A 53,541-nucleotide genomic window follows, 5' to 3' on the forward strand; every position below is an offset into this window, starting at 1 on the left:
TGGCAGCAGGGGCCACTTTTGCATGGGAGCATTTGATCGTCCGTGTGGCGTCTCTGTCTCTCTCTTTGCCTGCCTCATAACAGGGGAAACGTGGGTCCCTATGGAGGCATTCGGCTGAGCCACCGCCTAGGTCACCCACCCTGAGAGTTACCCAGATCCGCAAATGTCTTTGCATGAGCCAGAAGTTGTTGCCTTAAGCCACTGAGATTTGTTCTTTTCCAGAGCATACTGGACCCATCCTGAGTGACACAGTCGGTAAAAAACAAAGGACCTGTTTGGATGAATACAAAGATTTGAAATCAGCAGCTGTGGATGACGATGTGTATCTTTCACCCGTCTCAGCCACCAATTTTCGTATTTTATTCTGACTGCATAGATTCGAGAAAATACAGTCAAGTCGTTGCAAACACCAGCAGCTTCATTTTATTTTATTTTTATTTATTTATTTTTTTTAAATTTTTTTTTTCAACGTTTATTTATTTTGGGACAGAGAGAGACAGAGCATGAACTGGGGAGGGGCAAAGAGAGAGGGAGACACAGAATCGGAAACAGGCTCCAGGCTCTGAGCCATCAGCCCAGAGCCCGACGCGGGGCTCGAACTCACGGACCGCGAGATCGTGACCTGGCTGAAGTCGGACGCTTAACCGACTGCGCCACCCAGGCGCCCCTTCATTTTATTTTAAACGCATAATGAAGTTTTTAAAAAAATCCCTCTTGCTCTCTCAAGAATGCTCAATTAGAATGAACCCTGGGTGGCTCAGTCAGTTAAGCGTCTGACTTTGGCTCAGGTCGTGATCTCACAGTTCGTGGGTTCGAGCCCCGTGTCGGGCTCTGTGATGACAGCTCGGAGCCTGGAGCCTGCTTCGGATTCTGTGTCTCCCTCTCTCCTTCCCCCTCCCCCACTTGCACTCTGTGTCTCCCTCTCTCAAAAATAAACAAACATTTAAAAAAAAACCTGTTTAGAATGAACCCAATCCCTTAAAAGAACAGACATGGTAACTTGCATTTCCAAGTTGAATTCCCGACAGCTTGTAACCTGTATATTCTTGTCATAAGCGTTAAGGCCCCCCGAAGGGTATGATGATAGGAGACTAGGATTCACTAGGCAGAGAGGGAAAGATTTGGTCCTGGGGTCCCTGGGTGGGGAAAAACACCTATTCTGGAACAATGCTGAGAGGGTCGGACCACGGCAAGCCCCCTCAGGGGTAAGGTTCCTCTTAATGGAAGAGAGCCCACCTACCCCCCTCCGGTTTCCCCTCTGGAATGTGACCCAAGACCTAAGTATGGCCTTAGGCCACCCCTTACACAATGGAAACAAGCCAATGGGGAGTGGACAACCCAGTGCCTACAGCTCTCAAGCCAGCAAGGGTAGAATTTGGGAAGGAACAAGGAAGGGAAGGGGACGCTGACCAGAACCTTATAAAACAAGGACCCTCCCCTATAGTCCTTGGTGTTCACTTTCCAATGTCCCTTCTCTGTAAAGACAGCTGTCTTCCTTCCAGATCTTATACTCTAATAAAGTTTTGCCTGCTGCTCATTTTGTGTCCCCCTTTTCCTTCGTCGAAGCGGTGAGACAGCGAACCCCGGGTATTGTGGTAAAAAATCCTGCAACACACTTCAGATTCTGGAGCAGGGACCTGAACCAAGAGGAGTGAAAGTTTACTCGTTTGCTGCTCAGAGGGGCTCAGGCCTGATGAGGGCCGGTGCAGAGCTGGGGCCTGAGCCCTGCCTCCTGTTGGGACACAGGACACGTGGGCAGGGCCACGTCACCTGTAGGACCCTCGGAGGCCAAAAAGGAAAGGAGGCTTGTTACGGGTCACACAGCAATGAACGCCACCCAGACATATCTATCCCCCGACACCCAACTTGTCCAGGCCGGAACCATTCAACCCAGACGGTCGAGGGTGGGCGCTCCAAGGGTGCAGGGCCCCCAAGGAACCGCAGAGTCAGGGGAGGGGCCCCGGAGGAGGCAGAGCTGCACTGAGGCCAGATGAGAAAGAGAGAGAGCAAGCAGGGAAGGGGCAGAGAGAGGGGGGGACAGAGGATCCAAAGCCGGGTTCAAACTCATGAACCGCGAGATCATGACCTGGGCCGAAGTCGGACACTTAACTGACTGAGCCCCCCAGGTGCCCCCCGCCCATGTGTTTTTACAGACCAACCCTGGGACTCTGCCAGGTCACCCCCGAACCCCTGGAGACGAGCATCTGTCCTGTGGACCTTCCCGATGGGGGCACCAGCACACACCATGGCCTCCCTGCAGCCTCCCCGCTCCCACACTCCACAGTTGCCAGGCCCCCCCGGTCCCCCCGCCCTTCCCCTCCTGAATCAGCCTCACCCTCTCCCCTCAGGACCATCTTGCCAGCCTCCTCCTGGGCCTCTTGACCTCTGGATTCTCTAGTCCCTCTACCCCACACATGGAAGCAATCCGGGTACCCTCCTGGCTAGAGTTCTCACTGACTCCCTATTGCCCAAGAGACGAAACCCGAACCCCATTACTTGCCTAGAAAGGGGGAAGCCCTCATCACAGGAGGGGAGCCACCTAGAGAGCTGACAAGGCCCAGGGACCACGCCTGCCACCTCTCCTGGGGGAAGATACTTCCTCTCCAAGAGTAGGTCCTGAACAATGAAAATGTTTTGCTTTAATCTCCTTGTAGACACAGGCCCAGGTCCTGAGGTCGGTTGGTAAAACCCAGGCCAGGACAAGGAGGGACAGGGAAGTGGGGCTCTCTCTGGGCTCTGGGGGCGCCAGGAGGAACTGAGATACAGGTGGCCCACTCCAATGTCAGGCCCTGCACCCTCAGAAAAACCTTCTTGTTTCCAGGCAAAGAGAGATACTTGGGGATCCTTTGGGGGACCCCAGAGAGATGCTGTCGGCTGCGCACCCCCCCCCCCCACCCCGCCAACCCGGCTGAATCACTTGGAACAGCTCCAGGACCCGCAGAGCTCTGAGGGAGGTGATAAAGACAGGGGGCCTGTCGGCTGCTCACCGCACAAACACAGGGAGGCTGGGGCCCAGAGGGGGCACGGCATCGGTGGGAGGTTGCACAGCAGGCGAGAGAGAGTCCCTCTGTTGGCTGAGCACTTAATTGGGTTAGGGGTGTCCATCCTCCCCCCACACACACCCTTCAAAGCAGTGAGGAGACTCACCACTGAGGCTCAGAGAGGCTAAGTGACTCACTCAAGGCCACAGACCCCGGGAGTGGTAAAGCAGGGATTCGAACCCTGGGCTCCCATGCACTCGCATTCAGTGCTCCTCTGAGAATACAATGGCCTATTCTTTGGTGCTTGGAACCGTAAAACTGCTTTGCTGGAAACTTTCCCAAACATGTGGGGACTGACAGCACAGAGGCTGCATTCTCTTCCTGCAGAGTTCTGCCGAGAGGGGAGGGGACAGACCACGAGGTCAAAGGCAGGAAGAGACAATCAACAGGCCCAGGATGTGTGGAGCCAGCACCTTCCGGCCCCTCTGTCCAGCCCCCCAGAGGGACACGGTAGGGCCCCATTTTGCAGACGAGGAAACGGAGTCTCCGCGGGGAAGTGGCCCGTCCGTGCCCTGCTTCACTAAGGGGCAGAGCCAGACCTAGAATCCAGACAACTGTACGGGAAGTACCTTCCCTGGACGTGCTGTGCGGGCTAGCAGCTCCCGGTGCAGGCGGGTTCCTGCTATAAATACAGTGTTGACTCCTGGTAACCTTAGCCTCCAGGCTCCCCTGTCCAGGCACAGGGCCATGAACCCAGGAGCCGACTGCCTGCCACTGTGCTCCTGATCTGTGAAGTTTTCCTGACACGGTGACAAGGCACCACATTTTTTTTTTTTTAACAGGCTCCAAATTATTGGAGACAATGCAGAACTGGCTAGCCATCTCCAAAGTGGGAAGGGCTGCTGTTCAGATGAGAGCGCAGATGGCCTGCGAGACCCCCAGCCCCCACCCTTGGGCGAGCAGGGTGGGATTTCCCGGATGGGGCTCTTGGTCTGGGTGTGAATCCCGACTCTACCGTAATTTACCAACGGGGCAAACTTGGACAAGTCTGTTTGCCTCTCTGAGCTTCAGTTCCCCCAGCTATACAGTGGGGTTCATGCATGCCCCCCCAGGGATCGAACAATGTCTCCAAAGTGGCCAGGACACAAGACACAGCAGACCCCGTGTTCCTTTCATTTTCCTCTTTGGCTGCAGCTCATTTATTGGTTGAATGGTAGTTACAACAGCTACACCTGCTAACAGTAAGCCTGGTGTTATGTTAAGTGGGTTACAGGCCTCCAGTCACTTACCCCTCTTTGGAACTTAAGGAGCTAATGTCCTATCATTGTTAACAGATGAGGAAACTGAAGCACAGTGATCCGGAATAATCTGCCCAAGGTCACACAGGTCACACAGGTCGTGGGTGGAGAGCGGAGAACTTTCCCAGGCCCGGGGATTCGTTTGTGCAAATAAGTAGAAATATTTCACAGCTGTCTCCCGGACCCATTCACTGCCGCGGGGTTGGCATCCTAGAAAGTCTGGCACTTTAGACGACACGTTCTAGGAGACCCCCCCCCCCCAGTAAACAAACACGCACCCTTGCCCCCAGGTGCTGTCTTTACTCCTGCCAACCAGATTGCACTGAGAGTCCAACCCGGCAGAGACCCGAAAGCATCCCACGGTATTTTACAGGCAGGAGGCCAAGTCCTGAGCTTGCCAGAGGTGACCTTCCCAGCGAGGGTGGGCAGAGCCACGGTGGTACCTGCCGCCCCCCAACCCAGCTGACCGTCTCCTACACAGCCAAGGGGCAGTAAAGGCCGTGTCTCCTCCCAGCCTCCTGGACACACACACACACACACACAGCTCCCATTCCATCGCCCTGTTGGGCTAAATATTGTTCTGGCCCTTCCTGAAATACCCATCTACATGCGGGTGGTTTTACAAGCTGCTAAAATCAGGGCCGTGTCCCTGGTGGAGGGAGAGAGCTATTCCGGGTTCGTGTCAGGTGTGGGCAGAGCCAGCCAGAAAGGGCCTGTCTGCTGCACACATCCCCCTGCACCCCCCCCCCCATACTGGCTCCTCGGCGGACAATTCCTGGCAGCCAGCACCACTGACGCCTGGCGGAAGAGGGTGAGGTCAGGCCATTTTTGTCGGTGTCCCCCTCCCCAACACACACACACACACACACACACACACACGCAGAGTTCCAATTCCGACTTGGCCAGGTCCAGGCGCCGGGATGGTCCCTCAGACACCATGCGGGGGAGGGGAGGGGGCACACTGCCGTCACTCACAATCTACCCCAGGACCCCAGGACCGCCAGACGTGCCCAGGATTCTCCACGGCGGTGCTTGGCAGATAAGGGATCCACGGGCCACTGCCGTGCCGTGTCTTAGGCAACAAGCCGCAGCTGGAGGGGCCAGACCGGGATACACAGGCTCCTGAGCCTCTGGGCTCCTGCCCAGGACCCTCCACCTGCTGCTTCCACGAAGCCACCACCAAGTCCTCACTGCACATCCGGCACCAACAGATAGGCTTTCACCCGCCGGCACAGTGAACCTTCCCAACCACCTGTGGGTGAGGAACTATTACCACTGTCCCTTTTTTCACTTACGGGCTCTGAGCCTCAGAGATGTCCACCCCAGAGCTCGTCTTCAACCGGAAGGAGCCAAGGGTGGCCAGGCAGGGGCACAGGCAGCCAGTCCCCACCAGACCCCTTGCCCCGGGGAGGGCAGGGGCACGTGAGCAGACCCCAGTATCCGAGCACCCCTCTGCCTTTGCGTCCCTGGCCGTTTCCAACCTAGAGGATTTGGGGACCCGCGGGGGAGCCTGCCTTGTGCAGGCAGGCCGGGGGCTCAGAACTTCCTGGAGGTCTCAGACCTTTGGGGAATCAGATGGCAGCTGTAGGCTCCCCCACCCCGGATCAGTGTTCACACACACTCGTTTGCATGCGGTCGTGGGGGCCCATGGCACCCTGAGCCCCCTGAGGGGCCCAGTCCAGACCCTGCCGCACTGTGGGGGTGAGCTCCGCACCCCCCCCCCCGCTGGTGGCGGGAGGGGTTTGCAGCGGCCACAGCCCCCTGCTCTAGCCCCATCGGGAAGGCAGGGGGTGCAGCAGAACTTAGCTTTGAAAGTCCAGTTCCCCTTCCAGGAGCACGGCCCTCCCCCGCCCCCCCCCATCAGGCATCAGGCTGGGAGGAAGGGGGTCCAGCCCCACAGCTGCCTGCAGCCTGGGGTGGGGGCGCCCGGTGCCCTCAGCGACCAGGAGCTTTGGCTCTGCAACCGGAGACGCGGTGGGTAAATATAGCACTGCCACTCACCGGCCGAGGGGCCCTCGCCGTCCGACATGGTGCAGGAGACGGGCGGGCAGCCGGCCACCAGCCTGCGGGGACGCTCAGAGCCGTCAGTGGCTGTCACCCACCTGGTGGGGCTTGGGGCTGCCGGGCCTGCTCTGCGTCCAGTCCCCAGGCAGCGTCCCGCCCCAGCCGGCCCGGCTGCCCCCACCGCCCCCCCATGCTGGGCTGGGCAGATAAGAACGCGCTCCAGAGCCAGGAGCCCGCGGGATTGGTGGATAAATCTGGGCACTGCCCTCCCCTGCCCTGGGCCTCTCCCGGGCTGCCTCGGAATGTTTCCTGCGAGGCTGTTGCGCCCCTGGGTGCTCGGGCAGTCCCCAAGAGCCCAGCCCCAGCCCTGGAGACCCCAGAACGCCCGCAGCCTCCTCTCCCCGGGAATGGTTCCACCCGGCCAGTGAGTGGCTCTTACGGCCACTGGAGGAGACGACGGAGGGATGCCCCCACTGAGTCCGTGGCTGTCGCCTTAGCTCTCTGGAGCGGCCACGACCCACCCAAGGCCACCCGGCCAGTTCGGGGCGTGACCAGAGCTGGACTCTGGAGCCTGACTGTCTGTCCCCAAGGCTACGGGAAGGCGTGGCCCTTGCCTTCGTTGGGCAGACCAAGAGCAGCCACTTTTGGGCACCTTGTGGGGTGCCGGCTGCCCCACATGTGCTGGGGGTGCTCTGGGGGGGGGTAGAGATGGATCCCTGGGGGCAGCCATGTGACTCAGGGTCGGGCACAGAGCGGGTCCTCAGGAAATACCGGTTGGGAGAACACATCTCAACAAACACTTAGTATACACTTGCCGTGTGCTTGCCTAAGAGGCAGGGTGGTCCTTCTCTTGGGTCCCCACAAGGGCCTGGGCCAGAGACCAGGGCAGGGAGGCAAGTGGGAGGCTCTGGGCTCAGTTTCCAGAGGCATCGTGCCAGGGCCGGGCGTCGCTGAGCCCCCCAGGGCTCCCGGTCTACCCAGTTCTGCATGCAGGGCCTAGAAGGAGTAAAGTGGCTTAAAGAGAAGGAGAGAGGGTGGTGATCGACCCCAATCGGAGAGATACGGGAGGGCTTCCTGGAAGATCTGGCATTTGAGTTATGCCTTTGAGGAATAAGAAGGTTTTTTCAGGGGAAGAGAGGGCATTCCGGGAATAGAGACCAGCAGGTGCGTAGAAGAGCACCAGGAAAGCTCAACTGGGACTGGAGGGTGGCAGGTGTCCCCGGCAGGGGCTGGAGGTGATGATGATCCCGAGGACAGGTGGTTGACATTTGTGGAAGGGGTGGCATCCAAGGCTAGGGAAGTCAGGGGAGGCTTCTTGGAAGAGGGGGCAGACACTGTGCTTAAGGGTCCGTGAGCCTCCAAAAGATGCGAGGGGCAGGAAACAGCATTCAGAGGCCCAGCGGCTCTTCAAAGGCACTGAGGCCTTGGGGCGCCTGGGTGGCTCAGTCGGTTGAGCGTCTGACTTTGGCTCAGGTCATGACCTCATAGTTCCTGAGTTTGAACCCCTCATTGGGCTGCTCATTGCTCTCAGTACAGAGCTCACCTTGGATCCTCTGTCCCCCTCTCTCTGCCCCTCCCCCACTCTGCTTTCTCTCAAAAATAAAACATTCAAGAAGAAGAAGAAGAAACAAAGGCACTGATGCCTTTCCCAGCTCAGACACCCGGGGAGTGAAGACAGGGGAGCCCAGGCCACCATGTTTCCGAAGGAACTGCCTTTTGGAGATGGGTGGGGGACAGCTGCAGTCACACAAACTGTCAGAGGTGACAGCAAAGGAATTCAATCCCTATACGGTGGCTCCAGGCCTCCGGGCCTTTGCCTGTGCTGTTCCCTTGGTCAGGAATTCCCTGTCCTCCCCCCATCTCCAACCCTGCGAAGCCTTGTCTGGCTGTCCCTGAAGGTGGGCCAGGTTCCCCTGTGTTCTCCACAAACCGACCTCACTGTGGCCAGTGCCTGACCCTGGTTTTGTCCACCTCCTGCTGTCTGATAGTGAGCTCACTGTCACTGGAGGGATGTAAGCAGGGCTGGACAGCCACTGGACGAGGACACAGTGAAGGGAGTTCACTGTGGGGTTAGATTAAATGGTTTGGGGGCCCCTCGAGGGTGACCAGCTTGTGCTGGTTTCCCTACTTCAGCCCTGAAAGTCCTACCTGCACCCTGGGAGCCCTCGATCAGAGGCAAACCAGGACTGGGGGCCATCCTGGGTCCCTCCTGAGGTTTTTACGTGAGAAAAGACAAAAAAAAAAAAAAAGGCAAGAGGAACTATCTCTGGAACCTCACAGTCCCACCCCTTCCTCCCCAGGATTTCCCCTCCTCCCTCCCCCCTCCTAACTCGATTCCAGGTGAGCTCTCTGGGAATGGAAAGGCCGTGGTCCTGTGCCTTGGGCGGGTGTGGGCAGGAAGCTGATGCAAGTCAGCAAGGAGAGGGGAGGAGAGGAGAGGGCCTCAGGGCCTCCCCACCTGCTAAGTGGGAGGAGTCTCACCTGCCAGGGTTTGAGGACTGATGGAGACAGGAGATAAACGAAGCAGCGACAGGGCCACCAAATCTCCGCAGGTAGCAGTGACATCCCCAGGGAGGGGCGGGACGGGGGGGGGGCGCTGGAACCCATCTGCAAGCCCTCCACTCAGCACTCAGCTATCCCCCCCTACCCCGGGCGGGGTCAGACCTGCTCTGCTGGGTGGCCTTGCGTAGGTCCTGGCCCCTCTCTGTGCCTCTATTTCCACATCAGCAGAGCATTTACGAGCACCTCCTATGTACTTGGCCCTGGGCCGGGCTGGGGGCAGGGGGAACCCGCGAGGCGTGCCCGGTCCCATGGGACCACGCTCGGGTCTTGTCTCCTGCAGCACCTGCTCTGGGCTCCCTGGGGTGAGCTGGGTCCACAGAGAAGCACATGCGAACTCACCTCAGGGCACCCCTCGAGACTGCCAGTTGCCCGGTCCAGGGTGGCACGGGTGTGCCCAGCGCTGGACACACAGCAGTGCTGCAGCAAGAGCCCCCCCCGCCCCAAGCCACCTGGCGCCCCAGACAGAGCCCCTCACCTCGGCCACTGCCGGGTGCACTGCAGGACCAGGGCCGGGAGGAGCACCCTGTCAGCGTCACAGGACCTGGGTTGGATGCCACTCTGCCAGCCCCCCTCGGCGACTGGGACAAGCTGATCCTCGCCTCGGTTTCTCATCCCAAAATGGGAGACCGTGGAGAGGCTGAGCACCAGGGCCCGGAAGCCTCGGAGGGGCCGTCTGCCCGCCCCCCCACCCCCCCGCAGCCGTCAGTGCGTCCGCCCCGGGGTCCCACCCAAACAGGCCTCCCAGTGTCCAGCCGCCAGAGCCGACCTCCTGTATGCAGGCCACCTCCCCTTCCTGTCCCCGGCCCCAAGTACCTTCCTGTTGTTTTCTATGGTGGGAACACGTGTTGGGGGAAAAAAAACAACTTGGTTTCTCTGCTCCGAGGTCCCTGCAGCAGCTCTGGGCCGCTGCATATGTGTGCAAACACGTGTGACAATGCACGTGGGTGCACACAGGCGTGCATGGCGGTGGGTACGTGTGTGGGGAAAGTGTGTGCACGTGAGAATATGCGAGCGCATCACAGGTGTGGGTTGGTACAAGTGAGCGTGTGTGTGTGCACCTATGCATGGGAGCACGTACGTGTGTGTAGGGGGGTGTGGAAGAGCGTAGGGGAGTGTGGATGAGTGTGCACGTATTCCTGGGTGAGCACGTATGTGCACGTGCAGGGGAGTGTAAACACGTGGGGCGTGCATGTGCCCCCATGAGCTTGTGTATGTGTGTAAGAGCGTGTATGCGCCTGTGGGGGGTGTGTACACATGTGGGTGTGCCCTCTGGCTCCTGAGAGCACATCCTGTATCTCTGACCTCGAAGCCAGCTGTCTGTGTCCCTGCCATGGTGCTGGCCGGCCCCTGGGGCTCAAAGCAAGTGTCTGTCTCTTTGTTCAACTGCCTGAGCGAGATGTGAGCACAGGTTCAAGGGGGGCGGGGGAGTGCAGGAAAGGCGGGCCAGGGTGGCCAGGGCAAGCATGAGGGTCAAGGGGGACCTCTCTGAGCAGTGTCATGCAGACAGACGCCTGGAGGGTGAGCCGGCAGCCCAGGCAGGAGGCGGGTCAGGTGCAGCGCAGAAACAGGGCCGGCAAAGTGGTCGGGGAGCTGCGGGAAGGGACAGTGGTGGGCGATCCGGTGAGAGGCGCAGGCGGGCTGCTCGTGGGGCCTCTGAGGTCTGCAGGGGTGCAGGTTGCTTCAAGGGGAACAGGGCAAGAGGGGTGCACATTTATTGTGCATCAGTGGGGCCAGCTCTGAGCGGGGCCCCTTTCAGGCCCTGCCTTACACCCCCCGCCCCACCTGCCCCCACACTGCACAGCCAGCCATCTCTGCTGCTGAAAGGAGGGTGCCCCAGGAAAGGAGCTTCAGGCCCGGCCCCACCAAAGGCAGGAGAGGCCCCCCAGCCTGGCGGGGCCAGGGAGGAGGCCCACGCCCCGCCCGCTGGCACCTGTTCACTCCCCATTTGCACAGATACCAGCTAGGTCTCAGGAGCCCCAGTAACTCCGCCCTGCTGGAGACCCGGTCTTCCCGGGCCTTGGGTTCCCCCCCATAACAGAGGGAGGAAAGTTTTTTTCTAATGTTTATTTATTTTTGAAAGAGAGAGACAGAGCATGAGCAGGGGAGGAGCAGAGGAGACACAGAATCTGAAGCAGGCTCCAGGCTCTGAGCTGTCAGCACAGAGCCCAGCGCGGGGCTCGAACCCACAGACTGTGAGATCATGACCTGAGCCGAAGTCGGTGGCTCCGCCGACTGAGCCCCCCAGGCGTCCCGGGAGGAAACTTTTGAACAAGGAGCTTCCCCTGGGACTTTGGTGGCTACGACCCGAGGAAGGACAGCGGATGTCCACACTGGGTGGACCACACCTCCTGGGCCTGTGACCTTGGGCAGGCCATCTAGCCTCCCAGGGGTCGTGGGAAGGACGAGGCTGTGCTGTGCTGCAAGGGGCTGGCACCAACAGGCCTCACGATACTTCCCAGGCCTGTCCGCTGCCTGAGGTTAAAACAGACACTTCCTTACAGCTCAGGACACAGCCCACAGCCCCCAATACATGTAGCCTGAGACACACAGACGTGGACACTGAGACCCACACGGGAGAGACGGATACACGGTGACAGAGAGACCACAGAAACACAGAGATCGATGGAGGGAGAGACACAAGTGGGCACCCGTGTGTACCACTCCCGTGCATCTCTGGGAGCTGCTTTCCCACACCCAGGGGCTCCCACCCCGCCCAGGCCCCCTAAGCTGAAGGCCACCTGGGAGGCCTTGGATAAGCCTCCGAGCCTCCCAGCCAGGAGAGAAGCTCAGGGGCCCGTCCAGACGCACTCGGTGTCCCTAGGGTGAGGGCGTGGGCAGCCCCTGCGTCCTTTGAGCAACACCCTCACTTCTGGGTGGAGGCCGAGGAGCCACTGTCACTTGGGGTGGGGCGTGGGGCTGCCGGGGATGCCCTGGCCTCCTCCTCAGGCTCCAGGGCTCACAGCAGGGGGGAGGCCCCCAGGGAGAGTGAGGTCCCGCCCCTCGGGGCCGGGGTTACAGTACAGTGGGCTCAGGGCCGACTGCAGTGGGCGCTCAGTGGTGAGCTGGTGGCATCGTCAGTGTCATCGTGGCTAATACCTTGGACTCCTCCTCACCTGGGGTCCCAGGCCACGCAAGGGGCTTGGATAAGAGCTCTCCCCGTGGGCTGGGGTTAGAAGAGCCCCACCAGAGTTGCTGTCGTCGTCCCCCGCTGCCCCCCAAAACTGAGACCGGCAGAGAAGCTGGGCCCAGAGAGAGGGAGCAGGGAGGGGAGGCTCGTCCTTTGCCCTTGCCTGCCCAGCACTGACCCAGGGACCCTCCACATCCCACCTTGGGGGCCAGGCTCACTGCACGGAAGGCCCCAGTGCCCCCCACGCCCCTCCTGGCCTGTCTTGAGGCGCATGGAGCCTCTTCCGGGGTAGGCCTGGGACTTGGGCATGGCAGGGTGGGGGCTGCTGTAGAGCCTTGCCTAAGGCAGGGGGTTCTGGGGTGCCCCCTCAGGGACCCGCAGACTCGCCCCTAGCTACTCAGGCTGCCTCCCGCTGGTGGTGACCACTCTACCTCGCTGGCCCTCGGTCTGGCCCGCTGGCAGGGACTACCCAAGGTAGACAACATCCGGAGGGTGACCACAGGGTTCCCTAAGCAAGGAGGAAGTTCAAGGGGGACGTGTTCTGGGAGGCACAAACGTTTCCAAAGCTCCAGGCCAAGGAAGGGCCTTCACTCCATCTGTACCCACCCAGCCCTGATTCAGAGAAATGGCCCTCCAGTAGTAAGTCTCCCCCCACTTGCCAGAAATACCCCTAGTGTCTGCCCCCTCCCCCTAGGGCTATTTATAGACTTGCAGACAGAGATGCCCAAGGCTGTCTGGAGCCCAGGGGTGAGGTCTGGGCAGACATGTGGATTTAGGTCATCCACCCCAGGGTGGGGAGAACCGCCTTTGCGTCACACGCTCATCAAGAAGCCTGCTTAGGACGCAGGATTCTTGCCCCAGAGGAAAACAACATCCCTGCAGAGGGGCTGAAATGTGGGAAGAGCCGCTGGCTTGAGCCCCCTCTTGCCCCTGCCCTGAGGTCCCCCTCCAGGTGGCGATCCTCCCTGTCGCTGATCACCCAGGAAATACACACATACACTGTTTCTGGGGTCCACCGGGGCTGGACCTACCAAACCCTGGACCAGTATAAAGGACACCACACCCGATTAACCTGCCCAGGTGGGTGGCTAATTGTGGCCCTCCGCCCACTCACGTCGGCTGCCCCTGAGGCCCAGCAGGGTCACTAGGTGACTCGAGAGCCAGACTCCTGTCCTCAGGTGCAGGGCAGAGAAGAAAACCTCCCACCTCCCACAGCTGGGACAGCTTCTCACCCCCAGCCCAAGTTCGCGAGGCTCCCAAGGCCGACCCCCAGCGAAGGCTGGGCCACAAGCCACCCCGAGGACCCCTCATCACCAGCCTCCGGGGCCCTGGGGCAGAGGACACCGGAGGTGGCTTCGGTTCAGCCAAGAGCGTGTTCAGTGTTACAGCAGCTCAGCCCTGAGGAGTCAGGAGGCATCCCCCAGCCCTCCCAGGCGGGAGGCAGCCCCCTGCACCCCTGCCCGTCCTCCTAGTGCGCTTCCCCGCCACTGGGCTTTTCTTGCCAAAGCCGCCCCCTCCGGGCCGGCCAGCGTCCCACCGCCAGACCCAGCCCACCGCCAGGAGAGGTGAGGGGGAACCACCCAGCGATCGCGGCACTGCGGGATAGCCCCCCTAACGTCCCCCCCGCCCGGCTGTCGTGCCTCGCCGTGCCTCGGTGGCCCCACCTGTGACACGGGGATGGCGACCCCCACCTGCCCCCCTCCACCCGAAGGCTCAGAGGACGCTCCAAACCACCCGCGCCTGGGCCCGCCGGGGTTTGCGCCCTCCCGGCCCGACCCCGCCCCCAGGAGGCCGGGCTTGCCTCGCCGCGGCCCCGCCCCCTCCGGGCCTCTGGTTCCCCCGCGGGACCGGGCGGGCAGGCACCGCCCACTCGGCCACCCGCAGGCGCGCCGGCCGGAGCGCTGCGCCGGGGCGCCACCGTGTGGCCCTTCTGGGAACTGCACTGCCCGGCCTCCCAGGAAAGCCCTTCCTTCCCTAGACGTTACCGAGATCAAGATTCCGACGCCAGTGACAATCACTGCGGGCGGGTCTGCAACACTGCCGCGACAGGCTCTATGCTAAGTACGATCTATACAGAATGCTCTTAATTCTCCCATCAATCTTAGGATGTGGGTCCTATCATCCGTCCTTCCTTACAGATGGGGAAATTGAGGCCCAAGCCCCCACCTCCCCCAAACAGTGACAGTGACAGGTCAGGTAGGACCTGACCCCAGGAGGTCTGGCTGCAGGGGCTTGGTTCCAATTCGACCCATCTTGCCTGAGTCCCAGGGGTTGACACCATCCCTGTGCACACTGGAGTCTTCCAGGAGACATAAGAGAAGTTTGGGGGTCCCAACCCATAGGCAGATCCAGCTGGCCCAAGTGACTCATCTAGGCAGGCAGGCCTGAGAGCCACCTTCTCTCTCATGAAAAGCCCATTTTATGGAGGAGGAAGTGGCTCGGGAAGGTCAGGATGGGCGCACTAACCCACAGGCAACGACAGCAGAGCAGAGCTGGGGGGGTCCAGGCTCTTCCCACTCACCTCAGGCCTCCCACCCTGGGTTTCCAGTGCTTGGAGGCCAGCCCAGGCCTTTGGTGACAGGGCTTGTTGAGCAGGTGGAAGTCAGGTTTGAGTCCCGACTCCACTATGGCCCTGCTATGTGTCGTGACCTTGACTTTCTCATCTGTGAAACGGGCCATACTCAAGAGGATTTGAAGAAATGACCATGTGAAGACTCAGGCTCAGCAGTGGATAAGTAGCTGCTAAGTCAGATGATGGTAAAGGCAGCTGGAAGTTTCCAGAGGGAGCTGACCCCTCCAGACCCCTCCAGGCAATGCCAGGTCACGCCCCTGGAATGCTAAGCCTTGGTAGCCTGTGGGCCTTTTAGATGGACAGTGGAGGAGGTTCTGTCCTGTGGGGGCCAGGCCCAGCCATGGCAGGAAGCGCAGGGCGTGGAGTAGGGGGTGCCGGTGGAGACTGGGGGGCTGGTGGGGGTGCCTACGGGCTGTGGGGCTGCTGTGGGGCTGTTGGAGAGCTCCAGGGGGGCTGGTGAGCCTCAAAGAGAAGCTGCAGAGGGTGGGGGGTAGTGGTCCAGGCAGGGCAGGTGTCTGGGAGCAGTACAAGGCTGAAGGCCCAGGGACGAGGCAAGAGGAAACAGCGGCATTTGGGGGGCCGTGGGAGGGAGCTGGGCAGAGACCATCAAGGGGCGGGTTTGGCCACACAGCTGGAGGCGGAGCACAGGCACACGGGTTCTGAGAGCCACGGGACATTCTGAGCCCCCTCCCCTGCCCAGACATGGGACTGGAAAGGGGAGGGAGGGTGGGAGTGTAGTTCGATCGAGGCCCCCCGCCCAGTGCTCGGTTTGGGCAGAGAACTAGGGGAGCGGGACTCTCGCTCTACAAGGGACCTGCGGCCACAGAGGCATCCTGGAGGCTGGGCGCTCTGCCCAGAGGCTCAGGACAGACTGCAGACGCCAGTTCCCTTGACCCACCTGGGCTGGGGAGAGGAACGGGCTCAGTATCCCCACCTCCCTGAGCCTGTCACTTCCTCCCCTGAGCCTCAGCTTCCTCTTCTGCTAAATCGGAAGGTCCCTCAGCTCCAGACTGCTCAAGGACTGAGGAGGAGCTGAGGCAAAGCGAGGGCTGGCCCAACTCCATTCCATTCTCCTCCTGCTATGGAGAGCGGACCTTTCCAGGGCATTTGCCCCAGGCAGTGGGCATAGGCGTGTTGTTTTCTCTGCAGGAAGACAGGCTCCCAAGTACTGAGGGAGAAACTCAGAGGGTCCTTTTCCTTGGATGGGCCCAGAGGACATGGCTAGCCCAGTACCTATTGCCCTTGGCCACCTCTAGGCCCCGGGGGAGGAAAGAAGGGCACCTTCACCCACCTACCACTGTCGGGGTTCCAGTCTCACCTCCTCGGGCTGGGCCCACAGGCCTCCTCCGACCAGGTCGGGAGGGGAAGCATTGTGCCAGAAGGTGCAGAGGAAGCCAGCAGGGGTGAGGCCGGGCATCCAGGCGCTCAGGTCCACCAAGCAGTCCCCAGGAGAGGTCCCGGGGGCTCTGGCCTGTGTGAGGCCCTCTGGGGGCCCCAGCACCCTTGTTGGGAGTAGACTAGACCACACGGGCCCCAGGGCCCCGACCCTGTCAAATCAAGCTCTCAAAACCCTGTCTGTAATCCCAACCTCACACCGCACCCAGGAGCGTGGCCTTGCACATAACATAGGGAACTGGCTTCTACTAACATAGAGCCCGCCTGGTAACCTGGGCGGCCTTCTCCCGAGACGGCACCATCTGGGCACCTTCAAGGGAAGCTTCCGGAGCTGCACTAGCCCTTAGACCAGCCTCGATATTGCTCTCATTTTACAGATGAGCAAACTGAGGCCAGAGCGCTCTGGCCCGGTCCGGCCATTCATTCATGCAGTCAACACATATTTATTTGAGCATCGGCTCTGTGCCAGGCCAGGGCGGCTCGGAGACGAATCATACACAGACCTGGCCCACGAGGCACTCACAGCCTGGCAGGGCAGCTGGTCACATCAAAGGACACTCACAATACAGTGTGGTCAGTGTGGTGTTAGAGGTAGCACAGGTGACCAAGGGAGCACAGAGGAGGGGCCCCTGGCCCCGCCGGGGGTGGCAGGGAGGGCTTCCTGGAAGAGGTGACACCTGAAGAGGGTTTTAGGAAAGAAATGAGCAACAGTTAGGGTGTGTGGCAGGGGGAGTGGCCTGTGCAGGGAGGTGGGGGTAAGAGATAGCACATCTGGGGCGCAGCTGGAAGTTAGGTTCGGGGGCGGGGGGCGGGGGGCGGTCCAGGAAGGGCGTGGAGTTAGCACTGGACGGGGAGCTTAAGGGGGAGGGGGAGGGGGGAGGAGGAAAGCAGGTGGTGGGTGGCAGGGGGGCCCGCTGGGAGCCAGCGTGGAGGGTGCCCCTGAGGAAGGGGGCAGGGGAACAGGGTGGATGGCAGCGGGGTTGCAGAGGAGTGTGGGTGCGGCCCTTGCCAGAGGAGTCCCATCCACCCCAGGCCCGCTCAGCAGGGTGGCGGGGGTGCGGACTGCCAGCCCCGGGGCCGCAGAGTGCACAGCACAGGGTCGAGCGGCTTGAGTGTGGCCTGCTCCTGCAGCCCGTATCGCTGTCCAGGCACCAGCCGGAACTCGAGCCTCTGCAGCAGCTTGGCCATGACCACCTTCACCTCCATCTGCGTGCAGAGGTGGGGAGGGGCGGGAGGCACGAGGCCGGAAGGCAGCCGGTGGGTGGGGCCCCGGCTGGCCCGGCCCTCCCTCACCCCGGCGGGCGCCCCGCCCCCGGGTCCCCGAGCCGGGCTCTGCCAGGCCTCCTGGCCCCAGGGTGAGACCCCACCCAGCCCTGGCCTCCTACCTGAGCAAACTGCTGTCCGATGCAGGAGCGGGGGCCCAGAGAGAAGGGGAAGTAGGTGAACCTCGGCCTGCGGGGAGAGGGCTGTCAGGAGGAGGCGGCCCCGTGACAGTCCTGCCCCGGCGGGTGACAAACCCATCCCTTGCAGATGCATGGCTTGGGGCCACGACTGGATTTTGCACCCACTGAACACATCCAGGGCTGGCTCTGCCGCTCTGCGTCAGCATTTTGTCATTTTATCCTCCTCTGGCGCTTTCCAGAAGGAGCTGTTATTATCCCCAGTTCACAGCTGGAGGGACTGAGGCTCGGAGAGCCACAGCAACACCCCCACCCCCACCCCCACCCCCACCCCGGCTTCTCTGCCACTTCTATACTTGGCCCGTCACACGTCCGGTTCTGGGCAGAGGCTGGGTCTGGATGCAGGTGGTCGGTCCCTGGGGCCTGGCTCCCCTCCCCCCCCCCCCACGTCCCACTGTAGTTTAAGGCATTTGCCCCCAACGCAGCCTTCAGGGGGAGCCATCAGTGTTCCCATTTCTCAGGACCATCAAGGCAGGCGGAGGTGCAGCCCCTGGCCCGAGTCCCAGAGCTTCCCAATATAAGGGACTGGTTCTAAGTCTGGGTGTTAAAACCAGTCCGAGCTGGGCTCCAACCCCAGCTCTGCAGCTACTGACTGTGCATCTTTGGGCAAGTTACCTTACCTCTCTGAGCTGTGATTTCCTCCCCACAAAAGGGGGCGGAGTGGGGATGGCAACTTCCTCACAGTGATCTGGAAGGCCATGTGGGCTCAGGGGTCATAGGCGGTCCAGCCCGCAGGTCACTGGGACCATCCTTCTCCCACCAGGCCTCCACTCGCACACAGCTTGAAGAGGGACTTACTTCGGTGCTTTGGGGCTGAAGCGATCGGGGTTGAAAGTCAGTGGGTCCTCAAAGTATGTGTCCATACGCCCCATGACGTAGGTGCTGAACTGCAGGGGGAGGAACTGCTTGTCTCTGGTTCCAAGGACAGGCACCCTCACACCTCCCGGATCCACTGTGGTCACCCAACGGGGCAATCAGGAGCAGAGTGGCCCCCCTCTACTCCACCCACCCATCTGGGCCAGTGTGGGATTCCACTGGCTCCTGGCAAGTGTCTAAGACAAGGGAAGGGACAGCCCAGTGTGCCAACAAGGACCAGCTGGGTGTGTATCTCATCCTATGCTTGGTCCCGTGCTACAGGGGGCCTACAGTTATCCCTATTTTACAGATGGGAAAGCTGAGGCTCAGAGAGAGGTTCGTGGCTTGCCTGAAGTCACTGGGCAAGTAAGTGGCAAAACAGATTCAAACTCAGGTCTGCTTCGAGAGCATCTTCCTCAAGATCTCTAAAAGCTGTCATTCAAAGTTCCTTTTCAGCACAAGGTTGTTTCTGCGGCGGGGTTGGGGGGGGGAAGAGGGGGGAGGGAAAGGAGCTGCAGGCCCCACTGGCCTTATGCTACGCGCCAAGTTGCCTCCCGACTGAGGGCAGTGTTCTGTGCCCCTGGCCTCTGTGGGCCATACGTGCCCCCTATAACTGGTGCCCTGGGTGCCGACCTCGGTCTCATTACTCCTGCACCAAAGAGTTCCCTGGGCCCACTCTGCCGCTGGTTCTCTGGGCTGAGAGTATAGGGCAGCCAGAGCAGAGGGAGGGCCCGGAACCGTGGGAGCATAATAAGGTGGAGAGGTGTCCGAGGTCAGCAAAGGGCACCTACCGTGTGCCAGGGATATCTACCAGACATGTGATGACCATTGTTCTTCAACTCGTCTCAGTAAACTGTGACTCAGGTATCATCACCCCAGCTTATGAGGAGGGCACTGAGGCCCAGAGGTGAGCCAGCCCGCCAGAGCGGGGTGGGATTGGAGCTGGGATCTGCCCACTCAAGGCCCACATGGCTACCCGCCCGCTCAGCCAGATATAAAGGCATTCTAAACCACCACCTGGGTCATTCAGGCAGGTGGTATTGGTGCTGGGGTGTTAGAAAAAAAAAAAAAGAGCAGATACACAGAATAAAGACCCACACATCATGAAGCTTTGATACGTGCTGGAGAAGGCGTGGCCGAGCCCTGGGAAAGCCAGGGCTTCGAGGGGGGAGAGGGCTGCCCAATAGATAGAACCAGAACATGTTGTTTTCCTCTGTAAAAGTAAAAATCAGGTCCTGGGGAAGGCTGAATTTTGTCCCCCTAAAATCCTTATCTTAAAGTCTTAGCCACAGAATGTGACTGTATTTGGAGATAGTCTCTTTAAAGCGACAATCGGGGCACCCGGAAGGCTCAGTGGGTTAAGCATCCGACTTCGGCTCAGGTCGTGATCTCATGTTTCATGAGGTCGAGCCCTGTGGCTGGCTCTGTGCTGACAGCTCAGAGACTGGAGTCTGCTTCAGATTCTCTGTGTGTGTGTGTGTGTGTGTGTGTCTCTCAAAAAAAAAAAAAAATTTTTTTTAACTTAAAAAAAAATAAAAAAGTGGCAAGTTATAATGAAGTCATTGGGGTGGACCCTACTCCAGGATGACTGGTGTCCTTATGAGAAGAGGAGATTAGGACACAGACACGCACAGAGGAGATACCCTGTGAGGACAGGCAAGAAGACGGCCATCTACAAGCCAAGGAGAGGGGCCTCAGGAGAAATCAGCCTTGCAGACACCTTGATCTTGGACTCCCAGCCTCCAGGACTGTGAGACAGTACATTTCCACTGCGAAGCGCCCCCTTCTGTGGTGCTTTGTAATAGCAGCCCCAGAAAACGAATACAGATCCCTACCTCACGCTATACACAAATTCAGTTCCACGTAGATAGGGACTTAACTTGAAAAAGAAAATTGTGATATTGCCAGAAGACGATGTAAGTGACTATGCTGAGCTCATGATGGGGTGGGGGTGGGGTTCCCTAAGACAAAACAAGAGAACAGACCCCTGAAAAATTAAGAACTTTGGATCATGAAAAACACTTTAACAAAGAGAGGCCACAAGTCTAAAGATGACATTTGCAACACGCATACCTGACAAAGGATTAATATATGAATTTTTACGGGGGGGGGGGCACCGGGGAGACTCAGCCGGTTAAGCGTCCGACTTCGGCTCAGGTCACGATCTCATGATTCATGAGTTTGAGCCCCGCATCAGGCTCCGTGCTGACAGCTTGGAGCCTGGAGCCTGCTTTGGATTCTATGTCTCCCTCTCGCTTTCTCTGCCCCTCCCCCACTTGCACTGTCTCTCTCAGAAATAGATAAACATTAAAAAAAATTTGTTGAAATGAACTTTTACAGAGAGCTCTGCACAGCGTGGAGATAACAGCGCCGCGAGCCTCACTAGTAACCAGGAAACTGCAAACCAAGACCACAGGGAAACACCTTCCTTGGGCTTGATTGGCAAAACCAAGAAGCCGGACCACAGTCGGCGTTGGGGAGGATAAGGAACAGAGCTAGTGGGCGTCTGGGTTGGCATGGGTGTTCTGGAAACCACTTTGGCCCTAGTTTACCGAGTCGAACGTTGAGATGCCCCACAGCCCAGCCCTCCCGCCCCCGTGTGCACAGTGCGTCCACCACACGGGCAGGAGTGGCAGCCGTGGTGCTCGGGAGAGCGGGGAACCGGGCAGCCCCCAGAGATGCCTGCTGACCCAGAATGGATAACGGGGTGTCAGTCTACACACGGCAGAGAAGTGAGGGCCCGCCGTCCCAAAGCAAGCCCAGGACATATTATCGTGTGGATAGACACGTGTCCACACACACACGCACACACACACACGGAAAGGCGAGAGGTCAGTAAGCACAAAATTCGGGACAGTGGCTGCTTCCGGAGGGAAGCAGAACAGTGAGAGTTCTAGTTTGGGGGTGGGTTTCTGAGAGGTCATGGTGCATGAAGGGACACCTGATGAGGGAACAAATGAGTGAGCGTGTAAACGGCCAGTAAAGGAGAGGCGGGGGAGAATAGTCACCCTCCGTGGGGGGAGGCGGGAGAGGGGTCAGCTGTGAAACGGGGCACTGCCTGCCGGCTGTGTGACCTCAGGAAAGTGACCCAACCTCTCTGAGCCTCAGCACCCTCAGACGTACACAGGGCGCCTCCCTTCCAGAATCGCCTGCTGTAACCTCACACTGGACAGGGTGAAAAGGAAGAAAGTCCTCACGCGGTTACGGTGAAGCTCATGACAGATCCCAGTGGCGACACGGGGCCACGGATGTCCCGACCTCAGGGCTTGGCCACCCCGGGGGAGGGCAGAGAGGGCCCGTACGCACCAGGAGCGGGGTGTTGCCGGGGACTCGGACCCCGTCGATCAAGGTCTCCTCCTCCAGCAGGCGAAAGGTGCCCCACGCTGGCGGGTACAGCCTCAGCGACTCTTTGAGAACCTACAGAAGCCACATGGGGAGACGAGGAGAGACGTCAGAGACCCCACAGAACGTGCCGGCGACGTGCCCCAGACCCACCCTTGCTCCCGCTCGCAGTGCTGACTGCGCACCCACGTCCAGGACTGGGTCCCAGACCCCCTGCAAAGTTAGCCTCATGTTCTTGTCCAAACCCTGCTGTCGCGGAAGGAGGAACCGAGGCCCCAAAGGAGAAGGAGGTTCCGGGCTCTGGCCGAACTACAGCACCAGAGCCCGGTCCCGCCCCAGCGACTCTGATGTCATTGGTCTGGGGCAGGTGCTCACGGGAATGATTTTCAGTCTCCAGGGACGTTCTCACGGGCGGTGAAGTTAGAGAACACCCACGGGAAATGGTTCAGGGGGGCAGCAGGCCTGGCTTGACGAACCACCCACACGTGCCCAGAAGCTTCTCTCCTGCCCCCACACCTGGGACAGATACTGCAGCCTCCCCAGGTCGTCACAGTCAAGGTGCCTCTTAGAACCGATGACCTCGTCCACCTCGGCCTGCAGCCTGTCGGGTCAGACAAAGACAAGCTCGTCCCCACGGAGCGATTGCCCCCTATTAGTCTTTAGAAGGAGGAAGGGAAGGAAGCGCGAAGAGAGCGGCCTGGAGCTCCCCTCCCCCCCCCAACCCTCCTCCCACGGCCCCCGGCTTCATCGTTGAAGACATCCAGGAACCATCACGTCCAGAGCAAGATACCCAAGCAGTTGGGAATTCTGTTCCAAGGCCTCACAGTCTCCCCCCTCCCTGTTCGCCGCTCGGAACCGGCCGCAGGCAACAAATGCACAGAACAAGGTCTTTGCACAGAGAAGTGCATCGCAGCCTGGTTCACGGCAGCCGACAGCCGGAAACAGAACGAGCCTCGCGGGGACGCCGGCCGAGCGAGCCTTACGATGTGCACGGTGAGGCTCGGACGCAGGCCCGAGAGTGGATTCGGACCACTTCACGCCCGTTCGGAAGTCTGTAATCCAGAGGCAGAAAGTCACAGGTGTTGGCAAGGATGTGCAGAAAGCATCACCCTCGTGTCCCCTTGGTGGCAATGTAAAAAGGTGTGCAGAAACCGAAATGGGGAATTCGCATGCGCTCCAGCAATTTCTCTGCAGGTCTATAAGCCCCCACAGCGAAAGCAGGCTCTCACAGATACTCGCACACCCAAGTTCTCACAGATACTTGCACACCCAAGCTCGCGGCAGCGTTATTCACAGGAGTCAAAGGGTGGAAGCCACCCGAGCGACCCTCAACAGCCGCGTCGGTGAACAAAACGTGGGGCATCCGGACAACGGACCGCTATTCAGCCTTAAAAAGGGAGGAAGTTCTGACACCTGCTGGATGAACCTTGGAGACATTATGCTAAGTGACACAAGCCAGATGGAAAGGTCAATTACCGAATGATTCCAATTACATGAGGTCCCTCGAGGAGTTAAATCCGGAGAGACAGAGAGGAGTATGACGGGGGGGGGGGGTGTCCCCAGGGGTGGGGGGGCTGGTGTTTCACGGGGACAGTTTCAGTTGGCAGTGATGGAAGGTTCTGGGACGGGGGGTGGCGATGACTGCAGAGCAGCGTGAAGGTGCGTGACGCCACCGAACCGTGCGCTTAAAAATGGCCAGAAGAGAGATGCCCGGGTGGCTCAGTCGGTTCAGCGTCCGACTTCGGCTCAGGTCGTGATCTCACGGTTTGTGAGCTCGAGCCCCGCGTCGGGCTCCGTGCGGACAGCTCGCGGCCTGGAGCCTGCTTCGGATCTGTCTCCCTCTCTCTCTGCCCCTTCCTACTTGCAGTCTCTTTCAAAAATAAACAAACATTAAAAATAATTTCTTAAATGATCAGAATAGGGGCGCCTGGGTGACTCAGTCGGTTCAGCGTCTGACTCTCGATTTCGGCTCACGTCATGATCTCACGAACGTCAGATCGAGCCCCGCGTTGGGCTCTGTGCTGACCATGCGGAACCTACTTGAGATTCTCCCTCCTTCTCTCTGCTCCTCCCTCCCTCTTTCTCTCTCTCTCTCTCAAAATAAATAAATAAACTTTGTTAAAAAATAAGATAAAAGGTGAGGGGACACATGACCTTACAAAAAATTATTGGGGTCGTCAGGCAAAAATGTTTTTAAAAAATGGTCATAATGGCAAGTTTTGTGTGTGTGTGTGTGTCGACAATATCAAAAAAAGAGAGGACTGGGAGAAGAGGCGATGTGATACAATACGCGGTGAAATTCAGTAGTTGATCATGAACTGCCTCCTGGGGGTGGGGCCCTGTGGTGGAATTATTACTATATTATTATTATTATTATTATTATTTCAACTTTTCGGCTTTTTCCAAACTTTTGTAATGACCACCTTACTGTAATATATCTATTTAAAACCCCAATCAACTGGGGCAGCTGGGTGGCGCAGTCGGTTAAGCGTCCGACTTCAGCCAGGTCACGATCTCGCGGTCCGTGAGTTCGAGCCCCGCGTCGGGCTCTGGGCTGATGGCTCAGAGCCTGGAGCCTGTGTCCGATTCTGTGTCTCCCTCTCTCTCTGCCCCTCCCCCGTTCATGCTCTGTCTCTCTCTGTCCCAAAAATAAATAAACGTTGAAAAAAAATTAAAAAAAAACCCAATCAACTATTTTATATTCTGAAGCGACCGTTCACCTCCGCCCTTGTACGCTGCTGATTAAGAACGGTAATCAAGGCTCGCCCCCCATCCCGAGCTCCCACCCCCATGCCTGTTGGGGCTTTTCGAGTGCTTTCACTGTTTGTCTTCAAGGAAACCAGTGGCCCAGCTCAAATGCCATTTCCCGGGCACCCCTCCTCTGTCTCGCCAGCTGAGGACAAGCCCTCCTACAGCACTTAGTTGGACTTCTGCTGGGTCCTCAGTGCCGGCCAGGCGCTGAACGCAGCATGGGGAGGGAAAAAGAACCACGGTCTCTCGCTTCTAGTTTCATGACCGAAATAGACTCCAAGCAAATGGTCCCAGGAGGAAATGCATTCACGAGCTGGGAGGAGCCTGGGAGGGGAAAACGCAGAATGGCTACTTTAGGGGCATGAGAAGGCTTCTGCGGGGGTGGACAGAGATCTCCAGGAGAAAAGCAGGGAGAGGAGCGTCCGGAAGAGGGACTGGCCTGTGCAAAGGGCCTGGGGTGAAGAGAAGCAGGACACATTGGAGGAGGCTCGGCCGTGGGGGGCCGGAGCAGGTTGTCTTCCAGGAACAAGACATCAGACGATCCCTTCACCAGCTTCAAGGGGAGTCACTATCCCCACCCCCCGAGCCTCCCCGCTCCATACCTTGCCAAGATCTCAGGCTGGCGAGACAGCTCCATCACCGTGAATGCCAGATGATTGGCAGAGGTCTCGTGGCCTGCGGGAAAGGAGAGTGGGGCTCCACACGGGACTGCGGGGCTGCTGCTGGCCCAGCCCACCCGCCTCTGAGCCCCTGAGCCCGTGGTGGCAGTTCAGGCCCTCATTTCTGCGCCCTGCAGCTGAGCCGGGTGTACAGTGATGAAGGAGACTGCCTGCCCCCGTCCACGTCCCCTGTGCCAGCCAGTGTCGTCCAATAAACAGCATTTGCCCGCACGCATCCGGGTTTCACACTCTAAAAGCTCCTTCCTTCAACATCCTTGAGCTTTGCCTGGCCTGGAGGGGTATTCATCCCATTTTGTAGAAGACAAAACTGAGGCTGAGAGTCGAGTCTCTTAGCCACAGGATAGGACCTGGGGCTCAAGTCCAGCCCACGGCCGGTGTTGTCCCCAGGCGGTGGGCGCCACCCCTGAGGCCTGGAGAGGTTGTACTTGTAGCTTCGAGGAATAGAGCAGTGGGTGGCTTCCCCTGAGAGGGCAGGGGGTGTGCAGGAGCAGGAAGGCCACTTCTGAGTTCTGGCAGCATCCGGTCAAGTCCAAGCCCCCCGGCTGGCCCGGGAGGGGACCACCTGAGTTACGTGCATTTCCTCTGAAGGGGTAAGTGGTTTTACCAGGTGGCACCCACTGCCAGCCTAGGGGCCCGGGGCCTCCTGGGCTCGAGAGCAGGGCCTACACCTTTCAGTAAGTGGGCGCTGGGAAGTGAGGCTGCCTGCCGTCCCGCACTGCGCCCCACGGTGTCTGGATGCAAGGTGCGGGGGTGGGCCGTGAGGTTGGAGGGAGATCATTAAACCCTCATTGGAGCGCTGGAGGGAAGTCTGGGGAGCGCCTCCAGGCCCCCATTTTAGAGATGAGGAAATTGAGGCCCAGGCCACAGAGCCGGCCTGTGGAGAAGCCACATCCCAGGAGGAACAGCTGGGTTCCTGGCTTGCAGGATGAGGCCAGCCATTGTCCGTTCAGCGATCATTTTGCCGAGTGCAGGGAACAGTGCCCTGAAGTCCTGCTCCAACTCGGACATCGCTCTGGGGCTCCTGGGGTATCTGTGCCCACAGTGCTCCACACTGGGAGGGCCCTCTTCCACCCCCAATCCCCGCTCAGGACAGCCTTCCTCCTCTTTCATCTTGCAGGGGTGCATGCACCCGCCTCCGAAAATCCACTGGCCAGCAAAATCCCCAATTCATTCTGTCTATCCACCTCCACCCTCAGACCATGAACTGTCCCTCGTCTTGTCCGCCCGCCTCTGTCTTTTGTGCCCAGCGTTCGCGCATTTGCTCACTCATTTCATCCACCCTGTACGCATCCGTGCTGCACTGGACCCCAGGAACACACAGGGAGCAGGGCATAACCCCTGGCTTACACCGAGCATGCAACCCGGTGAGGAAGATGAACCTTCTAGAATCGCCACAGATAAGTCCGTGGAGTAACCCTGTGAGTCCTGGGGGCAGAGAAGAGCTCTGGGCACCATGCAGAGCTCCGAACTGGGAGCCCGATGCAGTTGGGCAATCACTGAGGGCTTCCCGGAGGAGGAGGCACTCAAGGGATCGCCGAAGGAGGAGTTTTGTAGATAAAGAAAGATGCTCAAGAAATAGCTCACGAGCAAAGGAATGAAGTTGCTTGGGGTGTCTTTTGCGCTGGTCTAATAAAGGCCTCTGCCCCACAAATTCTGAGCGGGATGGAGCCTTGAGTGCACGCGGTCAACCTCTCCTGAGCCCCAAAGGGCAGTGTCACGACCTGTCACAGTTGCCAGCTGCGTTGCCAGGTCAGCGGCCGCCGAGGGGGCCTCCTGGACCTCCTTGAGCAGAGAGAGGCCTTCTGTTCCTCTATCCCAGCCCCTCCATTCTGCGGCAGAACTTTGCTGCTCAGACAGCCCGAGAAATCTCCCAGAGTCAGAGTTTAGGGGATGCCTGGTTCCCACCGTTTCTGCAAAGCCCTGAGCCCCCGGTCGCCACTGGAGCTACCAACCAGCAATGAAGAAGGTGACGAAGTTGTCCAGCAGGATCTCATCGTCCTGGGCCCCCTCTTCAGCTGGAAGACAAGCAGGGTGTCAGGGTGACACTCACACCCCTCGCCCCCTTTCCCCGTAGCTCAGCAGAGAACCAAATGCCCTTCTCCCCAGAAGCCAGACCTGGAGTCAGGGGTGATCAGTCACCCTGACGGGTGGCACCCTGATGCCCGGCCCTCCCAAGGCCCCCGCGGGCGCCCTCGAACCTTTGAGGATCTGTGTGAGGATGTCGGCGGGGACGTCCTCCCCCCGCTTCAGGGCCTCCCGGCGGCGCTGGACCCAGTCCTTGCCAACCTGGCGCAGGAAGCGAACGCTTTCCCGGATCTCTCGGAGTTTCTTCCACTTCCCTGGCATGAACTGAACGAGAGAGCTCCCGCTCAGGGCGCCGACCGAGCACGCGCGTCTCCCTCTCCCGCTCCCCCAGCTCCGAAACGACTTTAGAGACCCACAGCAGCACTGGAAAGCTGGGAGGTGGGAAGATTGTGAGAAAATTCTAGAAAAGATAAAGCAGCCAAGGAGACTAGACCAAGGTGGCAGGCTGAGCCTAAGCATCGACTTCCCCTTCCTGCTCCAAATCCCTAGATAGGATGGGAAAGACGCCTTGAAAGATCCACATTGCACCGGAAAGTAACAAGGGACCCCTGAAGGGGGCAGGTGGCTAGGACCGCGTGGAAGGAGGAAGCCACGGCCAGAGGGAATCAACTGCTGAAAAAGATGGGGTGGCATCAGGGGGCTCCAAACTCAGAGGCTGAAGTCCCAGGGAACAGGAAAGGGCCCTGGGCATCTGTCTGGGAATCCATTCGAGTACCACCTTTCTCCCTTCTCCCTCCTTCATGCCTGGAACAAGGAAGTGATGGCTGGAGCTGCCGCAGCCATCTTATAACAATGAGGTGATGTGCTGGGGACAGTGGAACAGAAAGCTAGAAAATTCCACAAACATCTGACATTGTGGAGCTATGGCAGCCATCCTGGATTGCCTGCCTCAGGGTCATTTTACGTGAGAGAAAGACGGACTCCTGATTTACTCAAACCACCTTGAGTTTGAGTCTCTCCTTGAGGCGATCTACGCAGATCCTAACTGATGCGGAAGTCACTTGGGTCACACCGGAACTCCAAACCTGTTCTGGAAAAAGGTCCCTGGAGGGGGTGCTCTGGCAAATTAGCACAGAGCTATGGTGGCTGGTCCTCGGAGGGGTGTGGAGATGTTACCTTCGCCAGAGTGTTTCGAGATGCAGTGATGCCCTCCAGGATCAGTTTCACCTTCCGGGACAGAGGCTTCTGGGCGCCCAGCAGCATGCCTGTCTCCATCCCAAAAGCTGCCTGGGGGAGAGAGGGAGCCGAGGTCATCCCTGGGGGGGGGGGGTGGGAAGACTGGAAGACCCAGCACGGAGCCTGGGGCCGTTCAGCTAGAGACCCAGGCGGCATGGGCCCTGACCCACGACGACTCCAACCCCGTGGGATGCGGGTGACGACTACGGGGCACACAGTAGCCACCCCACCACCCTTGGCTTCCTTCCACGACAAAATGCATTTGCCCTGAAATGCAGCCTTCCTTGGTGGCCTCTCTGCACCCAGCCTCCCAGTGAGCTGTAGAGCGACAATGACTCACTGTGCCTGCACTCCAGCTGCCGGGGCTGCCTAACCGTGCTGGGGGTCCCTGGGCCACCGCCGAGCCTGCCAGGTGCAGAGCCAAGCCAGACCCAGGGCAGGCTCGGAGGGGGAGGTAGGCTTCGAGCCGGGAGCCAGGCAGCCCTGACCCAATCCTGCTCCTGCCACTGACCAGACACAGGCCGGTCCCCACACCTTTCGGCGTCCGGCGTCTGGAGAGTGCATTCGTTGCTGTGGTCTCGAATGTTCGAGGAGACAGGGGGCTCCCCACCCAGAGAAGGGGCCGATGCTGGGGGAGCAGGAGGGAGGGCGAGCGCAAGGAAAGGGAAGACAGAGGGAGGAGCAGTGGTGGGCCCCGGGTGGCACCGCCCCCTCCCGGGGCCCGCCGTGCTCCGGTCACCTTGGCCAGGATGTCCATGGTGGTGCAGGTCAGCATGTCCTGCATGGACACCGGGGTCTGTCCATCCGCCTTGGCCTCCAGAATCTCCACCAGCTGCTCTGCCTTCTCGTTGAACGTTTCCATCAAGCTGACCAGGGAGCTGGGGAAACAGCACAGCTGTCAGGGGCCTCCAGGACCAGCCCAGTCATCCCGCGGCCCCTCTACGTGGGGGGACCAGTGGGCAGAGTGGAGGTGGCCGTCCCTTGAGGCCTGGCTCCCAGGTTGGGGTTGCAGTCATCAAACCAAGCCCTGGGGCTTCGCCATCCCCCTCAGGACGAACGCTGTCCCTTTGCCTTTGCCTGGATGGTTCCACGGGTCGTTTGCCACGGGGCCCCTCAACTCTGACCTCCATTGATCGTGGCAGTGGAGGGACTCCAGGCGACACAGCGTGGGAAGGGAAGAGAGGCCTCTGGGCGCCCCCTGCAGCTCAGGACGGGCTCACTGGGGTCCCAGCCATGGACCCCTCTGCTGGCACCGCCCACTCTCCTCACCTGCCCTGTCCCGGTCACCACCTGCAGCCTGCTTTCCCATTTCATTCCCTGTCCCTGAGCAATCACAGCCCCCAACTCTGCGTGGAAATGAGTCCTCGGACCCAGAATTCCCTACCCACAGCACTCCTGGCCCGGGGACAGCTACCCCGGCTCGTCACCCGAACACAGAGCCTAGGGAGAAGTATGGAAGGACACGCTCCAAATTCACAAGAGATGGTGACCCCGAGGAAGGGAGAGAAGGGAGGTTGTTTCTTGGTGCATTACGTGTTTCTGAGCTTTTACTGAGGAAACCTGTTGCTTTTGTAATCAGAAGGGATTTTTGATGTTACCAATCTGGGTAAAGGGTAGGGGGTGTTCTTTCTTTTTTTTTTTAATTTTTTTTTAACGTTTATTTACTTTTGAGACAGAGAGAGACAGAGCATGAACGGGGGAGGGTCAGAGAGACAGGGAGACACAGAATCGGAAGCAGGCTCCAGGCTCTGAGCTGTCAGCACAGAGCCCCACGCGGGGCTCAAACCCGCGAACCGTGAGATCATCACCTGAGCTGAAGTCGGACACTTAACCGACTGAGCCACCCAGGCACCCCTTTCTTTTTTTAATTGTTTTTAAGTGTATTTATTTATTTTGAGACAGAGAGCACGAGCTTGAGCAGGGGAGGGGCAGAGAGAGAATCCCAAGCAGGCTCCGTGCTGTCAGCGCAGAGCCCGACATGGGACTCGATCTCACGAACCGCGAGATCATAACCTGAGCCAAAACCAAGAGTCAGATGCTTAACTGACGGAGCCACCCAGACGCCCCTCTTTGTCCTATTCTTATTCTTGAAACTTATTCAGAAATTTGAAATGGTTTCCAAATAAGAGGTTCTTAGAGAAAATGGGAGGAAGGGGAATTTTTAATCAGGAAAGAAAATTGCTCTTCATTGCCCGTCCACCGGTCCTGCCCTGGCTCCCGGCTCCGTGGGGCCCCAGCATCCTTGCTCACTGCTGCCCAGCCCCCACCCAGCCACCTGCAGGGTTCACCCTCGGCGGCCTCTACCGAAGGCACCACTCTGCTCCAGTCCCTTGCCAACCGAAAACACTCCAAAGCACCTGTCACTCTGAGCAGTGTGGGGAACATCCTTACGTGGACACAGAGGGAGTTTGTCACGTTGATGCCCACCTGCAGCTCTGTCTCCTGTTACCATGGCCTTTTAGCGCCTCCACAGCACAACGTTCCTTCCCACCTCAGGGTCTTTGCACATGCTGTCCCCTCTGCTGGGGGTCTCTGTCCTCCCACCCTCCATCCCTAGGCCCTGTTACTACTCGCACACCTGCCCGCTCTCCAGATGGATACTCGAAAGCCACTTTCCCAGGAAAATGTCTCTTAAAGCCTCAAGTAGCCCCTATACGTGCTTCCGTAGCTAGTCGACCTCTCCAGGACACTTACATGGTTTTGCAAGTATATATTTATACGTGAGATTATTTGTAGTTGTCTTTTTTTAAAAGGTTGACTGTTTGGGTGGCGCGTGGCTTACTGTCACACTAACACTGAATCTCTTGTGGATGTGACAGATATAAAATGTTGGGCTGGAGTGTTTGTAGTACGGTAAAATCCCAACCCCCTTGTTTTGTTTGTTTTGTTTTGTTTTTATTGAAATGGTTGAGACCAAGGCCTTCCAGTAAAAGTAGTAATCTAGAAAAGCAGAAACTGGCAATTTATGGTCATGATTTTATTAAGAGTATATGATGATGTTCTGCGTAGATACTGGCTGGAGAGGACACTCACCAGAGGGTTCTATTTTCTCACCGGTGAAGGCGGATTCACCAAGAACTCTACCACGGTCACAAACACAACCAAGCGGGCTCCCAGAGCTTCTTCATACAACTTTGTGAACATTGCCTTTCTAATAAAACAGCCATCTCTTAGATGATTACCTTATTGTGAGACACAAATAAAAATGTGTGGTGACATCAGCCCAACAGCGTGAACATACTTGATGCCATGGACTGTGCACATGAAAATGAGCCAGACGGTATGTGTATCTTAACACAACTTAACAATTTTTAAATAAAAACGCCTATGAAAGCTCTTAATAAAACACAAAGTGCTGTTCGAATGTGAGGTCCTACGTGCTGGGGGTGGTTCACCAAGACAGAGATGCTGGTATTAATGTCATGACCGCTGCAGGAAGTCAGCTGGTTAGAATCTATAGCCTCAAAGCTTCCTGCGGGCAGCAGCTATATCACCTTGGCTGGTTCTTGTAACCCTGGCTCTTGGCACAAGAATGTATTAATTGAAGGCCTCTTTCTAGTCTGTTCCTCCTCATTCTCACTCCTGGCAACTTTCCAGTGAGGACAAGACTATCCCAATTCAGTATTTCATTCCTATTTTCATTCACGCTATGGACTTCCCGGAGAGCTCACAAAGGGCCAGGCGCTGTGCTGAGTGCAGGAGTCCAGGGACAGGGTGCGTCTTCTGCCTTCTGCCCGCAGTCTGGTGGCGAAGGTGGGCTGAATGAGAATCATTGCAGTGGGTGTGACAGCATCCATGCTGGAGGCATAAACTCGGCCTCAGAGGATCAGGGACCACGGCTCCCTAACAGTGACATCTTAGCTGGGTATCAAAGGAGTCACAGGAATTTTGCAGGGGAGCACACAAGGCAGAGAGAAAGGCAAGGACATATGCAGAGATGCCAGAAAGAGCCCAGATGTCCCAAAAGATGGAGGAAAGAGGGCACAAAGACTGGAGGGGTCTGGAGGCCTGACTGGGGGTGGGTGAAATCTGACCTTCATCTTTCATGTGATAGGGAGCCTTTGAAGGCTTCAGGATAGGAAAGTGATGTGAATTTTAGCAAGATCTCCCCAGGGGTGGTGAGGTGGATGCATTGGAGGAGGTAGGGAGGCCAGGGAGGTTGTGATGAAAGTCTACGTGATTATGTATATATAGTCAGATATAGTCAACCACAGATTATGCACTAACTAGTAACTTAATGGTGGAAAAACCTGGAGGACGCTGTCTCTGACAAGTGAGTGAAGTTAACATCTCCTGCAATGAGGCAGGTCAACAACGCAGGTCTCCTAATATGATGCCCTGAGGACACAACACCACTTCTGTGCCATTCACGCCAAAAAGGCGTAACCTGAGACACACAAAATTGATGGATGTTCTACAAAACTGGCCTGTAACCTTAAAATCAGGGAAGTCAGGGAAAGACAAAGATCTGTTCCAGAACAAAGGAGGCTTATGAGATGTGGGAACTAAGTGTAACCTGTGATCCGGGGTTGGACCTTAGACAAGGAAAAAAATAGCTATAATGACAAGGACAATGACAAGACTCAAATGCGGATTGTAGATTAGATAACTGTATTGGATTAATGTTAAATCTCCTCATTTTGATAATTGACATCCAAAATAATGTCCACGTTTTTAGGAAATAAGTATTTAAGGGAAGGAATCACAATGTCTCTAACTTGCTCTCAAATGGTTTTAAAAGTACCCTATATTAAAAAATTGTAAATATACACACACACACAAAGAATGATAAATATGTTTATATATGCACATCCAGAAGAAATGATAAAACAAATGGTGATTTAAACAATAAACAATAAGCGAACCTGGGTAAAAGATACACAGAAGTAGCTTAGACTGTTCTGGAAATTTTTCTGTAAATTTGAAATTATATCCAACTAAAAGATAACCTTCCTCAAAATGTTAAGCACAGAGTTCCCCTATGACCTGGCAATCCCATCCCTAGGTATGTACACACTCAAGAGAAGTGAAAACATACATCTACACAAAAGCTTGTACACAAATGTTCATGGCAGCATTATTTGAAACAGCCAAGATTGGAAACATCGCAAATGTCTACCAACTGATGAATAGACAAGCAAAATGTGGTATGTCCATACGATGGAATTTCATTTGGCAATTTAAAAAGTGAAGTTCTGAAAGAGGCTTTAGCATGGATGAACCTTGAAAACCTTCTCTCTGAGTGAGAGAAGCCAGACACAAAAGAAATGTCGTATGAGTCCATTTACAAGAAATGTCTGGAATACGAAAATCCATAGAAATGAAAAATAAATTAATGGTCACCCAGGGCTGAGCCCATTGAGGGGAAATGGGGAGTGCCTGATTTTTGGGGTGATGAACATGTTCTAAATTTGACTGTGGTGATGGTTGTTCCATTTTGTGGATAAGTAGGTAAAACATATGTTATAAAAACCCCATCTCAATGAAAGTTATTTAGGGGCACCTGTGTGGCTCAGTCAGTTGAACACCTGATTTTGGCTCAGGTCATGATCTTGCAGTTTGTGAGTTTGAGCCCCATATGGGGGCTGTGTCAGCCGGGAGCCCACTTCAGATCCTCTGTCTCCCTCACTCTCTGCCCCTCCCCCACTCATATCATACTCTCTCTCTCTCTCTCTCTCTCTCTCTCAAAAATAAATAAATAAATAAATAAAAAGTTATTTAAAAAATAAAATGTTACTAACAATGAGAACACTAATAAGGAAAATAAAAAGCCAGAGGAGGAGTGATGAGGTCTGAGCAGGGAAGTTCTTGGGGGGAAAAAGACCCCATCCCCAGGCATCAGTGTTACTCAGCCCTTGATGGCTAGCCCCTTGTCCCCCCAGCAGCCTGCCTGGCTCTCCCCTCTACCTTCAGCCTGGGCGAGGCCCCCTCCGGTGAAGACCTCCCTCTTCCCAAGACCCACCATCTTGGATACACTCACCTGCGGCTGAAGGCTAAGTCCATGACCCTGCGTTGCTTGTGCCAGCGCTCATAGTCACATTCTGACACCAAACCTTGGCCAAACAGTCTGGGGGAGACAAATGCTTGATGTGAGAAACAGGAAGGGACAGGGGGACCGATGGCTTGATGGGGACAGGGTCAGCTTTGGGGATGATGGAAATATTCCGGAACTACACAGTGGTGATGGTTACACCACATTGTGAATGGACCAAATGCCACTGAATTGTAACTCCAATGTGGTTAAAATGAAGAATTTTGTGAATTTTACCAAAAATAAAAAATAAAAGAAATACAAAAGAAATGGGGGTGATCATGTGCACCAACCTTGCAACCCCCACACTCCCGCCTGCTATCCACAGGGGAAAGAGGAGAAGGGAGGTGATAATGACGAGAGCAGCAGCCACCATTTATGGGGCACCTGTGATGTGACTGATAGCCAGGGCCTTGGTCTTCATGCTACACCCAATGCCCTGGTCCCCGTGGGCTGTCTGCTCGCAGCCAGAGGCATTCCTGGCCTCTCCCCCAGCCCCTCGGCATGCCTTACCTCTCACCAAACACGGTCTGGATTGCGTGGTACATCTTGGAGTCCTTGTTGTACTTGGTTGACATCAGGAACTTCTAAACATCCCCAAAAAGCCAACGTGAGCTCATGTACCCATGAGACGAAGCAAAGGATTCAGCAGTTTTCTGGACTCTTGTGAAACACGCCCCAACAATCACCACTGACCGGGTGCCAGCTGTGGTGTGAACACCTCATTCCGTGCAATCCCACCTAACCTTCCAGAAGTCCTGTCTTCAAGCAATAGCATCTTGCTTGGGGGTGAGGAAAGTGGGGCAGAGAGGGGTGAAGTGATATTCCTGTGGCCACTCAGCTGGAGTGGCGTTGTGGGGGGTCCTCACTTCCATGCCCACGCACAGATCTTGTACCGCACCACCTTCTAAAGCAGTGAAACAAGAAAATGCAGGTGCTGCTCGGAAACCAGAATAGGGAAGGGGAGAAGCCCGGAGGAGGGCTTCTGGGACACAGGAGAGACACTTGGCACAGGTTCAGGGGTTGTTAGTGCCAACCCAGCCATGGAAGCCAAGGAAGGCTTCCTGGAGGAAGGACCAACTTGCCTCACCACAAGCTGGATGGTAGCAATAATAACATTAGCTGATGGCTCTTGAGCCAGCATAGCCCAGGGGTTAACAGCTCAGGCCGTGGAGTCAGCTGGCTTGAATTTGGATCCGGGCTCACCATCTTGGCTTTGCCCTGGACTCACTTCATGACCACAGGCAAGTTACTCTGGGGAGGTTGCTGCAAAGGGTAAATTTGTTCTACTTGAAAAGTGCTGAGAAAAGTGCCTGGCACACAGCACGTGCCCCGTAAATGTCAGGTGCACAACAGCACCTGTAGCTCATTTAGTGCTCGGTCAATCCTAAGATGTGGGTGCTGTGTTCATGCTCATCTTACATATGATGGAGAAACTGAGATTTAAAACTAGCCCAAGGTCACACACATGGTGAATGGTGGGAACGGGATTTGAATCCCAGCAATTTGCCATGGCAGAGAGGGAAGAGAAGGGGGAAGCCCAGGCCACTTGCTGCATTCAGGCAGAATGAGAGGTAGGGATGGGCATGAGCGGGGGCTGGATCCCAGAGGCCGCCTTCTGGCACCCTGAGCTTCATCCTGTGGGCACTGGGAAGCAGGAAGATGGTATCTCCATTGTACATTAATCCAGGGGCTTCTGGTATCTGGGAGCTAGCTCAGGGATCTAATATCAATTTTTTAGCTAAAAGGAACCCCCCAAAATGGCTGACCTTGGGGCATGAGCCACATCCTGAGAACCCCACCCCCACCCAAACACTGTCATTTGTAAACGAACTTTCCTCACTACCCATGCCTGCAGGCCCCATCCCCATGGCAGTAAAGACCCACCTCCCAGGTCCCTCTCAAACATTCCTAAATTGTCCAAGGTCTGGACCAACCCTCCCAACCTAAAGTGAGGAGTCCCCACAATGAGGCACAGCAGCCTCAACACAGGCTCTAATCAGGTGCCCCCAAAGTCAAGGGTCCCCATGCCTGTTGTCCCTGGGGCTGGGGATCCTTTGAAGGCCCAGTGAGCTGAGCTCTGGGATGTGAGGAGTGCATGGGGGCACCCCCCAGCACCTTCTCTGCTGTCCACACTGGCAGCACACTTCTGCCCACTAAGGGATAACTGCTGGGGACTTGTCCTCCTGCCATGAGTAATCAGAAAAATAGGCATAACACATGAAATGTCTGTTTTCAGACACTGAGCAACAGGAAGTGAAGGATTGTGAATCCTAAAAGAAGGAAAAGGAAAAAAAAAAAGATATGAGACCTATGACCGAAGATTACTCTAGCTTTCTGCAATTTCAGGATAAAGGCACTAAAAGATGAACTTCAAATATAGCCCCGTAGGCTTTCCAATTTGATGAGACAGATCAGAGTCCAGACATACAAGAGGAGGCTAGAACTTGTATGGCAGAGGACCTGAGGGGAGGGAGCCATGTAGAGAAAGAGCTCCTGTGCAGAAATCTGCATAGGGATCCCCTACATCTTCGAATGAATACCAGCCTGTGTACATGCACCATGGACACAAAGCTGAGTTAAAAACAACTTTTGGGACAAGGAGAATTACCGAGTAACTACAGGCTGAACAGTTCTCAGAGCTTACACAGGCCAAGAACTGTCCCACTGGCCAGAGGTAAACTTCAGACATAAGCCCTTTATTAGCGGCCCCCAGAAGAAAGAGTCACTCCTTGGTAGTGAGGCTTAACTAGCTCTAGAGTAAAAGCCGACCCTAAATCAACCCTACAAAAGCCTCAAAGCAAACCTGGAAAGGATCAGACTGATCTACACAAATAACTTTACCATCTGCCAGAATGAATTCCAGCACTCTTTAAAGGAATAAAACAAAACTGAGAACTCAACAGTGTACAATTCACAATGTCCAGGGACCAACATAAAATCACTAGACACGTCAAAGAGCAGAAAGATCTACCTATAACCAGGCTCAGAAATAATAGAGATGACGGAATTTGCAGAAAAGAACTTTAACACATTTATTATAAGTATTGCAAATGTGGTCAAGGAACCCACATATCCAGGAAGTGCAAAGACTCCTACATGGAATTAACAACAAGAAAAAGTACATGAAGGCAGATCATAATCAAATTTCTGAAACCAGTGATAAAGAGAAAACCTTAAAAGCAGACAGAGATAAAATAGTAGATTGATATAAGTTAAAGATTATACTATAAACCCTAGGACAACCACCAAGAGAGAAAGAAAGAGAGCCAATAATCAAATAGTGGAGATAAAGTGGAATACTAAAACATACTCAATCCAAAAGAAGGCAGGAAAGGCAGAGAGGGGAACGAACAACAGGACAGAGGAAAAACAGCCACGTGGTAGCTTTAAACCCAACCGTATCAATAATTACATTCAACGTAAATGACCTAAGCACTCCAGTTAAAAGGCAGAGATTGTCAGACAGTATAAAGCAACCAGACCAGACTATATGCTATCTATAGGAAACCCACTTTAAATCTAAAAACCCAGATAGGTTAAAAGTAAAAGGATGGTAAAAAGATATACCAAGCAACACTAAGCAGAAGATAGCTGGAGTGGCTGCATTAACACCAGGCAAAATATCCTTCAGGAAATGGAATATTACCAAGGATAAAGGGGACATTTCTAAAAATAAATCACACAGTTCATCACAAAGACATATTAATCCTAAATGTCTACACACCTAATAACAGAACTTCAAAATACATAAAGCAAAATCGGTACAACCTAAAGTAGAAATAGAAAAACCCATGATTGTGGTTGGAGAGTTCGACATTCCTCTCAGAATAATTGCTAGAACAAGTATGAAGAAAATTAGTGAGGACTTAAAAGATTCGAATAACACTATCAGCCAACTTGATCTAGTTGACATTTCTGAAATATTCCATTCAACAATTACAGAATATTCATTCTTTTGAAGTACTCATGGACATTCACCAAGATAGACCATGTGCTAGGTCATCAAACAAGCTTCAATTTTTTTATATGGATTGAAATCATGAAAAGTATTTCATCTGCCCTTACAGAATGAAATTAGAAATCAATAACAGAAAGATATTTGTAAATACCATAATATTTAGAAAGTGAACAATATGCATATAAATAATCCCTGATTCAAAGAAGAAATCACAAGGGAAGTTAGAAAATATTTTGAACTGAATGAAAAAAGAAGCACGACATATTGAAATGTGTGGTACATTTGTCCCTAAAGTAGTATTTACAAGGGAATGTATAGATTTAAATGCTTATATTAGAAAAGAAACAGGTCTAAAATCAATTTTCTAAACTCCCACCTTAAAAATTTGAACAAGAATAAATTAAACCCTAAACGAATAGAGGAAGGAAATAATAAAGAGCAGAAATCAATAAAGTAGAAAATGGACAAACAATGGAGAATTGCAATAAACCCAAAAGCTGGTTCTTTGAAAAGATAAATAAAATTGATAAACCTTTTGCTAGCTTGATTAAGAAAATAAAAGAAAGCCCAAATTATTTGTAGGAATGAAAGAAGGGATATCACCACAGATCCAGGAGACATGAAACAGGAAATCAATAAATATTATGGACAACTTGATACCAATAATTTTAATTAGATGAAATGGGCAAATTCCTTGAAAGACACAAATTACAGGGGCACCTGGATGGGTTCAGCTCAGGCCATGATCTCGCAGCTTTGTGGGTTTAAGCCCCTCATCTGGCTCTGCACTGACATCACAGAACCTGTCTGGGATTCTCTCTCTCTTCCTCTCTCTCTGTCCCTCCCCAACTTGAGCTGTCTCTGTCTCTAAATAAATAAATAAATAAATAAATAAATAAATAAATAAAGACATAAATTACCAAACCCAAGAAAAATAGCAACTCTAAATGGCCATAAATCAATTAAATAAATTGAGTAATTAAAACAAACAAAAACACTTCCATCAAAGAAAATGCCAGGCCCAGATGGCTTCACTGGTGAATCCTATCAAACATTAAAGGAAGGAATAACACCACCCCATAGAAACTCCTTCAGAAAATAGAGGAGAGGGGACATTTCCCAACTCATCTTGTGAAGCCTATTAATCTGATCCCCAAACAAGGCAAGTATAAAAACAAAAACTCTTAGCAGAAGATGAGCAAATTGTATCATGAGAGCTGGAATGCAAGGTTGGTTTAATACTTGAAAATTAATCCATGCAATGCATCATATTAATATATATTGTTCAACTTTTCTCATTGAGCATCATGAAGGTCTTTGTGTATGGCTTTTTGTAGCATGCTTTAAAAATCTTAAAAAAATTTTGTTAATGTTTATTTATTATTTTGGAGAGAGAAAGAGAGAGAGAGAGAGAGAGAGCAGGAGAGGGGCAGAGAAAGAGGGAGCCACAGAATCCAAAACAGGTTCTAGGCTCCGAGCTGTCAGCACGGAGCCCAATGCGGGGCTCGAACCCACGAACCGTGAGATTGTGACCCCACAAGTCAGATGCTTAACCGACTGAGAGACCCACGTGCCCCTAAAAATCTTAAACTGTGTCTACACTTGAAATTAAGCTTTACAAAAAAAAGTATTTGTTACATCCTTTTAGAGACACCATGGTTGTTCGGCTTTTCTCCTGATCTGGACCCTAAGTTGCATCTTCTCCCTGTCATGCCAAGGCTCACTCTGCTGAGTACCCACTGTGAGAAAAAGAGCACCATCATTTATTGAGCAACTGCTGTGTGCCAGGCATGGGCTAGATGGCTCAAACATGCTATTTCGCCACCTGTAAGAGGCATCATCCCTATTTTACACATGAGGAAACTGAGGCCCAGAGTGGTGACAGAGCCCAGACTTGAGCCCACGTCAGCCAAGTCCAAGGTAAACGATCTGAGGGCCATTCTTAGTCCCCAGATCGCAGGCACCGCCCTCCACGTAGTCCAGACCAATCAGTGCTGACCGTCTCAGTTTCCTGATCTCTAAAATGGGGACTGATAACAGTCTCTACCCCCGTGAGGATTAAATGGGTTCATAATCAGGAAGTAAAGAAGTACATGTTTAAGTATCTTTTGCCCCTTTGCTTGTTAAATAAATATGTGTTGATATAAACATTTGTTAAGTGAATCAATTAATATTGAAATCTCATGGTAGCCCTGAGACAGAGGGGTTATGATCCCACCTCGAAGATGAAGGAACCAAGGCTAAGGGGGGTGAGCTAGCTAAACGTGTGCACATCACTTGGGCAAAACTCCCAAACGGTGGGTGTTCAGAGAGAAAGATGCCACTGACTTTTGGATCCTTGGGAAATGAGCCCGAGTGCTGGTGACTCTGGGACATTTCTCTTACAGCCTCTGGGGTCGAGTTTTGTGCCCCCAACCCAGGGAAGGGAAGGGAAGGGAAGGGAAGGGAAGGGAAGGGAAGGGAAGGGAAGGGAAGGGCTCTCCCCAGAGAAACTGCTCTGCTTCCTACCTTGACCGACTCGGGGCTCGTGACGATGACTGAGGTTTTGTGGAAGACGTTGACCCGCACGACGGGTCCGTACTTCTTAGCCCTGGAAACCAAAATGACCCAGAGGAGGCTGTCAACGACCGGAGATGTGAATATCATACCACCCAGCGGGAGGATCAGGGTGTCCCATCCCAGGAGGGCCTTAACACGGACTCACTGCCGAGTCACATCCCACACTGGGTCTCAGTTTTCAAACCCATGAAATAGGGTTGCTACACTCCTCCTTTGACCCAAAAGATTTTGCTGGGAATCAAGCGATATCGTGTCTTTGAAATGCTTTGGAAAGTGCGAAGCACCACCACGTACAAGGACTGTTACTGAGTCACACCCCCCACCCAGCTTACAGACAAGGACACTGAGGCTCAGAGTTTCTGATGTCTGGTCTCAGGTCACACAGCTGCCAAAGGCAGAGGTTGCCATCTGAACCAGCCTCCTCTGCCTCTGCGCTCAGGGGAGGGACTTCGGGGGTGGGAGTGACCTGGCCGGGGAGGCAGGAGTGTGTGTGCTGGCCTGGGGAAGGGGTGGGGCTGCCCCATGAGGGACCTGGGCTGGAGTAAGGGCAACAAATGACAATTAGGACCCACCAATCCAAAAACACATCTTGGAGCATGCGGCCACAAACCTCATCCTTTTTCCAAAAGTAGGGAAGGTGTCCTAGAAGGAAACTAGAAGAAACGGGAAACATTAAGATCACCCGAAGTCACCATTAAAGAGTGCTCCCTTCCCCACAGGACCCTGTGAGGGCGGTCTTACTAGGCCCACTTTGCAGATGGGACGACTGAGGCCCGAGGAGGCACGGCACTGGCTCAGGGCACCCAGTTCCCTGGTGTGGAGGGGAGGGGTTGGCGTGTGGAAAGGGTCCCATAGTGCTGTGCCGAATTACCTGGAGACATCCCCTGAACACTGACTACATACATGCTGGGCGCCATGCTGGGCCTCATTCCATCTGTCCTCCCCCTACTGCCTGGAGGTAGGTCTGTTGTTAACCTGGCTTATAGGTAGGGCAGCTGAGGCTGGAGAGGTGGTCACCCGTCCACGGCTGCGCGGCTGGCACCAAGGCATCCCACGGTCCTTCTCACCACGGGATGGTTTGGTCACGCTAAGTCCGCCGTGGGTGGGTGATCAACAGAATGTCAACAAGTCTATCTGGCGTCACCTGGTGGCACGTTTGACAGGTGCTTCCTGTCTCCTGCACGGCTTATTCCAGTCAAGCTCACTCACGACCCCATCCAGAACGGGTGACAGAAACTACAGGCGGGGCTTTCCGAGTCGGGGAACTCACCTTCTCCTGGAGATAGAGAGTGAATTAACAAAGAAGAAGAAGAAGAAGAAGAAGAAGAAGAAGAAGAAGAAGAGAAAAGAAAAGAAAAGGAAAAGAAGGAGAGTGATGGAAAAATCAGAGGGGGAGGTAATCAGAGCTGGGGATAGGAGTAGGTGGTGCCATTTTCTACAGGCAGGTCGGGAATGGCCCTTTAAGAAGGTAACATGGGACGCTTGGGTGGCTCAGTCAGTTAAGCATCCCACTCAGGTTATGATCTCGCGGTTCGTGGGTTCGAGCACCGCGTCGGGCTCTGTGCTGACAGCTCAGAGCCTGGAGCCTGCTTCGGATTCTGTCTCCCTTTCTCTCTGCCCCTCCCCAACGTGCGTGCGCGCGCGCTCTCTCTCTCTCTCAAAAATTGAATAAACACGAAAAAAAATTTTTTATAAAAAAAAGAAGGCAAACGTGAGCTGCAATAAATGAAGGACTAGCCTACCCAGGTACCTGGGGGAAGAGCGTTCCAGCAAAGGAGATAGCAGGTGCAAAGATCCTAAGGTAGGAATGTGCGTGATAAGTTCAAGGAACAGTGAGAAGGTGTTGTGGCTGGAGTAGAGTGAGGGAGATGTGATACAGGATGGGGTCACCAAGGGAGGGGGCAGATCGCCAAGGGCCTTGCGGGCTGGTGTCAACACTGCTCTGACCTTGAAAAGCAGAGGGCCACCGGAGGGTCTTGAGCAGAGCAGAGACAGGGTCTGGTGGGTTTTCAATGGCTCCCTCTCACAGCTGCTGTGCTAGGAGTAAACGGGGTGGGTGGGAGGCAGGAGTGGAGGCAGGGGCACCAGCAAGGGGCTGGGGGAGGGGATAGGGCGCAGACCAGTGAGAAGCCGGGTTCCCAGGGCAGGTTGGAGGAGGAGCCAAGCAGACTTGCTGGGGGTGTGGACGAGGGTGGGAGGGTGGTGTCAGGCTGCCCCAAGGCTTCTGGCCTGATCCTTGGAAGGATGAGTGGAGCTGCCGTGTCCTAAGGTGGGGAGGACCAAAGAGGGACTGGTTGCAGGGCAGCAGACCGAATCGTGCCCGCCTCTGCCCTCGTCCATGCAGCCAGGAAGGTTTTGGGGGGCAGCATGGAGACACTGCCTGGGGCTCCCGGCTCTGCCTGCAGGAAGGACGGGCCAGGAGTTCCAGCTCAACACCCCCAGAGCAGCCCCCCACCAATGACCTTGCGCCCTGCACCTTGGTGGGGTCGGCTCTCAGCGCTCCCCCCGGGGGTTGCACCTCACTGGCCCCCCAGAGGTAATTTGCTCTATTGGCTTTTTTTATTGACCTCCTGTCTCTCTGCATTCCCAACTCCCACAGGGATCACCACCCAACCCCCCCAAACCACTTACATTTCTTTTTTTTTTCTCTCTCTTTTTTTTTTAGAGCGAGAAAGAGCATGAGCCAGGGAGGGGCAGAGAGAGAGGGAAAGACAGAATCCCAAGCAGGCTCATACCATCAGTGCAGAGCCCCACACGGGGCTCGAACCCACGAACCGCGAGATCATGACCCGAGTCAAAGCCGGACGCTCAACCGACTGAGCCACCCAGGGGCCCCCGTTTCAATTCTTGCCTCGGGATCAATGTCTGGGAACCAACCCGAGACAAGCGGACTAAATCCGGAGTCGGGCTTTGAACCTGGCAGGTTTGCAGAGGAAAGCACCAAGGGCAGCGTGTGAGGAAATGCTTGGAGCCAAGGCCAGAGATGTAAATGTGACAGCCCTCAGCTGAGAGGCAGCCCTTACAGCCCAGCAGCCGGATTAGACCACAAGGGGGTGAGTGCAGACAGAGAAGGGACCCGAGGACTGAGCCAGGCAGCAAAGGGACAACCAGCCAGGGAGACTGAACAGAAGACACCAGAGGAGAGCCGAGGGGGAGTGGAGCGGGCAGCCTGCGAAGAAAGCAGGCCAAGGGGACAAGGGAGGGACTTGTCCAGGGTCAGGCAAGACGAGGGAGGACTGAAGGGCCACCGTGTGTGCGTGCGTGTGTGTGAGTGTGAGTGTGTGTAGCTACAGGGAGATCACTGGGACTTTGGTCAAAGCAGGGTGGGCTGATCGGGAGAGGTGGGTGCCAGAGCCCGATGGGGTGTTGGGCCCAAGACAGGAGGGGAGGGAGGGATGGGGACCCAAAACAGGCTTCTCAGGGGGACTGTTGAGGGGGTGCACAGACAAGGGGGCGGCCGCTGGAGGGAACGAGAAGGGAAGAGAAGGGTGGTTGTTCTTTTACAACATGTTATATAAAAATGGGAATGATGCTGGAGAGAAGGAAAACTGATGACATGGGAGAGAAGGAGCCCCGCTGGGCAGGGTCGCTGAACCCAGGGGACGGCTCTCCTTGGCCGGGAGCACCTAGGTCCCAGTGGGAAGGGCGTGTGGGCCCGGGTGCAGGGAAGGGGGAGGCTGTGGTGGCAGAGCCCCGGAAGGAAGTTCTCTCAGGCTGTTCCATTTACCCAGGGAGGTAGGAGGTAGGAATCAAGCCTGAGAGTGGGGACAGAGGGGGAGGTGGCGGGGCCTGAGGAGAAGCGAGATCGCGTCAAGAGTGGGCGGGCAGATGCGGGAGGAAGGAGGGCAGTGTGGACGCCCGGCAGCTGAGGCCCACTCAGGGTGAGTGGCTTTGAACTGACAATGCCCCACCTGCAGAAAGATGGCCTGTGGACATCACGCGCGCCTGGCTGTGTTTCCAGAATAACCTAGTAACCGTGGCCACTGCCGTAGCTGCGCACTTGGGGAGGATGTTCTGTTTGGAACACCTGAGCGATAGACCCTCTCCACCCCACCAGGCCTGTCTGAGAGCCTCCGCCTTCAACGCTGGGGCCCAATGCCACTTGGGGAAGAAGGTGAGTGACACCTCAAGAAGGCCAAGGCGACAGAGAGGCGTGAGGTTCCCAGTGCCCGGCAAGAAAGGGGACTAAAACCCATTCCTTCCCATTCCTGCAGGGGGACACCGGGGAGGGAAAGGCAGAGCCGGAAGACCGGGCGTTGGAAACAAACAGGTAAGGGATGGTAGGATTGGGGGATGGTGGAATGCTGCGACTGGGGTGGGGGGCTGAGAGAAGTCCACCTGGCATGTCCCTGTCGGTAGGCGCGATAAGACAGAGCAGTCCAGGGAGAGAAAGGAGGGTGAAAACCCCCCTCCCCTGCCCGGTCCCTGGCACATGCCCTTTCCTGTAATGCTGCGGTTGGCACAGTGGGAATCAAGGTTCCCTGAGGACAGAGAACGTCTTGGATAATAAAGGAGAAGAGGTCATCCGGACAGCCCACGGTGAGGCCAGCCACAGGGATGAAGGGAGCCACATGACAGCTTGGGGTGTGGATGGGGGCCACTGCCGGGAGTGAGGGTGACGGGCCATGGCTGCCTCGCGCCAGTGGAATGGGGCGACGATGGCTCCAATTGGATGCACTGCCCAACAGAGCCGGCAAGGGGTCTCCACCATCGGCAGGAACCATCGGGCAATTTATTGAACAGACCTCACCTCTGGCAACTTGACAAGGAGGGAGCAGAGGAGGAAACCCGTGCCAGCCAGGAGTCATACTGGAAAAACCGTTCTAAAATAAAACCTGGAAGGGCGAGACTTTTTGTTGCCAAGTTTACATTCATCCCACGCTACCAGGAGCGCGGGGGGTTGATGGGAAAGTTGGGAACAGCAACAGAGAAATGAAGAAGCCACAAGTGTCTGTGTGGGATCTGAACGTGGGGTCGGAGTTTTCGGCTGTGACACGGATGGTTGCAGTAGGATGTTGTCTGTGGGGAGCTCCGGGAGGGCATCCTGGAGGAGAGGGCAGCCCGGTGACTCCTGCCGAATAAGGAGGAGGATGGGAGGATGGGTGGGGGGTGGGGAAGCAGCTGCCCCTTGGAAGGCAGAGGGATCCTTGCCTGAAAGCTGGCAAAGCCTAGAAGCACCGAGGGGCAAACGTTACCACCAGAGACTCGACATGTACCCTTCTCAGCCAACCATGGTGTTGCCAGTCATGGTTTGAGGATCCAGGCGCTGAATACAAAAGCATCTGATCTGTGCCAGAAAGGGTTCCAGAACTCTCATTCAGTGCACTCTTAGATGTGACCACCAGACAACGGTTAATCCAAAATCTTTCTGCATATGTATCATTCAGTTCACCTCCTCAGAATAAAGAGCCCAACTATAATTATATAATTAAATATTATGTAATTAACCTCCTCCTACTCCTCCACCCGCCCACAGGTACCTGTAGGTCACACGTAGATTCTGCAGTGTAGGATTCAGGGGAGGATTCAGGCATAAAAAAGAGAGAAATACGGGCACGGGCTACTACATGGATAAACCTTGAAAACATTGTGCTAAATGAAAGAAGGCAGACACAAAAGGCCACATATCGTATGATTCCATTTATATGAAATGTCCAGAACAGGCAAATCTAGAGACAGAAAACAGATTGGTGGCTGCCTAGGGTTGGAGGTGGGGGTGAGGAGTGACACCTAAGGGGTAATTGGGTCTCTGTTTGGGGTGGTAAAAATGTTCCGGAACAAGACTGCACAACTCTGTCACTATCCCCAAAAGTACTGATTGTACACTTTAAAGGGGTAAATTTTAGGGCACAGTTTTATTTTGAAAACGCAATTAAGAAAAAATATATGGGAGAGGGGCAGAGAGGGGCGTGATTTCAGTTCTGCCTTCTCAAGACAAAGAGACCAGAGCAGGTCTGCAGTGCTTGAAGCATTGGGGTTTACGTGAAGCCCAAATCATCACGAGACCCAGCAGAACAAACACAAAGCTCGTTCAATCCCAAGCTGTCGATGGCCGATCGGGAAAACTTGAAAGGGTGACAGCGTCCCTAACAGGACTTGTAGGCGATTTCCACCATCCACTTTGACTCACTGTTCACCGAGTATCCATACGCACGTACCCGCTGCTGCTGTGCTAAGGTGTCAGGGACATGGCAGTGAACAAGACAGACACGGGCTTATGGGAGAGACAGACACTTAACAAGAGGTTGCACAAATAGTTGCCCAACAACTATTCCAACGTCATAGTTCCAATGACATGGAGTTTACAAAGTGAACATAATATATTCGGGCATGGAAGCAGGTGGGACCTCCCTGAGGAGTTAGCCTTCGAGCCACATCTGGAAGGTGAGGGGAAGAAGCATCTGGGTGGCGTGGAAGACAGAGCTGCTAAGCATGGGAAAAGGAAGAACCAGAGGTGGGTGAGGGCACCCGGAAAGACAGCCAGCCGGCAGGGAGAAATATCGCCTCCCTGTGTCACCAGCCATAGAGATCTTTCCCGAACCCACCAAACAGGAATTCAGGCTTCTAATGCCAGGTCATCTGGCTTGTGCTGGAGGTGGACACCTTCCAGAATGTTCATGTCTTGAGGTTTTAAAAAGTGTATCTAATACCATTGTTCATTCATTCAGCAAGTATTTATTGAGCATCTGCAAAGTGCCAGGAGCCGGGCATACACAAGGGAACACACAGTACCCTGCCCTCCTAGGGCTCACATTCTAAAGGGGGGAGACAGACACAGTCAACAGGTGAGCAGACAGTCAACAAGTGAACAGAAGGCAACTTCGGGGGAGATGGCCGCATAAGAAGTTCGGGGCTAGGTGGGCTTTACACACAGTGGTGGATGGTCTCCAGCAAGACCCTGGAGGAGAAATCAGCTGCAGGAGGGGGGTTGCAGAAAGACTGGGGGCAGCAGTGAGCAAGCAAAGGGGGGGATGAGAACAGTACAGAGTGGGTTCTAAGAGCTCAGCAGGGGCCTTGCAGGCCATAGAGTGGACTTAATTTAGAATTCGATTTCCTTCTGCAGTGATGGGAAGCTTTTGGAGCAGAGGAATGACACATTTGATTTAGGCTTCAGAAAGGTAAGCTTCTGGTGGGAGGAGGTATGTGGGGGTGGGGGTGGGGGACAAGGATGGAATGGAAGTACTAAGGAGAAGCAAAAAGCATGTACCAGGACAGAAATACCAAGGGTAATGTGACCCAAGTATAACGTGATCCAATTCAGGTTGAGTGACCCCATTCAAAGTCCCAAAGTTACGAGGGCTCACTTTAGAGCCAAGGCTGACCTGGGTTTCAATCTAGGCTTACCAACTGTGTGACCTTGGGCAGATGACTTTGCCTCTGCGCGCCTCAGTCTCCTCGTCTGAACGATGGGGTAACAATAGCGCCTACCTAACAGGGTTGTCGCTGCCATCACGTTTGTGGGGCCCAGCAGAGCGCGGTGGGCGCGGACCAGCTGCTGCGGCTGTGAGTAATTTGTTACTAAGAATAGTTAGCGCCCCTCTCCCGGCCGCCGTCTCCAAGCGGCCACGCGCAACGGCGAGGCTGGACCCCCGGCCCCGACGCCGGCTTGGACGCGGCCCCCCGGCCCCCCATTCGAGCGCCCCATCCAGGCCCCCGCCCCCACCCCCCGCTCACCTGGGCCTCGGCGGCCCGGGGATGTGCTCGTAGCGGCTGCGAGCGCGGTGCACGAAGGTGCAGAAGAGGCCGAAGGCAACCAGGACGGCGCTGCCGAGCAGCAGCAGCAGCCCGGGGCTCATGGCTCCAGGGCAGGCCAGGCCTGGGTCGGGGCCGGGCACCGAGGGGGCGGGAGGCCGCGAGCCGACTCAGCTGTCAGCGCCGCGCCGCCTCGGCCCCAGGCCCGGCGCGACCCAGCACCGCCCACTCCCTCTCGGCTCCGCCCCTGCCGGCTCGACCCCTCCCAGGGCTCTCCGTCCCGGCCAACCACGTCTCCGGCACCCGCTCCAGCTCTCGGCGCCCGCCCCCGCCCCGCCCCTAGCTCCGCCCCAACCCCAACACCGCCCCCCCGCGCTCAGGCCCCGCCCAGAGCATGAGATCTTCTCCAATCACAATGCCGCTTCTGGCTCAGTTCCCCCCCCACGCTCCGCCCTCTCCCTCCTCCTCCCCAGGCCCCGCCCCCAGCTCCTCGAGCTCTATCCTAGCAGCAGCTCCGCCCAGAACGCGTTGTCCTTGGCAACCCCGTTTCCTCCGCGCTTCCTGCCCCGGCGGCAGAGCTGGGTCCAGCTGGCTGTTTCCGCCCCCTAGGGCGCCTGCAAATAAACGCGTTCTCTGCGCGCGGTCCTAGGCCCCTTTCCTTCTCCCTGAAACCTCCCTGGGAACCCCATCCCAGACTCCAAACGTCCGTATTGCGCCGACTGTTCCCAAAACCTCTCTCTGGAACCCCCAACCCCCACAAGCTGGCTCCGCCTGCCTGGCGGGTCCACGCCTAGCGTCCCTGGTCTCCTCGCGGGGCCACGGGGCAGGTGGCGAGGACCCCGGGGACACGGGGAAGCTGTGTCAGCGACTGAAGAGCGCACAGCTGGACCAGAGTCTCCTCTCCCTGCGTCTTGGTGCCTCCAGGAAAAGCCAAGTCGGAGGCGCTGACCCCAGTCCGAAGGAGCCCGAGTTGGAGTGCGTGAAAGTCTGGGTGCGCAAGGCGGCCCCTCGAGAGAAAGCGAGAAATGTGCCCGCCGTGGCCAAAGGGTATTTCTGAAGTAATAACCGAAACTTCCCTCCCGTTTACGTAACCACCTTGTCTTCACCCGTCTGGGTGTCACAAATGCAGCCAGTTTTGCGCTTTTAGGTCTCATTCCTACGCTGGGTGGGGGGGGCACCCAGAGTGGGAGCAGGGGATGGGAAGGGCCGGGTGTACACACTCCTGGTCCCGATAAAGCTCCAACGGGCTGGGGAGGAGGCACCCAAAGATGGACGCTGCCGAGTTCCTGAGAACGGGACATTCCCCTGCCTCATTCGTGGGCCAGTCCCGGAGAGGTGTGGGGGGCTGGAAACAGAAGGTCCGTGTACCTCCTTGCCAGGTGCAGCCAGGGACAGCCCCCACTACGGACAGAATTCTTCGGGGTGTGTGGGCTGCAGGGTGACGAAGAGGGCCACAGTTTAAGAGCTGGACCTAGAAGAGACAGGATTTCTGTCCCCAAACCACCGCAGCCTGGGCATCCCTCCTGGCGCAGGGAGCTGGGGAGCCGCACGCGTCTACGGTTAGGGGGTTAGGGCTGGGGCACGTTGGCCTGCCACCGCGCCCCCACGTGGCGGTGAGAAGCAGCCGCTGGCTGGCCCTGCTTGGAGCGGTGGATGGGGGTGGGCAGGTTATACAGCCCCTCCTGGGCTGTGAAAGCACCAAGGGTTGGGGGCAGTTTGGAGGGAGGGCTCCCAACAATTGTCTTTTGAGGACAATGCCAGGTCCTAAACTGCCCTAGGCACAGTCTGGGGTCTCACATGAGGCAGGCATAGGGAGAGCCTCAAGGTACATTTGTGAGCCCGTGCAGCTAGAGCTCAGGAGAGGCATGGGCGCTATTACTCTCTGGTGCATCACTCAACACCAGTAACCTCTGACTTAATGTGACTATGGCTCAACTGGCATTTCCGTCAATAGAGCACCCCTGTCCCTGACTCGGGCGAGTCAACAGGGTCCCCTCCCCACGTACCAAGTCCACTGCTGTCCCACTGCCATCTCATCCGATTCTCCCAGCTCTCCTGTGATCAGGCCACCCCAAAGCTCAGGTGGGTCTCAGACAGCACTGGGCAGGCAGCACTACAAACTGCCAGCAGAGGGCGCTGCCTGGAAGCATGTGGCCAACCACCTGGCCCTTCATTGGAAGGTTTAGACTGGGCTTTCCAGTATGGTAGCCACGGGCCACATGTGCCAATCCAGCCCGTGAAACATGGCTAGGCCACAGGCATCCGGGTGGCTCAGTCAGTTGAGTATTTGATTCTTGATTTCAGCTCAGGTCATGATCTCACGGCTTGTGGGATCAAGCCCCACGTCCAGCTCTGTGCTAATAGCGTGGAGCCTGCTTGGGATTCTCTTCTTTCTCTCTGCCCCCCCCCCCCCCCACACACATACACATGCTCTCTCCTTTCTCTCTCTCAAGATAAACAATAAACATAAAAAAAAAAAAAACATGGCTAGTCCAAGTTAATATGTTCTGTGTGTGTAGACGCTGGGTTGATTGGATATAAAAAATGCTTTAAAAATCTCATTAATATTTTTATATTAACTGTTACATGATCATTTTTGAATATGCTGCATTAAAGAAAATATATTATTAAAATTCACTTCACCGATTTCGTTTTACTTTTTTAACATGGCTACTAGAAAATTTTAAATTATGGTTGCATAGTATTGGTCCAGATGGTCGAGGGCCTTCCACTCCAGCCCTGGGCAGGACAGGCCTGGTCCCCTCCCTCGGCCTGCCAGCTGTGCCCTGTAGACAGTGGTTCTCAAAGTGTGGCCCCTAAGCCAGCAGCTTCAGCATCAGCCGGGGTCACAACGCAAATGCTCAGCCCCACTGAGATTTACGGAGTCAAGAACTCTGATGGGACCCCAGCAACCCGTGTTTTAACCAGCCCCACAAGTGTTTCTGCTCAAGTTTGAGAACGCCAGACAGGAAGTGGTTTCCCAGCGGGAATTGTTGAGGGAGATGCAGGTCTGAAGTGGCTGTCCTCTGAACAGGAGACGAAGGCCCTGGCCTGGCTGGGGCTTGTGAGAGGGATGCAGGTCAACAAGGAACAAACGAGGCCCCGTCAGGGGTGCTCAGCCACACCTGGAATGTCCCTGCAGCGTTGGGCTCCAGGGACTTGAGAACTAAGCTGTGTGATACTTGGGCTGTAGCAGCCCCTCTCTGGACCATGTTCCGAGAGAGCACTCTAACTGCCGACCCGATAAGAGGGGGTGATGGCAGAGGCTGATAGGGAACAGAGGGAGCCTTGACCCCTGGGGTCAGCCCTTATCCCAGAGACCAGGAGGACTCTGAGGCAGGAGCAAAGTCCCTGGGGACAGAGTCACTTGGGAACACCCCCTCCGCAGCCAGCCGTAGGCAGTGGAGTAAAAGGAGCACTGGACAGGGAGTTGGAACCCGGCTCTGCCTCTCTCTGGGCTTGTGTCCCCATCTGCACGATGCCAGGGGCCAAGGGGAGGTGGGGGAGACACTGAATTCAACGCTCTTTAGGCAGCAGCGTGACCGCCCCCAGAGCCCTACTGCCTGGTTTCTAATGTTGGCCGTATGACATTCGGCAAGTAACGAAGCCTCACTGGGCCTTGGTTTCCACATCTGTGCAATGGAAGGTGACCATGACACCCGCCTCGTAAAGTTAACATGAGGATCGAATGACTGAATATTAAGTAAAACTTTTAAACGGTGCCTGGCACATAGTAGGTGCTCAGCAAACGTCCGCCACCCACCCGTATTACTACTTAAGGAGCGGTGTGCCTGTGTCAACCTCCTTGCTGGGAGTCAGGCTGAAGCCTAAGCCTTGTTTGGAGCCTGAGGGGGTCCCGAGGTAGGGGACCGGAGGGGGGCAGCACCCCATCCAGAGGCGCGGAAGGGCCTGGGGCTGCGCCCAGTTGTCCCACAAACAACAGTGACACTCGGGGCCCCGCTGAGGGCTGGACCGCTCCACCACTTGCGGAAGGTACCAGGAGCCCCAGATGGTGGCACCAGGCTGCCCCTGCTGAGGTACAATGGGAGATGCCCCCCGTCACCTGCACCCCACTTCCCAGGCCACACCTGGTGGCATCCTGGCCTTCAGGCCTTGGAATGAAAAGGGGGCTCGACAGGGTGGGGAGGGGCAGAGTGTGGAGGAGCCCCAGGAAGAGGCTGCTTCGAGCCACCCGCCCCCAATTCCAGGCTTGGGGAAAAACAGCTCCGGTTGCCCAGCTGGGGAGGGCCATGGGGCCACCCTGCTCTGAGGGCCCCCCAGCTTCCCTGGGCTGTAGTCTCAGCTCAGCCCCATCCGGGACAGGCCTAAGACACTCAGCCCCCCCAGGCTTGTTCGGCCTGAATAGTCCCCATGGGCCCTCCCAGCTCCTAGCACTGTTCGGAATGTCCCCACGACTGGGGAAGATGCCCGTCAGCCACCGCCGGGCAGTGGGAGGAGGCTGACGGCCCACGGCGGGCAGGAACACCCCTGGGCCAAGCTGCATCGCCCTCTGGCCTCGCAGCACTGGAGCCAGAGGGTGCAACGGTTCCGGTACCAGCAGGTGCGAGAGCTAGGCTGCCTGTGCTCTCATCTGCCTTCTCCCCTCCCTGGCTGTGCGCCTCAGTTTCTCCACCCGTGAAACGATGAGGAGAAGAGTGCCGTTCAAAGGCTCAAATGAGTTCACACATACTGTGCCATCCGGACAACGGTGCCCAGCACACGGGCCACACTCAACGGCAGGGGCAATGGTTTCCAGGCAGGGCTCAACAGGGCCAGGCAAGCGGCCGGGGCCCAGGGCCCTTGCCAACCCCACTCAAGGCAGAGGTATGAGGAGTCCCGGAGGTGACCCTGAGCTTTCGTGTGCTGTCCCGGATTCCGCACTCAGTGTCAGGGAGCAGTCAGGAGGCGCGCCCCAGCCTTGCCTGTACCTTTTCCTCTGCTGGGCACAACCACCCCTGGTGCCAGCTCAACTCTCGGGATAATGGATGGACAGGTTGGGCTGGGATGACC

General features: G+C 55.9%; 1 protein-coding gene across 1 annotated transcript; it reads right to left on the bottom strand.

Moving 5' to 3' along the window:
- Positions 1–16,977: 16,977 nt before the first annotated feature.
- On the bottom strand, positions 16,978–48,635 carry LOC124512078 (cholesterol 24-hydroxylase). Its single transcript, XM_047079440.1, has 15 exons — positions 48,514–48,635; positions 41,412–41,492; positions 40,789–40,870; positions 34,833–34,906; positions 34,269–34,355; positions 29,028–29,166; positions 28,229–28,339; positions 27,226–27,376; positions 26,980–27,042; positions 24,950–25,022; positions 22,113–22,197; positions 21,561–21,671; positions 18,198–18,286; positions 17,325–17,391; positions 16,978–17,145 (listed from the first exon to the last, which is right to left on the bottom strand). Exons 1-15 carry the CDS (start codon positions 48,633–48,635, stop codon positions 16,978–16,980), a joined length of 1,503 nt encoding a protein of 500 aa, XP_046935396.1.
- Positions 48,636–53,541: the final 4,906 nt, after the last annotated feature.

This window comes from Lynx rufus, unplaced genomic scaffold (genome assembly GCF_022079265.1).
Source record: "Lynx rufus isolate CCGP_SWC_20201006 ecotype Redwood Valley unplaced genomic scaffold, mLynRuf1.p SCAF_17, whole genome shotgun sequence".
NCBI classification, from domain to species: Eukaryota; Metazoa; Chordata; class Mammalia; order Carnivora; family Felidae; genus Lynx; species Lynx rufus.

Bases quoted from the DNA above. Each gene is read 5' to 3' on its own strand.
- LOC124512078 (XM_047079440.1), bottom strand. From the start codon at position 48,635: ATGAGCCCCGGGCTGCTGCTGCTGCTCGGCAGCGCCGTCCTGGTTGCC. The intron at 27,043-27,225 runs GTTCGAGGGCGC...CTTGTCTTCCAG, and splicing joins CCTCACACAGATCCTCAAAG to CTGAAGAGGGGGCCCAGGAC. The intron at 25,023-26,979 runs GTTGGTAGCTCC...CCTTTCCCGCAG, and splicing joins CGTCACCTTCTTCATTGCTG to GCCACGAGACCTCTGCCAAT.